Source organism: Acomys minous (genome assembly GCF_964271855.1).
Source record: "Acomys minous genome assembly, chromosome: 5".
Lineage (NCBI taxonomy): Eukaryota > Metazoa > Chordata > Mammalia > Rodentia > Muridae > Acomys > Acomys minous.
In genome coordinates, this window is record NC_140494.1 from 121,579,258 (window position 1) to 121,650,145 (window position 70,888).

At 48.8% G+C, this 70,888-nt stretch overlaps 1 protein-coding gene and 1 long non-coding RNA gene across 7 annotated transcripts; one reads left to right on the forward strand and one right to left on the reverse strand.

The window, feature by feature from the left end:
- Positions 1 to 16,085: 16,085 nt before the first annotated feature.
- ANP32A (acidic nuclear phosphoprotein 32 family member A) lies at positions 16,086 to 56,646 on the forward strand (the record flags this gene model as incomplete). Of its 6 annotated transcripts, none has more annotated exons than XM_084781177.1 (8): positions 17,604 to 17,692; positions 44,388 to 44,451; positions 48,066 to 48,215; positions 48,440 to 48,562; positions 51,442 to 51,634; positions 52,511 to 52,608; positions 55,086 to 55,149; positions 55,400 to 56,646. In XM_084781177.1, 8 exons carry the CDS (start codon positions 17,619 to 17,621, stop codon positions 55,459 to 55,461), a joined length of 828 nt encoding a protein of 275 aa, XP_084637303.1. In that variant the 3' UTR covers positions 55,462 to 56,646. The 6 variants fall into 6 exon arrangements, with proteins under 6 accessions (XP_084637306.1, XP_084637308.1, XP_084637304.1 ...); XM_084781179.1 differs by lacking the exon at positions 17,604 to 17,692 and adding an exon at positions 19,543 to 19,577; XM_084781180.1 differs by lacking the exons at positions 17,604 to 17,692; positions 44,388 to 44,451 and adding an exon at positions 16,086 to 16,400.
- On the reverse strand, positions 16,348 to 17,609 carry LOC311597100. Its single transcript, XR_014779087.1, has 3 exons — positions 17,469 to 17,609; positions 16,940 to 17,074; positions 16,348 to 16,824 (listed from the first exon to the last, which is right to left on the reverse strand). It is a non-coding gene; the product is annotated as an uncharacterized lncRNA (long non-coding RNA).
- Positions 56,647 to 70,888: the final 14,242 nt, after the last annotated feature.

Consider the following 70,888-nt stretch of genomic DNA (forward strand, 5'->3'; position numbering starts at 1 on the left):
GGGGCAGGGGTTGTTAAGGTAGTTTTGGTTTTGATACAGGGTTTCTCTGTGTAGTCCTGGATGTCCAGGAACCCACTCTATAGACCAGGCTGGATTTAAACTCAGATCTGCCTTCCTCTGCCTGCAGAGTGCTGGGACTAAAGGCATGCACCGCCACCACCTGCCTGACCTTTTTTTTGTTATTACTATAAAAATGTCATGAAACTGCTTCTATATCACAATCTGGGGTAACCTAAATCTGTATTCTGGGCTATGGTCACACACATTTGGCTCCAAGATAAACTGTTTCTTTCTTTCTTTTTTTTTTTTTAAAAAGATTTATTTATTGTATATGAGTGCTTTATCTGCAGAAGAGGGCATCAGATAACATTGTAGATGGTTGTGAGCCACCATGTGGTTGCTGGGAATTGAACTCATGACCTCTGGAAAGAGCAGGCGGTGCCCTTAATCACTGAGCCATCTCTCCAGCCCTGATAAATTGTTTCTTATTCCCTTTGAGGTGTAAGCTGTGCTTTTGTGTTGGTAGAAGCTTTGGTATATCTGTCTTCTTTCTGGCACAGGTTGTAAACGTGTGGGCTGAATTTAGAACTTTGTTCTCCAGGTCTTCATGTCTGCTGGGCCTTGAACTTGTTGAGAACAGAAAACTGTAAGGGCCAGTTTATGCTTAGACAACATGGGGCATGGATATCCGAGAAGAATCAGCTAAAACATGCCTGACATTGCACATGGGGGAGGGGGGAGGTCTAACTATGAGTCAACACCATCTATAATGAGATCTGGTGCCCTTTTCTGGTGGGCAGCCACACATGCCAGCAAAACACTGTATACATAATAAATAAATCTTTAGAGAGAGACAGAGAGAGAAAGGAAGTAAGAGGACAACTTCTTTCTGGAGTTGATTTTCTCCTTCCATCATGTGGGTCCTTAGGATTGAACTCAGGCCCCCAGGCTTGCCAGCAACGTCTTTACCCCTGAGCCATCATTCAGGCCTGGTGTATCTGGTATGTACCATATTGTTTTGATTACTGTATCTATATAGTCCTGTTCTTTTTTCCCAAGATGGTTTTTGGCTATTCAGGGTCTTTTGTGCTTCCGTATGAATCCTAGATTTGTTTGTTTGTTTGGTGTTTTTGTTTGTTGGTTGGTTTGTTTTCTGTTTTTTTGAGTTCTGTAAAGAACATCCATATTTGACATTTGTATTTGTGGGATGGTTTTCTTGAAAGAGACATTGGCTATGTATCTTGTTGCCTGGCCTGGAATTCACTATTTAGATCAGGTTTTCCTTGATGCCACATGCATCCTTCTGCCTCTGCTTCCTGAGTGCTGGGATTGATGTGTGAGACTAGAAACCCAGCCTGCCACTGGTATTTTCATCTATTTTGCATAGAGTCTACAGATCACCTTGGGCAATGGACATTTCAAGCATCATAATTCTTCTGGTCCATGAATGTGGGCTCTTATGCTTGCTTTTGAAAAATTATTGTCTGCGTATATGTTTATATGTGAGCACGCATGCCACAGTGTGTGCGCAGAGGCCAGAGAGCAACATTGTGGACGTGGGCCTCTCTTTTCACCTTTATGTAGCTTCCTGGAATGAAGCTCAGGTCAGTCTCCAGGCTTGCCCTGCCCTTTACTCACTGAGCCATCTCATCAGCCCTATTTCTTTCATGTTCTCTGATTCCTCTCATTCATGCTTTTGTGAGTAGGTGGCACATCTGGTGCCTTTATTGGCAGAGGCATTGAGAAGACTCCATGCAGAGGGTGTTAGGCTTCCCTGGCTTCTTGGGTACAAACTCTGGTAGTTCCTTCAAAACGTTTTTACCTATGTCCTGAAAATCTTCCAGGGTGTCTGGAGAGCATCAGCTTGTTTGCATTCTTCCACCAACAGGCTACTAAAGCTGATGTCTCTGGGACGGGGAGACATGTGCTTGCAGTATTTTTAATGGATCTTTGTAAGCACTGATATATCTGATCACAGCCTTCACATCCTGCGGTCTGAGTGTTCCCTCCACAAGGGCCCGTGCTTTTATTTATAGGGGCTGGAGCAGTGGCTCAGTAGTTAGAGTGACTGATGCTCTTGCTGAGGACCAGGGTTTGGTTCCAAGTATCCACATCTGGCAACTCACAAACACCTGTAACCCTCACTGGAGGGATTACATCACCCTCTTTAGGCTTCCATGGGCATTGGCACAGACACACCTAGGCACACAACAAAAGTTAAAACTGTTGTTCTAAACAGAGATTTGTTAGCTGAGAGGTGGTAGCACATGCCTTTGATCTCAACACTTGGGAGGCAGAGGCAGAGGCAGAGGCAGGGGCAGGTGGCTCTCTGTAAGTTTGAGGCCAGCCTGCTCTACAGAGCCAGTTCCAGAACAGCCAAGGCTGCACAAAGAAGCCCAATCTCAAAAAAACAGAACAAAGCAGACCAAGCAGTAGCTCTTATTTTAGGGTTTTTATTCTTTAAGTAAAATTACTTGGGCTGGAGAAATGGTTCAGTGGTTAAGAGCACTTCCTGCTCTTCCAGAGGTCCTGAGTTCAATTCTTAGAAACCACATGTTGCCTCACAACCATCTATAATGTGATCTGATGCCCTCTTCTTGCCTGTAGGGGTACAATTAGGCAGAGCACTATATACATAAGAATAAATATTTTTGTTATTGTTGTTGGTTTTTTCAGACAAGGTTACTCTGTGTAGCCTTGGCTGTCCTGGACTCACTTTGTAGGCCAGGCTGGCCTCGAACTCACAGAGATCCACCTGCCTCTGCCTCCCGAGTGCTGGGATTATAGGCGTGTGCCACCACGCCTGGCTGTGAATATAATTCTTTTTTTTTTTTTTTTTTTTTTTTTTTGGTTTTTTGAGACAGGGTTTCTCTGTGTAGCCTTGGCTGTCCTGGACTCTCTTTGTAGACCAGGCTGGCCTCGAACTCACAGCGATCCGCCTGCCTCTGCCTCCCGAGTGCTGGGATTATAGGCATGTGCCACCACGCCCGGCTGTGAATGTAATTCTTACCTGAAAGTTTTCATAATTGTTCTCATCGTATAGCTTATTAACATGAGAGAAGAGCCTTTTATTGGACTAAAAGGGGGAGTTGTTGTAAGGTGTTTTGTGCACCAATGTATTTAAAATGCTGATTTTCATACCGAGGGGTGTGGTTGCAGTCCCGATGTTGGTGTTGTCATTGTTATGAAGCATCTCCTGATTCAGTATTTTGTAAAACATTGTTCTCATCTTCTGATTGGTCAAATAAAGAGCTGAACAGCTTATACCTGGGCAGGAGAGGAAAAGGCAAGACTTCTGTGCCCAGAGAGAGCAACAGTCTCAGTTGGGGACTAAGAGAGATGCCATTGAGACATGGAATAAGTCGGATCTATGAAGCAGATTAAGATAAATGCATTAACTGATTGGGAACAACAGCCTTGTGTAAGGCCTAAAGGTGTTTTAAACAAATTTAATCTTCACGTCATTATTTAGAGTTAGGGTGGGCATAGAAAGTCCATACTTTTATAATAATCAGAATAAAACTGAAAATTGACATTGCTTTTTAAAAAAATCTTTTTTTATATTTATTTATTAATTATTGTGTATACAGTGCTCTGCCTGCATACACACCTGTAGGGCCAGAAGAAGGCATCAGATCACATTATAGATGGTTGCTGGGAATTGAACTCAGGACCTCTGGAGGAGCAGTCAGTGCCCTTAACCTCTGAGCCATCTCTCCAGCCCTACATTGCTTTTCATACTGATGGGCATGTGGGGAAAGAAGAAAAAAAATGCCAGTTCAAAGATGGATGGGTGTGGAAGTTCAGAGAACTTCCAATGAGCTGGTATGATCGCCCACTTCTGTAATCTTATTATTCAGGAGCAGAGATAGGCAGAGTTCAAGAGTAGCCTGCTCTACAGAGAGTTCTAGTATAGCTCGAGGTACACAGTGAGTCCTGTCTCAGAAAATCAAAACAAAACAGTAGCAAAGGATTTCTTTAGTAAAAGGTGAATAGGTGTGACATGACGGTTCACACCTGTGGTCTCAACACAATGACGGTTCACACCTGTAGTCTCACCACAAAAGAGCCTGAGGCAGGAGTATTCACAATTCAAGATCACCCTGGGCTAAATATCGAGGAAGAAAAAGAAGAAGAAGAAGAAGAAGAAGAAGAAGAAGAAGAAGAAGAAGAAGAAGAAGAAGAAGAAGAAGAAGAAAAGAAAGAAAAGAAGGCCAGGCATGGTGGCACACATCTTTAATCTCAGCACTTGGGAGCCAGAGGCAGGCAGATCTTTGTGAGTTCGAGTCCAGCCTGGTCTACAAAGAGAGTCTGGGACAGGCAAAGCTACACAGAGAAACTTTGTCTTGAAAAAGAAAAAGAAAAAAAAAAAAAAAAGGAAAGATAAAAAATAACTAAGAGGGTCTGGAGAGATGGCTCTTCAGTTAAGAGCACTTGCTGAGGACTGGAGATCAGTTTCTGGAGACTACTCATTGGGTGCCCCCCCCCCAATCTAAAAACAAAACAAACAAGTACTGAGAAGGAGTGTTCACAACTGTAATCTCAGCACTGAGATGCTGAAGCAGGAGAGTGAGGTCAAGGCCAGCCTGAGGGCTACAGACTAAACCCTATCTAAAAAAATATAAAGGAGCCATAAATAAGCAAATACCCAATGTGAGTCGGGCTGGGCGTGGTGGCACACACCTTTAATCCCAACAGAGGCAGATCTCTATGAGTTCAAGGCCAGCCTGATCTACAGTGAGTTCCAGGACTGCAAGGGCTACTACCACAGAGAAATCTGTCTAACAAACAAACAAATTGCCTCAAAGGGGTTTATGCATGCTTTTAATCCCAGCAACTGGAAATAGAGTCTTTAGACAAAGTCTTTAATCAAAGCCCTAGCCCCGGGCCGTGGTGGTGCACACCTGTAATCCTGGCACTTGGGAGGCAGAGGCAGGCAGATCTCTAAGTTTGAGAGCAGCCTGGTTTACAGAGCAAGTTCCATGACAGTGAGGACTACACAGAGAAGCCCTATCTTGAGAAACAAAACAAAGAAACAACACACACACACACACACACACACACACACACACACACACACACACACACTGTAGGTAAGGGCACTTGCCCTGAAAACATAAAGACCTATGTTTAGTCGCCTAGCACTCATATAAAAGACCAGGCACGGGTGCCTTTAACCATCGGAGAAGATGTCTACACTGAGGAAATGGAAGCCGTGCACCTGACCCTGGCCCACACACTTGGAACATAGCAAATAGAGCTAAGAAGCCCTACAATCTCCATTTCCCCTACAAACTCTTAAGACAATTCTGATCCCGAGTAAGAGCCTGAAATAAAGAAAATTCTCAAGGTGCCTAAAATAAAACTCTTATAGTAGGAAGGTCCCCATATAACAGTCCTAGGAACAGGATTTTATTTTTGTTCCTCTTGTGTTAGAAAGAAGTTACTTAGCAATCCCATTTCGCCAGCACCCTGATGGCGTAGTGAGTAAAGATCTTTCCCCTCTCCAAAGGTTAACCAGGCCCCTGCCTAGCTTCCAAGTACAGGGATATGGCCATATATGATCAAAGTTATTCCTGTGTGTGTGTGTGTGTGTGTGTGTGTGTGTGTGTGTGTGTAAGACAATGTCTCCCTATATAGTAATTCAGGCTGATCTAGAAATTGAAATCCCCCTGCCTCAGCTTCCCCCTTCCCCCCCAATGCCTGTGCCCTTTGCTAGGTCTGGAATTAAAGATGTGTGCCCTCATGCCTGGCTATTAGGTACCTACTCTGCTCTGCTCAAAGTGCTGGATATTTTGACATTTTATGTGGGTGCTGAGGATTTGAACTCTGGCTCTGGATTGTCCAGCAAGCTGAATCATCTGCAACCTCTGTGCCTACCATTTCTCTCTCTCTCTCTCTCTCTCTCTCTCTCTCTCTCTCTCTCTCTCTCTCTCTCTCTCTTTGTGTGTGTGTGTGTATGTGTTTAGTTTTTAGTTTTTAAGACAGGGTTTCTCTGTGTAGCCCTGGCTGTCCTGGAACTCACTTTGTAGACAAGTCTGGCCTTGAACTAACAGTGGTCTGTCTGCCTCTGCCTCCCTAGTGCTGGGATTAAAGGCGTGCGCCACCACACCTGGCTTCTTGAGCTCTCATAATTCTTCATTCAGAAGTTTTTCACTGAGATACTTTGTATGCTTTGTGGTACTTAAACCTCAAATCCAAATATACATTGTAAGTAAAACATTATTCAAATTCATAGTTGAGCCCTGCGGGTGGTGACTCAGGCCTTTAATCCCAGCACAGGAGGATGGGGAGAGGCAGGAGGATCACTGTGAGTTCAAGGCCAGCCTGGTCTACAAAGTGAGTCCAGGACAGCCAAGACTACACAGAGAAACCCTGTCTCGAAAAACAAAACAAAACAAACAAAAAATAAAAAAAATCAAATTCATAGTTGACCTACAAAATTAGAAGTGGTTACAACACTAGGATTGAAAATTTCAAAACCTGTTAGTGTGTTAGTGAGAACAGGCTACACTAACAAACCTAGTACATCAAGGTACAACCAGTACCCATAGTTTAGTCTTGGAACTGGTCCTGAAAACACAGGCCTGTAAGCACAGCTGTTAGGAGAGTGAGGCAGGAGGATCACAAGTTCCAGGGCTTGCCTGAGCTCGGAATTAATTCCAAAATACCCTGGGCTACTTAGAATGCCTAAAAATGAGAAGTACACAAAAGGGTACTTGTTTGGGTAGCTCAATAGGAAACCCCTTGCCTATCATGTGTGAATTCAACCCCAAATACATAAAGAAAAAAAAAAGACACAACTTTCTTTTTTTAAAGATTTATTTATTTATCCTATATACGCAGTGTTTTGCCTGTATGTACACTAGAAGAGGGCACCAGATCTCATTATAGATGGTTGTGAGCATCCATGGTGGTTGCTGGGAATTGAACTCAGGACCTTTGGAAGAACAGCCAATGCTCTTAACCTCTGAGCCATCTCTCCAGCCCTATAACTTTCTGTCTTTACCACGGTTTCTCCCCCAATCCTCAGTTTTGTTTTAGTATACTTATCTAATTAAGTAAGTAATTAATTAATCAGAGTGTGGGCACACACAGCTCAAATGTGGAGGTCATAGGACAACCTTAATCTCTCTTTTTCCACCATGTGGCTCCCAGGGTCACCAAGCATGTTGGCTAGCACTCCCCAGTTTATCTCTCTCTTTTTAAAAAGTTTTATTTATTTATTGTATATGAGTACTTTATCTGCAGAAGAGGGCATCAGATCACATTATAGATGGTTGTGAGGCACCATGTGGTTGCTGGGAATTGAACTCAGAACCTCTGGAAGAGCAGACAGTGCTCTTAACCACCTGCTCCCTCCAGTTTACTTCTTTTGTTTTGTTTTTCGAGACAGGGTTTCTCTGTGTAGCTTTGGCTGTCCTGGACTCACTTTGTAGCCCAGGCTGGCCTCGAACTCACAGTGATCTGCCTGCCTCTGCCTCCTGAGTGCTGGGATTAAAGGCGTGCGCCACCATGCCCCGCTCCCCAGTTTATCTCTTAATAAGACAGATGAGTAGGTTGCTGGAATGGCTCTTGGGGACACAGTCTGAGGGAGGTTAGACCCTCATAAGTACATGGTTGCTCAGGCCATTATGTCACATACATCTTGGCGTGCACTGGAGATCTTGGACCCTGCAGTGGCAACCCCACTTCTGTTCATACTGTGTTCATAATAACATGACCCCGCCTAGCTACAAGGGTAGCTTAAAAACATGGCCAGGCTTCCTATATTCAGGAAGAAAAGAAATTGGGGCCTGGAGAGAGGTTAAAAGCACTGGCTGCTCTTCCAGAGGTCCTGAGTTCAATTCCCAGCACCCACGTGGTAGCTCACAACCATCTATAACGTGATCTGATGCCCTCTTCTGGCCTGCAGGTATACATGCAGGTAGAGCACTGTATACATAATAATAAATAAACAAATCTTTTTTTAAAAGTTGGCTCATTCAAAAACAAACAAACAAACAAACAAACAAACCAAAAAACACCTGCTTTAAAAAAAAAAAGAAAGAAAGAAAATGGATTTTGATGAGTAATTAACATTCTGTCTGGATTTGTATTAAATCATCTTCGAAAAACTAAATCCTAATAAACTGAGTTCTTGGTTGTAAAGAACCTTTTGTATCATCAGTAAGTAGGGTCATCAGTGTCACTTCTCAGGAAAGAAGTTATTGGCACTGACAAGGAACACCGTTCATGCAATAATTATGCCACTGTGCTGTCTTGAAAGAAATGTGCCCTGGGCGTGATAGCACACATCTGTAATCCCAGCACTTGGGAGGCAGAGGCAGGTGGATCCCTGTGAGTTCGAGGCCAGCCTGGTCTACAAAGTGAGTCCAGGACAGCCAAGGCTACACAGAGAAGCCCTGTCTCAAAAAGAGAAGAAAAAAAAAAAGAAAAAAGAAAAAGAAAAGAAATGTCCCCATAGACTCAGGCACTTGAACACTTGGTCTCCAGCTGGTGGCACTGTTGGAAACCTTAGGACATGGAAGCCTGAGAAAGTTTGTCACTGGGGCAGGCTTTGAACGTGTATAGCCTTGCATACCTCCGTTTCTAGCTGTCTGCTTCCTGTGTGCAGCTGAGATGTGATCTCCTAGCCCCCTGCTCTAGCTCACCTGCAGTCTTGCTTCCCCTGCCATTATGGACTCTGCCTCTAAACAGTAAGCCAAAATAAACTAATACAACCACACTTTAACAAATATAAAAACATTGAATTCCTAAAACACCTTTTCAAACTTAGACAAAATTAGGCTTACTTTGTGTGTGTGCTTCTTCTAGCTGAAAAGCAGTTTAGTATAACTGACCTGAAACGGTATATAGTGCAGCCTTGATGTTGATTTATTTTTCAATTGTCAGGGTGAGGATCTAATACATGGCAGGCAAGTACTCTACCACTGATCTATATTTCTAGGTTTCTTGCACTCGCCCTGCCTTAGCCTCCCAAGGAGTCGAGATCATAGGACTAGAACCCCAGCTCAGGTTAGGACCCATTCATTTCTTTCTTTCTTTTGTTTTGTTTTGTTTTTTCAAGACAGGGCTTCTCTGTAGACCAAGCTGGCCTCAAACTCAGAGAGATTTGCCTGCCTCTGCCTCTGTAGTGCTAGGATTAAAGGTATGCAGCATACACCTTTAATCCCAGCATTTAGGAGGCAGAGGCAGGCAGATCACTGTGAGTTCGAGACCAGCCTGGTCTACAAGGCGAGTCCAGGACAGCCAAGGCTACACAGAGAGACCCTGTCTCGAAAAACAAAACAAAACAAAACAAAAATAATAAAAATAATAAAGGTGTGTGCCACCACACCTGGTTTACAGTACCCATACATTTCTACAAACACAAACTTGTAGAAATAACCTTCTGTTTCCAGGAATATCAGATGTGTCTGTGGATTGTGCATTCATGTTACTATCAAAAGTTTCTGTTTTTCCCAATATGGCCTTTAAAGTGTCTACATCCTGCCCCCAGACTAGGACCACTTGCCTCTTTCTGGAGATTTTCACTGCAACTCTCACACCCTTCATCTTAGATCTGCACCTGAGTCTGAACCCTGCTTAAAGCAGCATATTGAGACATATTTTCTGTGCCACCCAATAGCCAGAGCTCTCTGCAGTCATTAGTGAAATGCAGTAGGTGGATTCAGAGTAAATTCTATTTTAAGATCAACTATTGGGCCAGCGATGGTGGTGGGCACACCTTTAATCCCAGGACTCGGGAGGCAGAGGCATATGGATCTCTGTGAGTTTGAGACCAGCCTTGTCTACAAATCAAGTGCCAAAACAGCCAGAGCTACACACAGAGAAATCTTGTCTCAAAAAAACAAAACAATACAAAACAACAACAACAAAAAACAAAACAAAACCAACCAACCAAACTATCTGGACTGGAGATGGTGTCTTGCAAAGTCTTAAGCTTGTTCTTGCTGTTTCTACCTTCATAAAAAATGCACTGCCAACAGCTGTGATGTATTGTTTATTCTGGTAGGAAAGAGGGACTCAAAAGAATGTCAGGATTTCAGATGTTAACTCTGCTTCAGGTCCATGCTAAATATGTGATGAGGTCCCTGCCCAGTAAGTGCAGCAAACGGAAACACATACACGAGAGTTAGGTGGACCCTAACCTTTCTCAAAGGCCGAGGAGGTAGATAGAGGCAGTCTCATCTGAACCTCAAGGCCACTGTCAGCTACACAGTGAGTGAGCAAAGCCAACCTGCTTTTTCTGTGACCCTCTGGAGACAGGGCATTCCTTTTTTGTTTGGTTTTCTTTAGCCATTACAAAAGTGCCTTGACAGCACATCCACGTGCTGGTCCCTCATCTTGTCCCACACATTTCCCAATCATGCATGCTCTTCTTCTGCTTTTAACTACAGCAGTGCTGTGCAACATTGATCAACACACAAAGATTCCATCCGGCTGAGTGAAATGTATTTGTGACATTTGCTAAATGTGCCTTTAAATAAAATACATGTGCAAGTGACACAATTCTCACACACGAGAGGCATAAAGGATGCATTCGGGTCAATTAACCAGTTTAGCAGAGACAGGGTCATCTCATCTGGTCTTATGGAAATTATTTCAACCCAAACAGAAACTGTGGGTAGCACTTGCCACCAGGTTTGATGATCAGAGGTTCCATCCCCAAATGCCACTTGGTAGAAGGAAAGAACTCATTTCTGTGGACTCTCCTCTGACAGCCAAACACAGGGAGGCAGAGGTAGGTGGACTGCTGTGATTTGAGGTCAGCCTGGTCTACAAAGAGAGCCCAGGAAAGCCAAGGCTACACAGAGAAACACTGTCTCGGGAGGCAGAGGCAGGAGGAACTTTGAGTTTGAGGCCAGCCTGGTTTACAAAAGTAAGGCCAGGCCAGCCAAGACTACAAGAGAAACTCTTTCTCCAAAAAAGAAAAAAGAAAAAAAAAAGGGGGGGGGCTGGAGAGATAGCTCAGAGGTTAAGAGCACTGTGTGCTCTTCCAAAGGTCCTGAGTTCAATTCCCAACAACCACATGGTGGTGCATAACCATCTATAATGAGAATCTGGTGCCCTCTTTGCCATGCAGGCAGAATACTATATATATAATAAATAAATCTTTTAAAAAAAAAACACTAAATAAATAAATAAATAAATAAAACCAAAACCAGGGCTGGAGAGATGGCTCAGTGGTTGAGCCTGCTGACTGCTCTTCTAGAGGACCCAGGTTCAATTCCCAGCACCCACATGGCACCCCCAATTGTCTCTAACTCCTGGTCTGGCAGTCAAAACACCAATGTACATAACATAAAAATAAATAATTTTTTAAAAACTCAAAAACCTTTACATTCAAATTACAAAGCATCTAGAGTGCATAGAGAAGGCTTACAGCACTTGACGTTCTCTTCTGGGATGGCTCACCATTTCAAATAAAAATATAGTACAAATTTCCTAATTTACCCAAGTGCATTCAGCTGACTTACAACACCAGGAAAGCAATGGAGTGTAAATTCAAATGATAACTGCCATTAGATATTGGAGAATCTGAGGGGGCAGATAAGCTGTGGATGCTAATGAAGAGCACTTGCAAATAAGAATGTGCTGGCCTGGGGAGATGGCTCAGAGGTTAAGAACACTGTCTGCTCTTCCAAAGGTTCCAGGTTCAATTCCCAGCATCCACATAATGGCTCACAACCATCCATAAGGAGATCTGGTGCCCTCTTCTGGCCTGTAGTAGTTACACGCAGGTAGAACACTGTATAATAAATAATAAATCCTTTTTTAAAAAAATAATTTAAACAGTAAAGAATGTACATGCCTTTAATCCCAACACTCAGGAGGCAGAAGAAGGCGAATCTCTGAATTTGAGGACAGTTCAGTCTACAGAATAAGATTAGGACAGCCAAGGCTACACAGAGAAACCCTGACTCAAAAAAAAAAAAAAAAAAAAGAGACAAGGTCTGGAATTCACTATGTAGTAAACCAGGCTGGCTTCAAACTCAGGACTCTGCCTCCTAAGTGTTGGGATTAGAGGTGTGCACCACCACACCCAGCTCTTAATGCACTTTCTATATTTTTCTATATTCTTTTGTTTTTTCAAGACAGGGTTTCTCTGTGTAGCCCTGGCTGTCCTTGAACTTATTTTGTAGACCAAGCTGGCCTCAAATTCCGCCTGCTTCTGCCTCCCTGAGGGCTGGGATTATAGGTGTGCACCACCATGCCTGGCTCTAATATTCACTTTAAAAATTCAGTGCTTCATTAAGCAATAGAAAATTATAGAGCTGGGCGTGGTGGTGCACGCCTTTAATCCCAGCACTCGGGAGGCAGAGGCAGGCGGATCGCTGTGAGTTCGAGGCCAGCCTGGACTACAAAGTGAGTCCAGGACAACCAAGGCTACACAGAGAAACCCTGTTTCGAGAAAAAAAAAAAAGAAAGAAAGAAAGTTATGACTAACCTTTTAGATTTTTGGACTTCAACATTCCTTTGCTATTCAAGTCAAAATGCAGACATCCTCGCATTGTTACCATGGGTTTCAAAAGAATGTTCTACATTTCTAAAAGCTATTTATATGTAAGGACTGCAGAGCGCACAAGCAAGCTGGAGCTTTTCCATGTCATTGTCTCGGGGACCCGCGCAGCCCAGCTAGTGTAAGCGGAAGGGCGCTCCGGCCAGCCTCCAGGCTCCACGCTTCAAGCTGAAGAACGAGAAGTCGGACTGTGCATACATTAACTTGACTCATAGAAACCAAAGGGTCACCATCTTCGGAGACTGAACAAGGGCCAATGAGCTAAAACAGCTGCAGTGGTGTGGGTACTGCTAAAACAGGGCTTCTCAGAGTGTCAGAAGGGGGCTGGAGAGATGGGTCAGCAGTTAAGAGCATCTATGTATGTGGCCCAGCACCTAGGAACTCCAGTTCCACAGGGGTTCAACATTCTCCTCCAGCCTCCTTGGGTAACATGCACGTGTGCGCGCGCGCACACACACACACACACACACACACACACACACACACACACACACACACACCACACACACACAAACACACACACACACACAAACACACACACACACACACACAAACACACACACACCACACACACACACAAACACACACACACACACAAACACACACACACACACACACAAACATACACACAAGTAAAAACAAAACCTTCTAAGGACACAGGCTGCTCATTAGTTTGGGATGCTTCTTGGGAATGCCTTGAAGGTGTTCTTCTTACTTGGAGCCCACCTCTTTCTGCCCGGGGCCTCAAAATTTGCTTTGCATCTCAATAATTCTCAAACCCAGCTGCGTTCTGCCTTTCCCTCATCACCTAAAGCCTGCGTGCGGCTCAGTCTGCAATGAGGAACTGCACTTGTTCCCTGCAAGATCACTTGAGGTGAGGCTTCTCTTTTGTTGTTGTTTTTCGAGACTGGGTTTCTCTGTGTAGCCTTGGCTGCCCTGGATTTGCCTTGTAGACCAAACTGGCCTCGAACTCACAGTGATCCACCTGCCTCTGCCTCCCTGACTGCTGGAGTTAAAGGTATGCGCCACCCCCACCAGGCTGAGGTGGGGCTTTCTTTTACTACCTTTCTGAAATGTAGATAGACTTGGAGCAGTACCTGCCACTATAATGCACAATAAAAATGTAATTTAATAACCATGCAAATAATAATTTACACATTCATATGTATGTATATATATCGAAGTCTTATAGGGCAAATATCTGTGCTGACTTCCTGTTTCCCAAGGAAACCACCAAAGACCTATTAAAACTTTCTCAGATAAACTACAGGAGGAACTTTCTTCCTTTAACATGTTCTAGGAAGTGGGCAATACTCAAAGTGCTTTTATATTTCAGCGTTTATACTATTCAGTTGTGTAACACTAAATGCAAAAGCTGCTACTGAAAATCTGTAGAAGTAAGATGCTTCAAAATAAGTTATATTTAATACATTCAGTGGTGGGGTCACTGTGTTTTTCTGTTCTATTTGGTCTCTAGTGTTCAGGTTTCTCTTCAGATCATATGAAACGCCTGCCTTTTCATAATTTTTGTTTCTGTATATTCTCTGTTAAGAGGAGGTATTGGGGGTGGTTGGGATCCCAAGTAACTCTCTTCCGTCCCTGTCACGTGAGCTGTTGGCTTTTACTTAGCAAAGGTAGTAGAACGGGCACCTCCTCGCTTCCATGGACTTTGAAAGCCATTTCTGCGGAAAGAACTCACAACACCACTGTTAGCTAGGACCTCGAGTATGGGTCAGCGCTTAAGCAAAAGAAAGCATTTATTATCCCAAAGAACATGAACTTCAAGAATTCTTGCTATACAGATTCTGCATACCACACCCTCGTAATACATTTGTGATAAAAAGCTATTGCTTTAAAAATGTTAACTTTCAAATCCAGGAATACTAACTGGCTCAGTGGCAAAGAGGTCATCTGGAGTTTTTTTGTGTTTTTTTGTTTATTTGTTTTGGTTTTTCAAGATAGGGTTTCTCTGTGTGTATCCCTGGCTGTCCTGGACTCACTTTGTAGACCAGGCTGGCCTTGAACTCACAGCGATCCACCTGCCTCCGCCTCCTGAGTCCTGGGATTAAAAGCATGTGCCACCACGCCTGTGTTTTTAAAAGGAACCAATACAATTGAAACTTTCCAGTTACACAGCCTTCGTAAAAATTAACGAAAATCTAAGGGTAAGATATGTTAAATGAACAACTTAAAGAAATTGCATCATATTTTCCTGGATGATATGTGTTGATTTTGTACTTCCAGCTACTTAGAATAAACATTCATTAGCTTTCAATTTTATTTATTGCTTGGTCTAATTTACTGAATAAAATGCTCAGTTCCAATGTATCCAAAAAGATAAAACTACTTTGAGGGTGTTTACAGAAGAGTGTAGGCTTGATGGAAAATACACTAGGATTCATGCCGGGTGTGGTGGTGCACACCTGTAATCCCAGCACTCAGCACTGGGGAGACAGAGGCAGGCGGATCTTCGTGATTTCGAGGCCAGCCTCGTCTACAAATCGAGTCCAGAACAGCTAAAGCTACACAGAGAAACCCTGTTTCGGAAAAACAAACAAAAACCACCCACTATGATCCAGTTGTGTGGATGAAGTTAAACATGTTTCCCGGTTACCAGTCATCCCCAGAATTTGTTCACAGCCACAGGCATCCACACAGTACTCGAGGTCCTAGGGCTGCCCACAAGAAGCTGGCAGCTCAGTGTAAGCTATGGCTTTTAAGGTTTCTTAAAAACATAACGTGGTCGAACAAAAACAAAATCCAAAGCAGTTGAAAAACCTGGAGTAACTGCCCCAGTTAGCGACTCCTTGGCAACTCAGATCCAACCAAACGACTCTGGTGGACGATTAGGAAGAAACGTGCAACGTTCTCAATAAAATTCATAAAGCCGGTAAATTATGTTTGGCTCTGAGAATCGGCAGTTACTAGCAACTTCCTTTTCCACTTTTTAATATTCTATACAGTTCTGCACCTGCGGCGTTTCCACTCATTAGTTGCTCTACACAAGATCCCGGGTGGCTCTCGGGTTATCCTTCTTTTAAGGCAGTAGTAGTACATCAGAATGCCAAGCCTCTTTCTTGGTAGAGGTCGCGCCCTCGCTCCTTGGAAGACGGGAGGAGCATCATGCACTTAAATTTGATTATTTAATTGCGAGGATGATAGTAGATCCGGTCTGATGGGATGTGCCAGGTGGGCACCCCGGGGTGTGTGTATGGTGGGATCCGTCCTTCGTGCACCACCAGAATGAGCGCCCTCCCTGGGCCTGCCCTGCGTCCGCGCGCCCCAGACCTCGTCCGCCCGCCAAGCACCTAGAGGATGCCCCCGCAAGGACCCCGCCCCTCCAGTGTCCACGCACCTGCGGCCCCGCCCCCGGCCACGAACCTCCAGGTCCACGCACCTGCCCAGCCTTCCCTCCCGCCCCCCAAGCGCAACCATCAAGGTGCAGCCGCTCTCCTCCTCGGCCACCCGGGTATCTAAAGGGGTCCGTCTCCCGCATCCAGCCAAATGGCTGAGCCTCCCTGGCCCGCTGCGCAGGCCACCCATTGGACCCTGCCCCCCGCCGCCGCCACCACCATTGGCTGATTTTCGGAGCCTCGCCACTCGATTGGCTTGTGTTGCCGCCGCTCCACTCAAGGAGCCGCAGGTCCCGCCTCCACAGCGATCAGGGTAGTGTGCGCCGTGGGTGCTGGGGGCTCGAGAACCGAGCGGAGCTGGTTGAGCCTCCAAAGTCCTAAAACGCGCGGCCGTGGGTTCGGGGTTTATTGATTGAATTCCGCTGGCGCAGGATCCTCTGCAGGGAGAGAGAGAGAGCGCGCGAGAGATGGATATGGACAAACGGATTTATTTAGAGCTGAGGAACAGGACGCCCTCTGATGTGAGCATTTGCCAAAAATATCTCTGTCTGTGCATTCTCCTACTTTGTGTTATGTGTCCCTGTGTGTTTGGGGGGAAGGCACTTTTTTATGGAGAGGAGCTCCGGGGAGGTGTGGGGTTTGGGGTCTGACTGCAAATGAATTGCAAGGTTGGAAGGGGGGGTGGTGTTGCAATGCCATCGGAACATGTTCCGGCCGCCGCCGCTCCTGCCCTTGGTGTGGACTGACTACCTGTGCGTGTGCTCCCGCGTGTGCGGGTATGGGTGCGAGGGTGTGCGTGCGAGTGTGCACCCAGCGGGGGACCGGCGGGGCGCACGCGTTCGGGTCGGAGGGAACACGGCGATCTCACCCTGGTCCGAGCTCTCAGCTTCCACGACTCGGCGTCTGAATGGAAAAGATGATCGAGGGGAGGAGATGGGTTGCCTCCTGGATTAAACAACAAAAAAGGGGTGTTATATTTTAGAAGCGTACCCCCTTCCCTCCCCCTCCCGCGCCTGCCCCCTCCCTTTGCAGTCTCTTTCGGTCGGTCGGTCGGTCGCACACAATAAGTTTTGGGCTTCGCGAGTCCAGCTTAGTTTCAGATCAATGTGGCCCGAGGCCCCCCGGGAGAGCGCGTGGGGATCCGGCTGCTGCGGAGTTGGGAGATGGCTCGAGTTTAAAGCGCGTCTTCGTTTCTCTGCGGGGATGAGGCGAGAGGTGGGGAGCCATATTTGTAACTTTGTCGTGTTCGTGAACGCGCCCTTTCTCTCCCTCCCTCCCTTTCTCTGCTTGCCTTCCTTCTTTCTCTCACTCTTTCCACCCCACCTTTGGGCCAGATGCTGTCTTTTCTCCCTTCTTCCTCGCGGAAAAGAGGAGGGGGGGTTACTTACAAGGAGGGGGAGGGATTGTGGAGTGTGCAAATGCTCAGATAATCCTCGCGTCTCCCCAAGTAGGAGCGATCGCTAGTGTAAGTTGCCCGGAGGCTGCGTCCCGGTGAGCCCCTGGCCCCCGGCTCCCTTCCTCAGATGAGAGCCTTGGCACCCTGACGCCCCATCAGTATTAGCCACCCCACCTCCCAGTCCCTGTTTCACCTGGGGTGGGTTCCCAGGCAGCCATTCGGCGCCTGATTAATAAATGGGCACAGGAAACTTTATCAGGACCCAAGCTGCCCAGAGGTAGTGGCGCTGCGTGGACCGGTCGGGTCTACATTCCTGCGGGCACGGCTGGCACGCAGCTCTGGGATGGGCAGTTCGTCTGGACGTCGCCGTTATGGATTGGGCAGCGGCGGGAGTATGGCAGGAGGAAACTTAAATCGGTGGGAACACGGAGGCTGGGCGCAAGCCCATAGCAAGGGGAAGTGAGGGTGGGTGGGTGACTGGAACGCTACTGTTTATTTTTGTCTCCCTCTCGCTTTCACACAATCGTGTTGTCTGTTGAGTTGGCCCATCCGGGAGACCCTAGGTTCTGGGGTGTAAACCCTGGCCGACTTCCCCTATAGGCCGGGTCTTGGAGAGCAGGCTCTCGCGGGCCGGAAGATCCCGGAGTCGAGGCTGTGTGTCCGGGGTTCGGACGAGTTTGGGGCTGGCGCAGCACGTTGTGCTGACCTGACGCCCCTCCAGCCACTTGGCCTCTCGAATCCTGACAAAGGCGGGCCTCGTTTCCTCTTTTCCCCTGGTTCCTCCCTCCAAACCTGAGTAAGACTTTTGAAAACAAGCTCCTTTTTGCCGTCCGCCCATCCTCACGCAGCTGTGCACTAGAGACGTGCTGCACAGCCTTATGGCGCGCAGGGCGGGGAGGAGGGGGCTCCGCCAGCAGCAGGACTTGCTGCGGGGCTCCCTGGCTCGGGCCGGTGGCGTCCAGACCCAGCTCGGGTGCGGGATCCCCGGGGTGGAGGGGGGCTGGGTGTGGTACTGGGGGAGGGGGCCAAACGCGACTTCCCTCGTACTTTCCGGAAGACCCCTGTACGTAATCGGGGGGCTTCAGGGTCGCGGCGAGTAGGTGCGCAGCAGCACAGTGCCAGACCAAGCGACCCACAGTACTAGCCAACCCGGAGCAAAAGGGAAAGCGGGTCGAACCGGCTCTTTAAACTTCCCCGAGTGTGTGCGCTGGGGGAAGGGCGGGCGCTCTGGGCTGGGCGCGATTTCTCACGCTTCGCCCCCTCACCGCGAGTCCGCGGCCCACTCGCCGTCCTCGGGGCTTCTGGCGGGGTGGGGCGCGCGGGTGGCGGGGGAGGGGGCACTTGCTGCTCTTGGGGGAGGGGAGGGCAGAAAGCTCTCGAAAGAGGGACAAAAGGGGTGGGGGGAGGAGGAACTGGCTTTTTGTTGTTGTTTTGCTGGTTTTTTTTTTCTTCAAATAAACGTTTTTTGGAAAAACAGATCGTTCCGGGGAACCTCCCTCCCCAGAGTCCCCCTCCACCACGCACCCACCTCCTGCAACCTCTCTCCCTAGTCGCATCTTGAGGACTGGTGGCCGCGACGACGCCGAACTAGGACGAGCAGCCATGTTTCCCGGGGCGCCGGCGGCCCGCCCCTCCCCCACGGCGGCCGCGGACTCGGCTCGGCGGGGACCAAGGCGCCCAGCACTGGGGACACAAGCTCGCACAGGCGCAGCAGAAGCCCGGAGGCACGGGCCTGGGGATCCGGTCTGGAGAGGGCGCGGCGGGCCGGGGGCCCTCGAGCTGCTGGGATCTGCCGGCCCTTATCTGCTCTCGCCATTTGCACTGCTAGGCTAGTGGGAGACCCCCAGCGTTCTCTGGCATACTCAGGGTGCTGGGGCGGCTGTCTCCGCCTCTGTGCCGGTGGTTCGCCAGCGGGCGCGGAGCTGCCATTTTGTCACCATGGCTGTTGTCGCGCTTGGGGGGGGGGGCGCGCAAGAGGCTTGCGCTATCGCCCCGACGGTTGCCCTCTAGCGAGGTGGCTGCTCGGGGAGTTGGCACCAGAGACACCCCCATCCCACTTTCGCATTCGGCCTTCTGGGGACTCCCACCCTGTGCCCAGGACCCAAGGATCCCGAAGCTGTCGCAGCCCTGAGAAGGTGATGGTCCTAGTAACGACCCCTCCCCCCCCCCGCCCTCCATCCCCCCCACCGCGCGCCGTTTGGTGTTCACTCTGCACTCCGCACGTAGTGAAAGGTGGCCTTGAAAGCGAAGAGATCGCTCTGGTGTTGGCGCCTTCGGCGGAAATGAGAGGATGGTGTTTGAGGTGTGGGGGTGAAACTGGAGGGCGGGAGGGGTTCAGGCTTGCCAGTCTGGTGTCCCTCACTGAAGCCGGGGGTGTCGGCCTCCTACCGAGAAGGGACGAGTTGTCAGGATGCGCTGGGGAAACGCCCTCCGGGGCTGGGCTGTCTAGAACCGTTGGTAGAGTTTAAGGTGGGTGTCCGCAGTACCCTGCAGACTGGGGGAGCTCTCTCGCTTTTTATCCCCCCCCCCAGACTTTTTTTTTTCTCTTCGTTTTTGTTTTGGTGGGGAAGGTAGCTAACTACTGTATCACACGACGTAGTAAACGCTATCCTAAACCGAAAGAGAAATAGGACTTTCTTTAAAAGTCTTGGGCAATTCGTTCGCAATGCTGGCCCCCGTTGTGGGACTCAAAGCCTGTGGTAGGTAACTCGCGGGCTGTAGGCTGATGCCTGTAGGCAGAGACTTATTTCCAATGAAGCGTCCGGCAAAGGCTGCCATCAAAACCAGCGTCTACTTTGACCTCTGGAATGCACTGCGTTTTCTTTTCCTTCTTCCAGGCTGACTTACTGCCTAATTGGGTTCAAGTGAGTGGCGTGGTATTTGCTCCAATTTATGCAAGCCAAGCAGGGATTCGGGCTTAGAGAAGTGAGACCTTGGTGTGGGGTGATTAGCTGAGTCTCGTGACAGGCAGCAGCTGCTGCTTGTTTTGAATCTGAAGAAGGTTCCATGGTGAGGCTAGGTTCTGAAGCCACACAGACCTTGGTTTGAGTTCATCAGCTACAAGGAGGTAGGAACCCGCCAACCTGTGATGTGGTGTAGGTGACCTTAGTTTTCCAAAGCTTTGTACATGTGCCCTGCAAGATGGGGACAGTTCTGCTCTATCAATAAGTAACAAAACTGGTTTGAGTTGGCCCTTTTGTGGGTGCTTGGTACAGACTCAGATGCTGGGGAGTGGGTGAGGGCTAACTTAGGGCGTCTTGGAGGTTTAAGATAACAACTCCCAATAATAATAGCAGATGCTTACATAGCCTCTTACTGTGTCTGGCATGTTGCTAAGTGGATTACAGACCTCAGTTAATTTATCCTCACAAGGGCACTATGTTAAGTACTGTTGTTATTCTTACATTAAATGTAACAGAATTGAGACAGGGCTCCAGGTCACCACCGGCCAGTGCAGAACCGGCATCCTAACTCAGCCTCCACGCTGAAGTGCTATTATTTGTATTTTTGTAAAGCACCATGGGGAAGGACTTTTTCCTCCTCCAAGCCTTGGAGTGATGCCACCTTATTTGTAAGAGGGTGGGGTTTGGGTCTGTTGGTGTTGACATTGATACAAAGCATAGCTTCTTATTGAAATGTCAGATGGAGCGGACATGCAGGGTGGGGTAGGTATTTTAAGAGGCACCTCACCCTGGCTCCGAATATAAATATACGTTAATTTAGGGTGAAGTGAGTCTGGCTTCTTAGATGTTGGGGCACATTTTGAGGTAATGATAAGACAAGCAGGAGCCATTCTTAGCCAGTGGCTTTTTGGGGTCTTATATATAATACATTTCCTGTTTTTATTAGTCTTTTCTACAGACAGAAAAACATTCTGGACAGAGTAGGCAGGCCCTTAGTGTTGGGAGGTAGTGTGCTAATAACGCTGCCTAGAGCCTGTCACCTAACTCTACCTGCAGTTCCTTAAGGATAGGTAAAGCAGGTGAGACAACCTCCCCATTGTAAGGATGGCACTCAGGGCTCAGAGTCACTCTCCCAGCAGACTATGTGCGCAGAATGCAGGTTGTGTAGTTCTGTAGTTGACAAAGGCCCAAACATGACCTATATTATCAGATCATCTGGGGAGCCAGTGAAATGCAGATTCCTGGGCTCCACCCCCTGGATATGGGTTTTCCGCCAGGTCACCAAACTGCTGCTAAGTGGCTTGTCTTTTTTGCTGCTTGAGTTGAAAACAATTTGTCTGTATAAACACTGAGAAATTTGTCAATCGAGACACTTAACTTTGAATCCTCCTTCCTACAAATTGTCACTTTAACAAACTTGTGTTACCAAAACTTAAAAAAAAAAAGTACTTATTTTGAACTTGATCAATAAAAGAATTACATGGATATGTGTATCCTTTTGTTATAACAGCTCCTGTGTTGTGTTCTCAATTTCGCTTCTTGGTGAAGTTTACTACCTGAAAAGTTGTCTCATCTTTGTATAGCAGGCTGGGGAGGTCCCTGAGGTGCTGTGCTTTGCAAGTCCTACATTTGGTGATGTACTGTGAATTTTCCAGGACCTTCTGTGTATACTTAGTTTGATCCTCACAAAAATGGGCAGTTCGCTAGCCTCCTTAGGAAGTTTTCATTTCTGCCTCCCTCTGGAGCAGCCCTCTCTGTCTCAGAGGTAGAGAGGAAGGAACTTTAAGTCGATTCAGTTCCAGACTTTAAGGCCTAAGGAAGGCAAAGCTCCTGTGTACCTAGAGACTAGCCTTAGGGTCAGCACAGGTCACCGAAGACCCCAGGTCACCCTGGCACCTCAGTCTCGGGCCTGCTGCTCTCCCTTGGGGCATGTATCCTGGGACGATAACCCACAGTAAAGCAGAAATGGCTTTGGCCTCAAACCCCATGCCTACTTGTAGCTTCTTAATGTCTGAACTGCTGAGTGAGCGGAATGTCGAGTTACTGACAGTGGTTTTCAGGCCCTGTCCCCTCCCTTGGCTGGGGCCACATTAGCTTAGCAGCCTCTCAAGGTTGGGACTTGTGCTGTTGGCCATCCTTCTTACTTGCAGCACAGAGGGAAAAGTACCCGACTTTAGTACTAAGTCACCACCCTGAAGAGCTGGGGGACTGTTTGCATCCGCTGTCTGCTAGGCTCGCCCCCCTCCTCCGCCTGAGCCCAGAGCTTTGCTGCTGAGGTGCTGTGGTTGGGGTCTGATCGAATAAACTTGGTCCGGCATTCTGGCCTGAATTCTGACTTGGAAGAAGAGCAAGTTCCTTGCCTTTGGTGTCTGGAAGGGCCTTTCCCTTGGAGACATCCCCTTTTGGGCTATGTCTCCTGGGACCTACTCGCCATCAGTGCCCAGCACCTGCTTCCTACTGACAGGTAAAGGAAACGTCAACCTGATCTGAGGATTTTTTTGTTTTTGTTTTTAAAGATTTTACTTATTTCATGTATGAGTGCTCTAACTTGCACTCCAGAAGAGAGCATAGATGGTTTGTGAGCCACCATGTTATTGCTGGGAATTGAACTCAGGACCTCTGAAGAGCAGTGTTCCTATCTGATGAGCCATCTCTCCAGCCCCTGACCTGAGTTTCATATTACATTGGAATTATAGAACAACGTGTTTGAGTTAAACAACGTCTGCTAGCCGGCGGTGGTGCACACCTTTAATCCCAGCATTTGGGGAAGGCAGAAGCAAGCAGGTAGGTCTCTGTGAGTTCGAGGCCAGCCTGGTCTACAAAGAGAGTCTAAGACAGCCAGGACTATTACACATAGAAACCCTGTCTTGAAAAACAAAAAAAAGAAAATTGCGTGTAAGGTGGGGAGAAGGGTTTCTGATTGGAACAGAGGTAGGTAGTTATTCAGAACATCACAGTTAATAAAATTCGTTGAAGACGGATGAACAAAAGCACCCACGGTCTTCACCCACTTTCCCAGACACTGAAACAGCCTCCTTGTATCTATGGTGTACCTATAGGACCAGTCATCCACATGATGCTAGTGTCTTTGTTCTGTGCATCAAGCCTTGTCCTTTGCTGTACTGCGCAGCACCTGGTGGCGGAGGGGTGGCGGGGGGTGGTGGTGGTGGGGGCCTTGGAACTGATTTTGTTTTGTTCTGTGTTGAGCAAAGCCCCGTGACCATTCATTCTACTGTTTACCGAACTGTGGCTCCCGGCAGCAGGTCTAAAAAAGATGACCCCACTCTACTAATTACTTACTCTGGCGTGGATTGCAATCCCTGCCTTTCTCTCAAAGTTATTTGCATTTTGAGAGTCCGGCTTTAGTGAGGAAATTATTGAGACCCATTAGAGACGTGGGTGCTCTCCTCAGCCTTGTCATTAACTTGAGCTGGACAAGGTGCTCAGCTTGTCTGTCTCTCCTCACCATCTAAAATGGAATGTGTGGGGGAAGGTTAAGGTTGGGGATGTGACTCAATTCCTAGAGTCCTCCGCTGGAAGAAACAGAGGCCCGAGTTCTGTTTTTCCGTGCAGCATAAACCGGATGTAATGCTAGCACTAAGTGCAATCCCGGCACTTCAGGGATGGAGACAGGAGAATCAAGCTGAAGGGCATCCTCAACCACTTATCAATTTCAAGGTTAGCCTATGTTACATGTGACCCTGTCCAAATCAATGACCTGAGGGTGCTGTGTTAATTAGTCCAGTGATGTTCAGACTTTTTGAACCTACATGGTTCACACTGCTGCCCAGCACATACATACATACATACATACATACATACATACATACTAATTTTCAAAGTATCTTTGATTAATTTAAAAGAAAATATGCTAGCCTAGACTCATAAATTGATTTCACTCTAGTACTGTTTGGGAAATATTAAAGGTTGGATATTAAGGTTCCTTCAACTGTTTCAATGGTGGTTTGGGAAGGGAGCTCGCCTTTCCAGCCTTGTATAAGCTCTGCACTACCACAGCAGTACTTTTCCCAGTTTCATGGCAGCTCAGAGCTGGGCACCTGGTCTCCAGCTGCTCTGGTTACGCTGATGTATCCCAGACAACCTCATGGTAAAAGTAGCCATTAGCTTAAGTGTCTGTCTTAGATGGGTCTGCCAGAGTTGGCTATGCCAGTGCTCTTTGCTGCCATGTCCCCTGCACTGAAGGGCACCCACATTTTTTTTTCACTGAGTCAGAAAGTTATAGAGAGGGGGTGCCTGGTGTATGCCTGTCTCCCGTTTCCAGTACTTGGGCAAATCCCTTCACCTCACTGTGTGTACTAGAGTCTTGAACCGTGAGGCTGTCATACCAACAGCCTCAGGCACCGGAGCGCCACTGACACTATGCTAGAGTGTGGAAGTTGGCAGTCACTTTTTGTTCCTTTTGGAGTTTTCTTTCTTTTTTTCTCCAAGACAGGGTTTCTCTGTATAGCTTTGGCTGTCCTGGACTCACTTTGTAGGCCAGGCTGGCCTCGAACTCACAGTGATCCACCTGCCTTTGCCTCCCGAGTGCTGGGATTAAAGGCATGTGCCACCATGGTAAGACACTTGCCACACCGCCTTGACCTGAGTGCAAATCCTCAAAACCCACATAAAAGCTGGAGGTGTGGAGTGTGACACACGGCATCTGTAATCCAGGGCCCCAGACAGACAACAGACTCTGTCTCAAACAAAGTGTACACACACACACACACACACACACGAGTGAGAGAGAGAGAGAGAGAGAGAGAGAGAGAGACTGAGAGACTGAGAGACTGAGAGAGAGACTGAGAGACTGAGACTTCACATTGAAGTAAGTCCTACTTGTTTCTGTAGGAAAAGAGGTTAGAATCTGGAAATGCCAATTTGCCAAGAGGCAGCAGTTCAGTGGCCACTGCAGACCCCAGGACCCACTCACTGTAGGTGCAGGAGCAGCTGCAGCATTGCAGACCAGCTCAGCCCTCAGCCCTGCACTGCCTCCCCACCATAGATTCTATAGAGGTTGATGTGCGTCCACAGCCCTCTCCAGGCGGCTCCTTTTCTCACTGCACATCCACTGCTTAAGGCATCCATTTGAATTGCTTCCTGGTTCTTCACCCTCCCCTCGCCTGAGACAGCTTCCACAAGAAACGCCGCCCAACGCCCGCTGGTCTCCTGGTTTCCTAAATTCTCTTTCTCTTCCCTGCAGTCCCGCCTTCCTTGTGCACACGGTGTGCGCATGCGCACCCGCTTCAGCGTCTATGCATTTGTGCCATGCTCCTAGAAGGAGAATTTGGGTCTTTCACCATGTGGGTCCTGGGAATTAAACAGGCAGGGTTGGCAGCAGGCACCTTTATTTACCCGCTGAGCCATCTCTCCCGACTCCTCTGGTTCTCTCTCTATGGATTCTTTCCGAGTTGAGGGTGCTTCTCCCTGGTCTTAGGGCACAGGGCCTGGTCAGGGGCAGCAATCCAGAGGCCAAGACAGGAGGATCACAAAGTCAGCGTGGGCTATACAATCGAGTTCTGGTCTCAAACAAAAAACCAGACCTCTTGATTGAGCTGGGTCGCTTGCTGCTGTCTCCTGTCTTTTGGATTACAGTAACTCCATTGACCATTCCTGCCTCCTCTCCAAGTAGCTTTCCTGCATATACCACTGGGGATCCCTCAGCCTTCGGCTCAGTTGAATGTGGGACCTGCGCCCCCTTATCCTAAGCTTTTGTTTGTTTGTTTTTCGAGATAGGGTTTCCTCTGTGTAGCCTTTGCTGTCCTGGACTCACTTTGTAGACCAGGCTGGCCTCGAACTCACAGCGATCTGCCTGCCTCTGCTTCCCGAGTGCTGGGATTAAAGGTGTGCACCACCACGTCCTGCATCTTCTCATTTATTGATAGGTACTAATACCACATGCTGCCCAGGCTGTGCCGATTACCTCTCAGCCACCCACCACCTGGGTGTCGCAGCAGCACCCCCAGCACCCCACACTCAAGTCCAAAGGGAACCCATGGTCTCTGTACCCTGTTGGCCCCTGTCTCCACCCCCCAACCTACCACACGTCCTGTTTACAACGGTTTTCTTATTCCATCCCAGATAACCTCCTCATGCCACAGTTTTGGTCTCTTTGAAGCCAGGCTTCCAACTTCAGCCAAAAAAAAGATGATTTGAATCAAAGTACAGATGACTTCCCCCCCCCCACTGCCCCCCCCTCCCCCCGGTCCAGTGTGTAAAATTCACCATTGGGATAAAGTGTAAAAATCCTTAGGAAGATCAACAAAGTCCCACGTGGCTCAGCCCTCGCTGGCCTTTTAACTGTTCTTTCTCCTCACTTGAGAAGAGGCACCTTCTCCCCACCCCCCTTCATTTGAATCCAAACCACTCCCGCCAGTTTGCAGTTTATTCTCTCCTCCCCTTCCTTCCGGGGAGGGTCTAGGCCGGATTCTTTTGTTGTAAAACTTTCACAGGATTTTCCCTTGTAATTGCTCATTCCTGCCCTTGTTAGTTAGCAAACAACCCCCACCCTCGCCCCCGCCCGGAAACTTAAGGTACCTGGGTTTCCTTCATCCTGGGGTGTCCCCAGTGCTCAGCGCTGCACCCACGCTTGGCAAGCATTCTCCTAGTATTGACAGAATGAAGGACTCTTGGGGCGCTCTCCCTCCCTCCTTCCCTCCCTCCCTCCCTCTCTCCCTCCCTCCCTCTCTCTCTTTCTCTCTCTCTTGGTTTTCTGAGACAAGGTTTCTCTGTAGCCTTGATTGTCCTGAACTCACTTTGTCACTTTGTAGACCAGGCTGGCCTCGAACTCACATCAATCCTGAGTGCTAGGGTTAAAGGCGTGTGCCACCAAGCCCATCCTTTTTTCTAATTATGGACTGTTTACATATATGTATGCATTAAGTATCTCAAAGGGCATAGTGAAGGAAACATTTAAAAAATATCCAAAGTTAGCCAGGCATGGTGTTAGCCAGCACTTGGGGGTGGGGGGGGCAGAGGCAGGTGGATTGCTATGAGTTGGAAGCTAGCCTGGTCTCTTTGGATATGGATATATCTATATCTATATATCTATGTAAAATCCAAAGTAGTCGTATTTCTTCCTTGTGCCTAGTGGAATATTCTAGACAGTTCAGTTAAGAAGTCAATGTTGGGGATGGAGAGATGGCTCAGTGGCTAAGAGAACTGTCTGCTCTTCCAAAAGACCTGGGTTCAATTCCCAGCGCACACAAGGCAGCTCACAACTGTCTGTAACTAGTTAGTTACAGACGGGGGACCTGACATCCTCACACTAACTTACCCAAAATAAGAGTAAATAAATGATTTTAAAAGTTAGCGTTAAAAAAAATATTTTCTTCCTTCTTTGCTTCTTTCTTTCTTTCTTTCTTTCTTTCTTTCTTTCTTTCTTTCTTTCTTTCTTTCTTTCTTAAGCTAGGTTTCACTATGTAGTCCCGAGTGGCTTGGAACTCCCTATGTAGACTAGGCCAGCTTTGAACTCAGAGATCTGCCTGCTTTGCTCTCTAAGTGCTGGGCTTAAAGGCTTGTACCACCACACCTGGCTTGCTTGCTTTTTAATTTATTATAAAAGTCCGTGGTGTAAAAGAAGTGCCCTTACCATGCCAAACACTGTCCCTGTGCTGATCCTCCCATCCCTGGCATGGGGGATAGGGTGGGGGACAGTCACAGGCCCCATTAGTATGGCAGCTTACTTGGTTATGTGTACAGATCCAGAAAAATCCACCCTGCTTCTCTTGAGGGTCCCAAAGGGACATGTCCTGGGTTCTCCCTGCAGAGAGGTTGGGAAGCCAGGGGTGGGCTTAGTGAGAGGATCCCATTCCCGCATACTTGGAGCCAATGCGTACCTGGGTGATTTTTTTTCCCCCCTCTTGCTGAGAAGGCCACTAGGGAAGGATCTACAATAGCCTGGAAGATCAGCAATGTGAGGGAAGGAAGAGGCTCAGGTGTGTGTGTGTGTGTGTGTGTGTGTGTGTGTGTGTGTGTGTGTACACGTGTACATGCGCCAGTATTGCTGTGTAAGGCTGCAGCAGAGTCCTGAAAGGACTGCAGGTAAGTCACAGGGCCCAGGCCTGGATTTCTTCAGCTGCCTCCCTCCAAAAGACCTGAGAACTGTGGGGGGGAGCAAGCGGGCTGGCAAAGGTGGGGGGCAAGGACGTATTACAGTAGATTTAGAGGGGAAGCGATTCAGTCACCACCTTCCCTTGACCTCCCAGGAGACCAACATTACCATGACTGTGACGAAAAATAAGAGAGGGACCCCGCTGGCCTTGGAATAAGGCTGGGTTATTCTCCTAAGCCATTTGCACAGCAAACTTAGTTAATTGCGTTCTGTTCTTGAGTCCTGCGTGGCTTGAGTCTGGAGGTGTGGGAGAACTAGGGTGATGCCTGGGTCTTGCGGTGGAGCTTGGTGGAGCTTGTGTGATAGACGGAGGAAAGAATGTGGTTAGTGCCTCAGAGCGCAGCCCCGGCTAGGCATCAGAACCACCAGGGGAGCATCTGAGAGGGACTTCTCAGGCTCTTCCCCCAACTGCTGGATCTGCCTTTGGGTGTATTTTTAAAGCTGGGGGGGGGGGGGACACGACTTGAAGGCACAGTTGGGCGTAGCCACATTGAAGCAGGGTGCAGATCTTCTCAGTAGATAGAAAGAAACATGCTAAATGGAAGTAAAAGAGGGCAATATAACTAAAGAGTGGTCCAGCTTTAATGTGCTGGGCCGCGAGCACCCATTTCCTGGCCTACGTCTCTCCCCCTCCCCCTGCACGCATTCATGCCAAGTTTAAACATGCTGTCGGTCTGCCCATCACATTTGTGTCTAAATACCTGTGTCCCATGAGGCTGCTGCTACTAGAGCATGACCAAGAGTGGACCTGGGGCCTGGGGGAGATGGCTTAATTGGTGAAGTGCCTGCCATGTGAGCACGAGGACCTCAGGTCTCCCGTATAACGCAATGGTAGCGCTTGTCTATAATACCAGGACTAGGGGTTTGGCAGAAACAAGAGGATTCCTGGGTCAGCTTAGCCCAATCAGTGAGCTCCATGTTCACTGAGAGCCCCTGCTTCAGAAAACTAGGTAGAGAGGCCATTGAGGACGATACCAGATGTGGAACCACACTGTGTGTGCACGCATGCACGTACGCACACGCGCGCGGCCTTGGGTAGGAAAGCAGGGCCCCTGGGTAGCAGTGTCTTCAGGATATTAGCTGATCCCCTCTGGACCTCAGTCACCATCTCTGTAAAGTGGCAGCTAACAACCGCGTCTTTTTCTAGCCTCTATCTCCAGGATGGCGGGAGAATAGTTTGCACCAAGTGTGTTAGACTGAGCTGGAAAGCTAGATTCTCCCCCAAGAAGTGAAGGGACTGTTTGAATGGGGAGCCAGCCGAAGCTGAGGGAGGCTGTGCAAGTTGTCTGCTGAGTGGGAGGGGGAGCTCTCCTCCTCAGCAAGGACCACCCACCCTCAGCTTCAGAAGCGGATGGGAGACCTGAGAAGAGGACAGAGGCCTTGGCTTCTGTAGAAGCGGGACTGTAGGGACACAGGCAGCTTCAGGGATGCTCTGCCTGGGACTCCCTGGGTGGGACTCTGCCTGGCTGGCCTTTTCTACAGCAGCTGTCCCGGGGTTGGCGGGGGGGGGGGGGGGGGGGCGGCGGGGGTCATCCTTTCTCTCCTCCTTTATCTTCTAAACAACTCCCCAGAGGCCCCTTGCTCAGGAAGTCCTCCTGGACCCAGCGAGGGTGGTGGGGAACCCTCTGCATCTGCCCAGGTGGCGTCCGGGATGTGAGGCCATGATCTCTCTCCTCAGTGGATTTCCACAGTACCTCACGGGGGTATGCACTGGTGGCTCTCCCAGTTCGTCTGGTCAGTGTTTCTTTGTACACTTGCCAAGCAAGGAGCATAGTGAGGGTCTGCGGCAGCTGGGACAGGAAGGTTCCCTGGTGGCAGGTGCTTCTCAGCCTCCTGCCCAGCTGCTTGTGGGAAGGCACCCCATCCACGTGCAGGATTGGGAGCTGGCCTTCCTCTACTGTGTGTCTCCCCGCGCCTTGAGGATGGACATTGCCAGGGGTACTGGGGCTGTCAGTGAGTGTGCTAGCCTCCCCTGCTGGCTCTCAGAGGCTAGGGAAGCTTCTGCAGAGGCTGGCCTGGAGCCATCACAAGCAGCTCTGCTTCTCTGAGCATCAGCTAGCTTGTGGCTCTGTGGCAGACATGCTCGCATACGTCTTGGGTGAAGGCTGGTATATCTGTTCTTCCGGGGGATTGGGGTGAGTCTGGGGCAGTTTCTGGAGCAACACCCTGAGCTGCTGTTTGGGGTGTGGTGGCAGGGACCCAACTGGAACGCAGGCCACAAGGGTTCTGTTTTCAGGACACATGTTTGTTCTCTGGGAGCATTAGTGGACAATCTACTCCAGCGGCCTGTGTGGTCATTGTCAGGAGTGGCACAGGAGGAGTTCACGTGTGCCCCTGAGCTTGCCCAGTGGCTGTAGACCCTGGGCAGGTCAATCTTGGTCTGGGTGTGGGGGGGGGGCGTGCCCACTATACCAGAACACAGACCTTTATTTACTGACTGTGTTAACTCCATGATATCCCAGTGCTGAGCAGCCCCTGGCTGGCTGGTATCTGATGTTAACCAGTTTGTATGCAGCTTACCTGGCATTTCCCAGCTGGCAAAGGTAGCTGAGGCTGGAATCCCATCTCCCTACTGACCTTCAGCCTTGGCTGCTTCCATTTTTTTATTTTTTTCTTCACACAGACATTGAATGTCTGCTGTCTACGGTTATGTTTCAGGCTTTCTCGGTATGACAGTGAAGCAGTCACATCCCCTGTCCTGCCCACACAGTCAGCCTCCATTGATGGAGAGTCGGTTAATAAACCACAGCAAAGCCACCACTAAGTGCCTTGAAAACAAAGCTGTGGTCCAAGAAGGCTTCTTGGAGGAGGAGTGGGCAGCGTAGTAACCTCTGCTGGATTTGGAGTTTAAAATCCAGTTAGTTGATCACAAGTGTCCTTACTGAGGTCCCAGGAGAATAAGATTGACAGGCCTGTAACACCAGAGCTGGGGCAAGCAGGTATGGCAAAATTATGGCCTGGATGGACTATTGAGAGTTCCAGGCTAGCTTGGGCAACTTAGTAATACTCTTTGTGTTAATTAAAAGGTTTTTTTTTTTAAAAAGAGAGATGTAGCTCAGTGGGAGAGTGCTTACCTAGCATGCACAGAGCCCTGGGTTCAGGTCACCACACTGCTGGGGACCAGGTTTGGTGTGTCATTCCATCCCTTGGGAGGTTGAAGCAGGACCAGAAAGGGGGAGGAGACAAGGGGCGGGACGGACAAACATGGATGGGGTGATCTAAATGAACCGATACAAATGTGGGAAACTACCTTACCTTACGGCTAAGCCAGTACTCTGCTGGCCCCAGCTGTAGGCAGGGCCTTGCCATCCCAGAATGTCTTGTTATGTCTTGTTATTCTCTTAAGGCTCATGCCTTGAATGAGCTGAACTTTGAAATGGATTTGGGTGTGTTGGAAGGTTGGCACTATGACACCTCTCTCTCTCTCTCTCTCTCTCTCTCTCTCTCTCTCTCTCTCTCTCTCTCCTTATTTATTATGTATACAGTGCTCTGTCTGCATGTACACCTGCATGCCAGGAGAGAGCATTAGATCACTTTATAGATGATTGTGAGCCACCATGTGGTTGCCGGGAATTGAACTCAGAACCTCTGGAAGAGCAAGAGCAGTCCTTGCTCTTAACCTCTGAGCCATCTCTCCAGCCCCCACCCCCCCCAACTCCCACCCCCCCCTCTCTTTTTTTAGACGGGGACATTTTTTGTTTGTTTGTTTTCTGTGTAGCCCTGGTTGTCCTGGAACTCACTCTGTAGACAGTCAGCCTCGAACTCCCAGAACTCCAGTGCTGGGATTAAAGGCGTGTACCCTGGTCTTTCTGAGGTGACGGTGGGTCTGGAAGACACCCGTGAATGCTCTCATCCTGCCTAGACCTTTTCTGCCATTTGCACCAGTTGGTGGAGGTCCAGGTGCCTTGGAGTGAGCTGGCCAGACCTCTCCACTGCTGTTAAACTGTGTCGTGTTGTTGCAGGATTCCTAATGCCCCTTGCACTGGTATTTGTGGGGAGAGAACTTGACCAGTTTTTCCCAAGGCCCAGGGTGAATCACCTTGGGCCACTGGATTTTTACCCAGAAAGAGAGTTTGAAAGGCACTTCTGGCTCCAACAAGGCTCCCTGGTGTTAGTGGTGTTTCATGATACTATGCTGCTGTCCTCTGAACTTCTAAAAGAAAGGCGCTAGGCTTGGGACTTGGTACCATAGAGTGAGGAAAAGTAAGTCTTTAAAAAAAACAAACAAACTGTGTTTTGTTTGCTTGTTACTGCTTGTGCCCATGTGCCCTGTACGGGATACCTTGTTAAACTACAGAAGTGTTATAAAGTAGTTAAGATTATTCCCAGTAGCAGGTGAGGGGGAGAGGCTGGCTATAAGGGTTGAGCACCATCCTGGGTCTTGGCTACTGAGCAACTGTCCTGGGTACACAGCCAGGTCAAGGTCAACTTCAGAGCTGTGCTCACAACCTTAGAACCTTAGCTTTGACCTGCACCGTCCAACCACCCAGGCCATTTGGAAGTCCTCTAGTCTCTCTGCCTGTGCGCCCCTCCCACCGACCCCCCACCCCCTCCCCCCACCTTTGCCTCCCTGTGAGCCTGGGTTCTCTCAGAGCTCTCTCTCAGTCCTCCTCCCAGCCTCCTGAGTGCTGAGATTGCAGGCATGCCTCAGGCCGTGCCAGGGCCTTTGGGGAAGGTCCTTTCCCTTGGAGGTTCTGACATACTTTATACTGCAAGGTTTATGCCCGCAGATGAGAGAAACGTACTCAGATTTTGACCTAGGTTTGGGAAGTAGGAAAAGATGCATTGTTTTCCAATGAAAGTAGGCTAATGAAAATGGAGCCTCTGCAGACAGGAGCAGGGCTTGGCTGCCCCTTCAACAAGAGTGGAGCAGCACCCCTGTGAACGGGTGTGGCAACAGTGTAAGCGTGTCCCTACCCTGTTGCGCTAAGCCCTTTCCTCTCCTGGGATAAGAGGAGGCTTACTTGACCCTTCCTGGGTGCCTGGTGTAAGTTTTGGGTAGTGCTTGTTGCTAGGTACTTAGTAAACACTACCTTTTGGATCTATGAGCACATCCTAAGGTATAAGGTTGGCCCACTTGTTTTTGAGATAGGAAGGCTGGCTCAGAGAGGTCAGCTTGGCAGACTGGGCCTCCTCCCTTTTGTGTTGTAATGGACTCTTTTTGCGTGCCCCTCCCAGACTAGACAGTCTTGGGTCAGGAAGCAAGGACACCATTTCCACTGTAGCCCCATCTCCTGTTGTGTGAGTTCTAGGCATTTGTGGGGTGGATTGAGGTTACATAACCTATCCAGAAAGGTGATGAGGACCTTAGATTTGTAGGACTCTCTGGACTGTGACCCTATAATCAGGATAGGATCTGACGTAAGCACTTGCCACTGAGCCAGGTGGACACAAAGTGACATGTGCTGGCTTATTTATGTTCCATGGTTATTTGCTACAGCGAGAGGCTGGAAGCCACCTAAAATATCGATGAAGAAGAGCCTAGGGGAGAAGAACAGTGGCCCTCCACATGTCGGGACCCCATTTGGCTACAAAGAAGCCTTGGTGTGGTGGTCTAGGGCATTAGCTCAGCAGCAGAGCCGTTGCCTGGCATGCATGAGGCCCCAGGTTCAATCCCCAGGGCTGCCAGGGAGGCTGTAGGGTTTTTTTGTTACTGAGACAGGGGCATACTGTGTAGCTCAGGCTGGTCTCATGATTCTCTGCTTTGGGCTCCCAAATGCTCAGGTGACAGGAATGCACCATCATGCCTGGACAAGGCAGATTATAAACTCTATGGGAAAAGGCAAGGTAAAGACAAAAAGACAAAACAACAACAACAACAAATCCCACAATAGCATAGGTTAGTTTCGGTGTAAAGGCAAGAAAAATCAGATTCCAAAATTCTAAACACACCGTGGATGGAGATAGACAGGTGGTGTAGTTATGGGGACCAGCCAAGAGGATGGTAGTGGGAGGGTTTGCTGGATTCTCTTATGGTCTGATTCTGAAAGCAGGAGGCTGACTCTGGTACTAGTTAAGCATCATCATCATAACACTTGGAAAACAAGCAACGGCAAAAGGCTGATTTGGGGACCATTCACTCTAGGGTAGATCACAGCTGCTTAATCTGAACACAAGCAGTCTGACTTCTCTGGAAGGTTGAGTAGGGCTGGGGTGGCCCCACAGCAAGGAGCCTCCTCCAGCATGTCAGCCCTGGTCTCCATCCCTGGAGTTTATCCCCCCCACTGCACCGCCATGGTGTAACTCAGTTGGTTCTTTTCCCAGCTGAGAAGTGAAGGATTCAGTAGACTGTTCTAGAGCATCCTGGATGCCGTATAGTCGGAGAGTCAAATCCCAGGATGTTGTCCTGGGTTATATTTTTAATGCCTTTCTGATCAGCAAAGATTTACTGAGCGCTAGTCACAAGGCAAGAGTAGGGGACTTGGGCGTACAGCACCTCATTTCTGTTCTCTGGATGCAGCATCGTGCTTGGTAAGGAACGTGCTGATGGCAATGCCAAGCACAGCACAGCCTCCCAGCGCCTTCCTACCCAGCATCTGGCCTGCCTGGATCCCATGGGTCCCTCTGGGGGGACAACTCTCCTTCCCATTCTAGTAGTAAACACACTGAGTTGGTGAAGTCTTGATCAAAGCCACCAATTCTGGGCTTGGATTGTAGCTCAGTTTGTAGAGTTTGCCTCGGGTTCACCTCCAGCTGAGTTCCTGGTCCTTGGATGCTGGAGGCAAGAGGGATCAGATGTTGAACGTCTTCAGTTGCAATAGAGGGGTTATGACCACCTGGGCTACGTGAGACCTTATCTCAAAAACAACAAACAAACAAAATATGTCTCGGTTTTTGTTTGTTTGTTTTTAGATTTACTCACTTATTTATGCCTGCACTCCAGAAGAGGGTACCAGATCTCATTACTACAGATGGCTGTGAGCCAAATGTGGTTGCTGGGAATTGAACTCAGGACCTTTAGGAAGAGCAGCCAGTGCTCTTAACCTCCTAGCCGTCTCTCCAGCCCATGTCTCAGTTCTTAAATGGAAAAGCCTAGAGCCAAACCAGACTGGTCACATCTCGTGTGTCCCTATGCTGATAATTAAAGCATCATCATCCTATAGCTTGTCTCTCGTTGCGTAGCGCAGGCCGACTTCTACCAGAAAACACGGCTATTTGCAGCCTCTGTAAAGTCCTTTTGCTCATGTGCCATGGAGCAGCTGTGAAGGTCAGAGGACAGCTTGTCTGAGCCCGTTCCTTCCTTGACCATGTTGGGGCCAGGGATTGAACTCAGTTCATCAGGTCCACAGAAGCTCCTTTTACCCACTGAGCTGTCCAGCTGTCCAGCCCTCCCTCCACAAATTCCTACAGCCTCCCAGCTGCAGAGTGTGGCCAAGCATGCTTCCACTTAGAGTCTTGGCCATGGCTGTTCCGTCCATTGTAAGCCCTGCCTGATCAGAAACTCTGTGGTGCTCAAGGCAGCACAGAAGAACCAGCCTTGGATAACCTTCTTTGGCCACACTTTCAATACTGTCCTTTGTCACTATTGCTTTTTCTTTTTTCTTTTCTTTTCTTTTCTTTTTTTTTCCTTTGAGCATCAGTTGTATATACAACCACTGGCTTCGTATCTGGCTCTCCCACTAGAAGGCAAGCAGGTAGGAGGGCAGGCATCACATTGTTTTTATGCCTTACTGCCTAGCATGGTAACTTTCCTCCAGAGGGGGATGGGGGGTGTGGAGGAACAAAGCAGCATTTTTAGAAGTGGAAAGGTCCAACACATATGCTTAGCAGGGCTTCATTAGACATTACTCATCCATTTAATGGGTGTTTAGCACAGTCTGTGCACAAAGCTCTTTGCAGATGGTTGCTTAGCATCCTTTGGTTATCATGGGCCTCCCACATTCTTGCCTAGACGTCCCTAGTTCCTACGATTGTCCATCACCCCAGTTCTCAGATCTGGTTGCCTTCCCACCCTGGTTGCCTTCTTCCACCCAGTCGGCGCTTGAGGTTCTGGAATGTTAAGATTTGGTCTTGTAGGTGCACCTGGGGTTTGGGACACTGCCACCAAGAAGCCTTGTTTTGTTTTGTTTTTTTGTTTGTTTGTTTTTGTGTTTGTTTTAACTTTATGGACAGTTGTGTACTCAAACATGTGTGTCATAGAATGTAGGTAGGAGGTCAGAGGACAATTTGCAGGACTTGATTCTCTCCACATGTATGTTTCAAAAATCAGACTCAGGTCATCAAGGCTTGGTGACAAGCATTTCAGCCACTGAGGGCCCCCCATCCCCATTCCACCAATCCTTGGTACTTGAACATAAGGCCTGTTAGTCCATGCTAGGCAAGCACTCTACCAGTGAGCCACACTCCCACCCATGCCAACTCCTGCTTACTTCTCTCAGCACAGCTTGGATAGCTTATGTGTAAGTGCTGCTGTGACTGGGACATCCTTCAGGAACCAGTCTCCCTCACCTCACCTCCTGTTTCCAGCCAACTAGCCCCTCCCTGACTCTCAGAGTCTTAAAGAACATTTTGGGTTCTTTATTTTGTTTATGATTAAAGCAGTGACCCGGGGGCGTCATGCACCTTTAATCCCAGCACTCGGCAGACAGAGTCAGCCTGGGCTATAGAGCAAGTCCCCGGACAGCGGGAACTACACCGAGAACCCTCCCCTTGCGAAGAAATAAAATAAGACATAACAAAACTAAAGCAGCTGTGGCCCTGTGAACAGCAGTTAACTCAATCTGTATCCTATTTTTAAGATAATTAAGTGTATCTCAGATTCCACTAGCAAGACCAGGGCAAGAGAATGGAACTCCGGAAGCTAAGCCCAATCAGCCGATGCAGGTTTGGCTTAGCTTCCCCTTCCTCCCCGCCCCCACCTCCTCCTCCTTTTCCCTCTCCCCCTTCTTCCCCCTCCGCTAATTTTTGCTCTCCCCTTCCTCCTTCTCCAGCAGTGTCACTTGGGTAACCTGAGTGCATCTTGTTAGGCTAAGGGAGAAAGAGCTGATTAACTCACTTCTTACGCGTAACCCGTGGCTAAAGTGGTGGGGTTCTTCCACATGGTTGTTTCCAATCTCTGCCCAAATCATCCATTTACCATTAGAGCCTGGGAGCCCTGGCGGCTTTAGCACCAGGGCCTGCTCAGCTCCTGTGATTGAGGAGACTGCTGTTGGGTCTGGTAGAGACAGCAGGAAGAAGCCATGGGCAAGGTTTCTTTCTCTGAGGCTTCTTGTCTTGTGCATTTCTTTTTTTTTTTTTTTTTTTTTTTTTGTCTTGTGCATTTCTATGCCTTCTGGGTAAGGCTCAGTAGAGAGGAGGCCCAGCTTGGGTCTGGGTCTCCCTGGACCGGGCTGTCTTTGTAACCACACGTTGGTTTCCAATTCATTAGGCAGCTGACGATAGACTTGGCCTCTCAATTCTCCTGCATCTGCTCTCTGGGAGCTGGGACTACAGGCATTTCATCTAGCGTGGTTTACTCGGTGCTGGGAAGCCAACCCAGGGTTTTCATGCATGCTAACCAAGCATTCTACCAGCTGAGCTGTATCTCCATCCCTGAAGCATGTGTTTGTTTGGTTTGGTTTTACAAAGCCAACTGGAAATGGGGTAGATCTCCACACCAGGGCTCCAATGTCCTGGCCTGTGAGTCTGAATGGCTTTGTGCCTTTTAAGATGGGTCGTGGCAGGGGCTGGTCTGGGCGGAATCCTTGAATGGCCAGTGCATGGGCCCTTGAGTAGAGAAACTGGGGGAGTGATCTCCCATGGAGTGTGCTTTCCTTAGCAGCCAGCCCTGAGTCCACTAGAGGTCACAGCATCACTGGGTTTAAACCTCCCATTTGATGACAGCAACTAGTCACGCGTCTCCCTCAGCTGGTGTAGTTGGATCTGCCCAACAGTAGTTCTAGTGGGATGTATTGCCTCAGAAGTCAGGGAAGGGAGTTAGTCATCTAGAAGCTTCTAGAACGATTGCCTCACTCAACCCCTCTGTGCAGCGCACATGGGGAGGCGGATGCTGAGTCTTTAGACCTCTGGAGCAGCTCTCAGGGGCTCTTGGACAGGGACAGGTTCCCAGGGAAAGGTTAGAGAGGAGGTAGAATTCCTGTGACACCCAATGTCATATGGTGTCACCATTTTTGGCCATAGAGGAGTGGGGCTGACAGTGAGATGAGGCACAGACAGCTGCCTCAGAAAGAGGTGTGGGGTTGGAGGCCTGGGAACCCTGCTCTGGGTTTGCACTTGCGCTCCACTGCCGTCAAAGGCTTTGGCGGGGAATAATGAGCCACACGTGTAACATTGTAGGATCAGCTCACTTCGCCCCAAGCCAACCTCTCTGAATCTGGCTTTTCTATTGCACAGGGACAGTGCTGTGGCTCTTTTAATAAGAGCACTTCAACCTCCATAGGTTTCCGTCAGGAATCAGGGTGTTGGCGAGCAGAGTGTCCCACCTTGTGGGTGGAGGCGGTCCTTGCTCCTCCCCCGCTAACCACAAGGGCCTTGGGTGCTACTGGGGGCTCTCTGAGATGAATGACTGGCTCGCCACATTTGGAAAGCCAACACCCTGGGCCCCTGGGTGCGCAGAGAGGGATGGGAGACCAGTTTCTCCGTTTTAGTCACTGCCTTGAGTAATGAACAGCCTTGCACCTTTATATGCTGAAGTCTGAGCTCTGCACCTCTGAGGTCTCTGTGCTTCCTTTAGGGAGGCCTGTCTGAGGGGACGCAGAGGGGCTACAAGGCCTTCGAGGTTCTTGGACATAGACTCTTGGGACCAGAAAGACCTCATCTTTTTGTGTTTGTTTTTTGTGTTTTTTGTGGTTTTTTTTTTTTTTTTTTTTTTTTTTTTTTGAGACAGGGTTTCTCTGTGTAGCCTTGGCTATCCTGGACTCGCTTTGTAGACCAGGCCGGCCTCGAACTCACAAGCGATCCACCTGCCTCTGCTTCCCCAGAGACCTCATCTTTTTATTGCAGCCCCACTGCCCAGTGTGTAGTCAGAAGCCCCGAGTGGGGCAGCAACTTCTACCAGGGCACACAGCAAATTCAGAGACAACAGGACAGTAGCCAAGTCCCGAGACTGCCTGGTAGCGTCTGTTGCATATTCTGTGAGTGCTTCTTGAGTAGCCTCTCTTTTTCTGGATGCCTGGAATAGTGCTGTCTCTTCCTGGATTCCAGACAGGAAGGTAACAACTGCTAAAAGAGAATGGAGCATCACCTCCGGCCTCCAGTGCACCTCCCCACCCCATCTCTCTTTCATCACAGTACCCTGAGCCACAGCCAGTTAGACCCCACAGCAGCTCTCTAGGCTGTTTCCCGCCTCTCTGGTAACTTTCTGTTACCTGAAAGTCCGGCAGGCCTAGGGCAGAGCCTGGCAACCAGGGAAGGAAGGCTTGGTGCAGGAGGAAGGTTGAGATGCATAGGCAGGAGAGGAACACCTCGGGCTGGAGAATTGGCTCAGCAGTTCAGAGTGCTTTCCGCTCCTGTAGAAGACCCGGGTTCGATTCCCAGAATCCACATGTGGCTCATGGGCGTTTGTAAAATGAGTTTTAGAATATCCAACGACCTCTTCTGGCCCCTGCAGGCGCGCGCGCGCCACACACACACACACACACACACACACACACACACACACACACACACACACACACACACACACACACAGTGCACAGGCAAGCAGGCAACTCATAACACATTTTTTAATCTTAAAAAAAACAAATTAAAAACCCAAAGATAAAGGGGACCGCAAAGGCGCAGCAATGGGCTGGGGCAGACATCCTTTTGAGTAAGTCCGGCCTGCATCGAGGGTCTCTAGGTTTCACCAAGTGAGAGTAGCGTCTCTTAGCACCCGCTGCTCCTGCGGGGAAGGTGAAGATGTGCCAAGTCACCCGACTGCCAGGGGAGGAGGAGGGAGGAGCGGACGACAGGAGCAAGTCATGGGGCTAGTAGGCTGGAGCTTTCGCGGCCCGCCCTGCCGCCTGGACCTATGAGTCCAGGCCTGATTTCCCTCCGCCCGCCCTCCTGATGGCGTCACTGCTGCCCGCGCCGCGTGCTCCCCCGCCGCCTGCCTGCCTGCCGAGCTGCTTTATACGCAGCAGCAAAAAACGAAGGCTCAGATGTTTTCAGTTCTTGGGCGTGGGGGTGGTTGTTTTTAAAGCGAGGAAGGACCTTGCTCTGAGCTAAGACTGTAGAAGACCCTAAGAGGCGTGGAGACACCAAGCCCTGGTCGCCAGGAACTTGGTGGACTAGTTGTGTATTACCTTACTTTGGGGGTGGGGAGCTGATTTTGACCTGGGACAGAAGGTGTGGTGTAGCAGAAAAGGGGGGAAAAATCACCCAGCTCAGAATTTCTTGCTCTCTCTGCCCAGCCACAAACCCACACACCCCGCACTCCCCCACAACTGGGTCCTCTGCTGAACAATTAATCTCTCAGCCCATGGAACCCCTCACTATGGGCCACTTTGGAGGTTTTTTTTGTTTTTGTTTTTTTTTGAGACAGGGTTTCTCTGTGTAGCCTTGGCTGTCCTGGACTCGCTTTGTAGACCAGGCTGGCCTCGAACTCACCGAGGTACGCCTGCTTCTGCCTCCCGAGTGCTAGGATTAAAGGTGTGCGCCACAACTTACCAGCTAGGCCACACTTTTAAAATTTAAGTAATAAAAAGGCTGGGGAGATGCCTCAGCAGTTAAGAGAACTTGCTGGTCTTGCAGAGGCCCTGGGTTCTGTTCTCAGGACTCATATCCATCTTTTCACAGCCCCTTGTAACTCCTCCAAGAGATTGTCCTCTGCAAGCTCCCTACCCACTGTGGCCTTCACTCACAAGAGGCACATAAATACAAAATTTAATACGTAGATGGAATCCTGAGTGTGGTGTTTGTTTTCATTGTGTGCTTATATACACAGAAAGTATGCGCGCTCTGAGTAACTTGGGTCTTTAAAAAAATAAAACTTGTATTAATGTGTATGTGTGATTAAAATGTATGCAGGTGCCTGGGAGACTAGAGGGAGCGGGGCAGCTGGAGGTAAAGGCCGTTGTGAGCCTCTGACCCTGGGTGCTGGGTACCGAACTCTGGCCCTCTACAAGAGCAGCAAGTGTCCTTAACTGCTGCACCATCTCTCTAGCTCCCAAAATGTATTCCTCGCTGTGGATTATGATCAGAAACCCCTAAGATCCTTGTAGCCTTCAAAATATCCAACTTTATCCCCAGAGCTGTGTCCCTTCCTTCGTGATTGAGTTTTGTCAGTTTCACCACACCGGTTGGTAAGAAGATTTTTTTCTTTTAACCATTAAAACAAACCCAAGCACACATCTATTATCTCTGTCTCAAACTTCGATGACTCACACAATTTGGCCTTCTAGCTAGAAATGGGATCTGCAACAGAGGATGGCCCATTTAAAAGCTGACCTAGTTAAAACCCAGGAGCACCAAAATCACAGGGTCAATTTGATCTGTCTTCTCTTCTGTTCCTGTTCGAAGCCTGCAACCTAAGTTGGTCAGGGACTGACAAGGTTGAAGCCAAAGCTACGTATATTTATCCAATTCTTGTTCAGTAAAGGAACCGAAACATCGTGGCTGGAGGTTGGTGTAGAAAACCAGGCAAGAGGGCCGGGCGTGGTGGCGCACGCCTTTAATCTCAGCACTCTGGAGGCAGAGGCAGGCAGATTGCTGTGAGTTCGAGGCCAGCCTGGTCTACAAAGCGTCCAGGACAGCCAAGGCTACACAGAGAGACCCTGTCTTAATAAAAGCAAAAAAAACCAAAACAAAACAAACAAACAAACAAACAAACCAGGCAAGATAATACATAGAGACTGAACCTGCGGGGTTTGGTTGAGCACCCTGCATGTCTCTGGAACAGGTTGGGGCTCTGGGTGTTGGACTCAGAGCCCATGGGAGTCATCTTAGAGGACCGGGGGTAGGAAGGAACCTTTGTGCCTGTGCTGGCATCTTCGGTGTGGATACAATAGTAGAACCAGCTGTGGATAAAGGGGATGAGCAAGTAGGTAGCCTTTCCCAAGCTGGTGAATTTCTGGGCCAAACCATCTTACTGTTTAATCTGGCCCTAGGTGGGTGAGGTAGGCTAGACCAGTGGGTTAATTTTACTACTGTTATAAATCATAATGTAAATATCTGTGTTTTCCTATGGTCTTGGGTGGACCTCCCTATAAAAGGGTCATTCAGTCCCAAAGGAGTCACAACCTACAGGGTGGTCTAGAGGAACTTGGACTAGAGCCAGGTCTGTCTGACTACAGAGTCGGCATTCTGCCCACCCTCTCTGAGTTACCATAGAAGTTCTGAGAAAGTAAGGAGCGATTTTTCAAAGTGTCCTTCCCCTTAGGTGTTTATTTACTTATTAATTTTTAGAAGGCTGTTGTAGACCCAAGCTGTCCATTTTATTTCTTTTTAGTTTTTAAAAAGATTTATTTATTTATCATGTACACAGAACTTTGTCTGCATGTAGACCAGAAGAGGGCACCATATCTTATTATAGATGGTTGTGAGCCACCTGCGGTTGCTGGGAATTAAACTCAGGACCTTTGGAAGAATAAGCAGTGCTCTTAACCTCAGAGCCAGCTTCACAGCCTTGTAACCTGCACACATAATTTGCCTGTCACTGTCATAGAATTCTATGTTAGGTGTTGCTTCACATGGCCCAGGCTGGCCCCAAACTCCATGTGTAGTTGAGGGTGATATTTCTAAGGGAATTTTGAGCAAGCAAAATTTGCATTTTGCACCGGGCCATAGTTACATAGCCATTCCTGGCTCCCCTTGGCTTTTCTGGGTACCTTGTAGCTGCCCTCAGTGGCCTGACTTGCCTACTGGGACATTTGAAAAATACTGTGTCCCTAACTTATTCTGCTTCTTAGTACTGTGGGATGGGGCCATTTATCAGCCAGCTGTAATCTCCCAGCATGCCACCAGGCCTCTTTCTGGCAGACTCCTCCCCTACCCCCCCATCTTGGATCACCATGGCTTCTGTGTCCCTGAGCCAACAATGTGGCCTGAGTGTCAGTTTGGTAGGGTAGCAGGTGACTTGCTGTCAGGGCAAAGCTATTGCAGGAAAGGTAGAGGTTGTGCAGCGTTGATTCCACCCGCTCCAGTGAGCTCTTTACCCTCTGCGTGTCAGGAGGGCTGCTTTGCTTCTCTTGGCATTCACAGTACTTTTACTGTACCAGACCCAATAAGGGGGACATTTGCTAAGCAGTGCTGTGCTGTGCATTCCCGCTAGGCTGATTATGGGGAAGGACAGTCTCTGACCTCTAGGAGGATCAGATGCTTAAAACACGGATTAAATGATTCATGCAGTCGCCTCCTCCTCCTCCTCTTCCTCCTCCTCCTCGCCCCAAGCCCAGCCTGGGTGCTTCGGAAGCCAGCTACAAAGATGGTTTCCTGGGAGGGGGGCTTGAACTAGATTTGGGTGCAAGGGTGGGTGACGGGGGAGGCGGCTAGGTCACATTTAGAAACTTGAATTTTTTTTTTCCCAGACATTAACGAGCCTCCAGTGTTTTAGAGGCTAGAGTTTGCACTTTATAGGTCAATCAGATGTCACCACCCTTTTCCTAAGGAGGTAAATGCTCTTGAGGGGGGGGGTCTCACATCCAGGGGGAGGTCTGCTACCAGAAGCCCAGGCTATCACGTAACCACATCCTTTGCCTGAGGTTACAGCCTTTCTCTCAGGACAAACAAGTCTGAAGTAGCTTGGTGGCAGTGACCAGGGCTCAGTGCTGGAGATGTAGAAGAAAGGTCACATCTGAGAAGTTTGTGAAGACCAGACTTGGTGGTTTTGAAACAAGTCCTTGGGTTGAGTGAGTGTGTTGATGTTTATCCTGAAATTCGGCTCCCACTGGTGAGAAATGCTGATGAACTCAAATTTGGGGTGGGGGTGGGATGGGTTTTTTGTTTTATGCTTTTATTTGTTTTTGAAAGAACAGGGAACCTGGCCAGGTTTTGACTTTTTGTGACTGTGAGAGTGCCTCCTTGCTGCCAGCAGTGCCAGCCTTCTCTTGGGTGTGGCCTCTGAAGCAATGAAGGCCTCCTGCCTGGGGCTGGAAGTTCCTGTAAGCAGAGTAAGTCTGGTCTCTGGGGCTACAGAGAGTAACCAACTGCATTTTTTGTTTTGTTTTGTTTTTTAAAGGCTGGTGGAAAGCCAGGCATGGTGGCACAAGCCTTTAAGCCTAGCACTCAAGAGGCAGAGGCAGGTGGGTCTCTGAGATCAAGACCAGCCTGGTTTACACAGAGACCCAGGCTACACAGTGAAACCTTGTCTCAAACAAACAAACAAACAAGTGGGGGAGGGCATCTAAACCCAAAGTACAAATTTTCGGTTTAATTTTAACTTGTAGCTCGCTCACACTCGGGACTTGGCAAGGGAAGTGGGACTTTATTTATTTATTTTTTTTCAAGCACAGCACACGCTGGATACAAAAGGGATGTTCTCCTCACATGGAAGGAAGGGTAGAGAAGAGGCCGCCAAGTACGCAGGAAGTGGGTTGGAAATGATAGCAGTTGCAGGGTGGGTCCCCTCTTTTGCAGGCCAGAGGGACAGGCAGATAGATGACTCACACAGGGGACTATGGCTAGGGTTTTGGCTTTGTCCCATTTGAGCTACTTCTCAACGCGCCTACCACCCTCACTCCTTGTGAGCATGCGCGGCTTGCGCTTTCTGCAGCTTACTGAAACCTTGGAGTCTGCACCCTGGCTCCTCTCTCGACCCTCCTAAACAGTGCAAGACACTCTTCTGCCTGTCAGGAGGTGCAGAAGCAAAGGAGACTGGAAAAGGCTACCTGAGAGTTTCCCAGAGGGAGCTGAAACAAACTCTACTCTTCGGGGACCCACACCCAGCGGAGCAGGGGTGAGAGGGAGTGTACAGGCATCAGAATCCGGCAGGTTCAGCTTTGCACCTTGATGTCTGTGGAGCTGGAAGTGACGCCCACCCAGCTGGTGAAACAGAAAATGGCTGAAAGGAAGCCATTACAGGCATGGGAGCCTGTGGAGTTGAGTGACATCTGGCCAGGCATGTGCCAGAGATGCTTTAGGGGACCCACTTTGATTAGGCAACTGCATCTTTTTTTTTTTTTTTTTTTTTTTTTTTTTGAGATGAGTTCTCATATAGTCCAGGCTGGCTTCAAACTTGGCTACATAGCCCGTGCTGACCTTGAGCACACCAGTTTGTAGTGCTGAGGATCAAATCCAGGCTTTCATGCATGCTAAGCAAGCAGATTACCAACCAAGCTCCAACCCAAGACAGGTGTTTTTGATATGGCTGCTTGGAGGGAGAGAGAGAGAGAGAGAGAGAGAGAGAGAGAGAGAGAGAGAGAGAGAGAGAGAGAGAGAGAGAGAGAGAGAGAGAGAGAGAGAGAGAACAGTAGCTGTGATGACTTGTATGTTGTCCCTGAGAGAAGGGCCCCCAGTTGGAATGTAGTGCTGGGAGGCTGGGACTGGCCCGGTCGTCTGTTTGTAGGAATGCTAGGCAGTCTCCCCCTGGCAGCCGGAGTTGGGGAAGCACATTGCCACCCCCTCGCAGGTCCTCTTTTGCTGCTTGGCATTAAGAGGAGTGGCTTTGACCACCCTTGGAAAACCACATTATGTCTGTAGTCTCTTGAGGATACAGTGGGACCTGCCTTTGGAAGTAGGGACTCCCAGGAAAACCAGTTAAGGAGGAAGACTGGGCCACAGGAGTCCAACACTTAGTACTCACCCGTCCCTCCGTTTGCTTGCTGCCGGCAGCCCGGCCTCCTCTCCCTACATTTTTCTTGCCCTAGATTGGAGGCTGCAAGGCCTTTATTCTTAGGGACTCTATCCAGCCAGGGGCTTGACCAGGACTTGTGGCCGTCCTTGGCTCTTAGAACCATCGAGATGGTGGAGCAAGGCCAGGGCAGAGGCTTACAGCTTGTGATTCTGGGAGGAAGGTGGTGGCCCTAGCTCACTTTCCTTCAGGTAGAGCTCTGAGTCCCTGCTACCCTGTCCTACATGGAGCACTCACTGTTTCGTCATCCACAGGGAAGAAGGAAGGCAGGACCCAGGTGCCCGGTAGTCCCTGCCCTGTCCATTTGCCTGGAGTGGACTCTGTTCTACCCTTTTCCTGCAGACTGAATCAGGGGGTGTCTGGGAGACCAGAGGATGCTCTAGGGAAGGTCGTCTTAAAGGAGAGAGGTGCAGCCATGGACAGGGACTGGCTCCTGCGCTTTTCATAGGGGGTGGGGGCAGTGGTGACCCTGTGAGCTGTGTGAGCCTCTGAAGTCCCCTGGATGGAGGGGAGGGTGCAGCGCATCCAGTCAGTATTCTTGATGCTTCTTCCCAGAGCTGTAGGGTGGAAGCTGGTTCTGAGGCAGAGTCCTGGGGTGCAGGGATGCACTGGGACAAGTGCCATCGGGATGGGACAGTCTTCTCTTTTATAGATTCTTTTCAGCCAGTCCTAGTGCCACAGCTCTCTAATCACAATCCCTTTAAAGTGGTATGTAAAGGGAGTTCAGGTCCAGCTCAGGCAACTTAGAGAAAACTTGTATAGAAATAAAAAGGGGATAGTAAAAATAAATAAATAAATAAATAAAAATAAAGGGAAAGGGTGCTTGCCTAGTATATGTGAGGGCCTAGGCTCAACCCTCAGTTCCACACCACAGTAAGAGTTCCTTCTGTCGCAGAGAGAGAGAGAGGACTGGGTTCCCAAAGCACCTGGCTTGCCCGGAGGGTGCCTTAGTCTGCCTGCTAACTCCTTGGGCTTTTTGTGACTGTGCCTGAAACCCACTGGCTTCCCCTTGGCCTGTCATCCATTTGCTGTGTTCACTGGAACCAGAAACTGCCCCCTATGATGTATTCGGCTTGGAACTTCCTTACCAGAGTGGGTTTTGTTGTAGTTGTTGTTGTTGTTGTTGTTGTTTTTCACTGTCTCTTTCCCCTTGGTCAGAAACCAAAGAACTTCCCCAACATTGCCCGACCCAAGTCTTTGGAGAGGGATTGGGTAGGACCATTGCTAGCCCTTTATTTCAACGTGGGCTGTTTTAGGAGTAAGGTTTCCTCATCTTCTACGAGGCAGGGACTGAGAAACACCCAGGAGTCACGTGGTCCAGTAACTGTGCCTTGCATCCTTTGTATACTTAAGATTTAAAGTATTCAGGGCTAGAGGAGGCTCTGTTCTTGGACAACACCAAACATTTGCTGTCTGGTGGGAACTTCTCCTGGACAGCAGTACTGTCTAGGCATGAGGACTTAGGGAGAGGTTCTCTGTTATGCTGCCTCTGTGTGGTGGAGCAAGCTGGATACCTGATCACAATGCTGCGTGCCAAGCTGCAGTGAGCAGGCCGAGGATGAAGGAAGGAGCGAGCATGAATGTGCCCTGAGCATATGCAGAGAGAGGAAGGGTGGGGCCCAGCACGGGAAGTGAGTAGCCTGCCTCCAATGGGTGGTCTAGCCCGGGCATTTGTAGGCAGGAATATTTGGTGCCTGTGGGTAGTGGGGACTGTGCTTTTGATTGTATACTAAGGTTGAAGAGCACACAGCAGGAGGTTGGTGTTAAACACACACACACACACACACACACACACACACACACACACACACACACACACCAGCCTCAGTAAAGCCTACTGGTTGTCCTTTCTGAAATAACTCCCTGGTTCTAGGGCATGCTTACCTAATATTTCTCTGGCCTGGTGTTGCTAATGGTGGAAAGTCAGGGCAGGCTGGTCATCCTTTGCTCTGGCAGCTCTGATCTAGACAAGCCAGAAGGTGCGACATTGGGGGTGGGTGCTTCTTTGACCCTTCCCCGCCTCCGCCCCCAACCCTTCTCCACTCAATGCCATCCTTTCCTCTCCAGGTGAAAGAACTGGTCCTGGACAACTGTCGGTCAATTGAAGGCAAAATCAAAGGCCTCACAGATGAATTTGAAGAACTGGAATTCTTAAGTACAATCAACGTAGGCCTCACCTCCATTTCGAACTTACCAAAGTTAAACAAACTCAAGAAGGTAAACAGCTGGGGCCTGGGAGGCTGGCGGGGGGGTGGGGGGGGGTGGGGGGGGGCGGTGCTTTGTGCCCAGGGAGCATAATTAAGGGCAAGGCCAGGTGCATGCTCTCCAACCAGCTGGCAGGTCCCTGGGGATGTTCCCTTCCTACTGTCTGGGGAGAGTCAGGAGGCTCCTAGCCCTCAGCCTTCCCGGTAAAAGCTCTTTTCCCTCCCTGCCTCATACAGCTTGAATTAAGCGATAACAGAATCTCAGGGGACCTGGAAGTATTGGCAGAAAAATGTCCGAACCTTAAGCATCTAAATTTAAGTGGCAACAAAATAAAAGACCTCAGCACAATAGAGCCACTGGTGAGTCCCTTGGGGTCCTCCTCCCTTCTTTTCCTTGGGGGGCAGTGGGGGTTGGTGTTGGGAGCCCAACTTTCTGCGACTGTATGTTGAACGCGTTTCCCCTGTTATCACTGTTTCGTACCCTCATTCTGTACTGTAAGCTAAAGCAGGAACTATTTCTGCCCAGTCCATGGAGAGTTCCTTTTGACCAAGGTCACCTGGCCAGAATGGGCACTCAGTGTGGGGCAGGGAATGGACCCTCGCCTGTGCCCTTCTGCCTGAGTTTGTCTGGCCTCACAGCCTGGCTGCCTTGCCACGCTTTGAGGAGAGAGGAGCACTTCCAGACCTAAGCTGGTTTGAGGTAGACTGGCCTGTGTTTCTTCTTCCAAGGGTTTTGCTAGTGGGTTAGGGGTTTGTGCTCACACAGGATTCTGGGAGCACCAGGGTGCAGGCTGTCAAGTGTACCTGGAGGAGGTCTCTGTTGGTGGCCAGGACCTCAGACATACACATAGAGGACACTTTAGAAAGGGAATTTTTGATCAGAATGGCTGTGTCTGTGACCAAGTGCAGCACAGCACCCTTTTGATTTTTAAGGAGACCACCTGAAGGTGTGATTTTTTTAAAAAAAGAATCCTGGGCTGGAGAAATGGCTCAGAGGTTAAGAGCACTGTCTGCTCTTCCGGAGGTCCTGAGTTCAATTCCCACAGCAACCACATGGTGCCTCACAACCATTTATACTGGAATCTGATGCCTTCTTCTGGAGGGCAAGCACACACGCAGGCAGAATATTGTATACATAATAAATAAATCTTGACGGAGATGAAGAAGAAGAAGAAGAAGAAGAAGAAGAAGAAGAAGAAGAAGAAGAAGAAGAAGAAGAAGAAGAAGAAGAAGAAGAAGAAGAATCCTTTGGAAATAGAAAAAAAGTAGCCCATTCACAAAGCTTGCCTCAAGGAAGGCCCTGGGACACTGCAAAGTGGCTGGTCCAAGTAGTGATGACCCTCCCTTTGTGTTTGGGTTTGTAGGGTTCTTATCCACAAAGCACCCCTCAATATCTAGACATTTTCAGATCACACTGTCAGGTGACAATAACAGCACACTGGCATTGCTTTTTCTTCTTTCTTTCTTTCTTTCTTTTTTTCCCCTAGACAGGGTTTCTTTGTGTTTCCTTGGCTGTCCTGGACTCACTGTGTAGACCAGGCTGGCCTCGAACTCACAGAGATCCACCTGCCTCTGCCTCCCGAATGCTGGAATTACAGGCATACACCATGGCATTGATTTTTCAAGCTCAGACTTTGCCTGTCTGTCTGTCTGTCAGCTAATAAAACACGGACCTCAGAAAGATCTTTTCAGGTCTTCCTATACGCAGGAGAAGGCAGAACTGTTTTCATCTGCCTGGAAATCCTGGTGTCATAATTTTGTTACCGAGAGAACCATCTTCTGAATCCCTTGTGTTGGGAGTGTGTGTAGGGCCGAGTCTATAAAATCTTCGTGAGGCAGCGTTGTGGCAGGATCACACTGGAGACTAGACAGGCACACATGTTTCCAGCTCCCTGCACGCAGAGCGCATGTGTTCACACAGCTTTCCAACCTGGTTTTTGATATGATGTCCTGTGCCCTCCCAGGGTTGGAACCTGTTTTGAGTTGGGGCGTGCTGGGCCCCCTCATACTACCTATAGCTTAGATGTCCTCCCTGCCTTAGGCCCCTCCTAAGAATCACCTGGGTCTACTTACAAAAGCAGAAGAGAATCAACACCGACCCAGAGGGCTCTCCTGAAGAGGAGAGGTCCCTATGGCAACAGGGACTCATTACAGGATGGTATGCCACATACCATATTCAGCACTACAGACGGAACTGGGTCCTCCATAGCTTGTCTCCTGTCCTCTTTTTTTTTCTTTTTTTAAGATTTATTTATTTAATTTATTATGTATATAGTGCTCTGCCTGCCAGTACAGCTGCAAACCAGAAGAGGACACCAGACCTCATTATAGATGGTTGTGAGCCACCATGTGGTTGCTGGGAATTGAACTCAGGACCTCTGGAGGAGGAGCAGTCAGTGCTCTTAACCTCTGAGCCATCTCTCCAGCCCCGTCTCCTGTCCTCTTTGACAGTATATTTAACAGACTTAAGAGTACAGGCCTCTGCTTTCCTTTCTCAGATGCCCAGCACCCTGGTGGTGGGTAAATTGGCTTAATCCCTGGGAGGGCTGTTCCCCTGCCTGGTGACGGATCAGTAGATGGGAGAGTCAGGTAGTTCATGTTGTCATTTTAATTTCCTTTTGGGTATCTTGTCACAGGGCTGCATCAAAGCCCTCAACTCATGTACCCAAAGCGCCTAAGGTTGGTTACCAGGCAGTCACAGTTAGGCTAAAAGCTAAATAAAGTATTAACTTCAAACCCTCAAGTCCAACCCATTTTTGTACACCGAGGTCTGGGCAAGTGCAGACCTAAAGTGAGCAGGTCTAGGCCTGGGGGTGGGGAGATGGCGCAGTGGGCAAAGAGCTTGCTGTGCAAACATGAAGGCATGAGTTCAAACCATCAGGGCCCAAGTAAAAGCTAGGAGTGACAACACACCCCAGTGCTAGGATGTTGTCCTCATGTGGATCCCAGGGGCTGGTGGATCAGCAGTCTAACAAATGATGAGTTCCAGGTTCAGTGAGAGATCCTGTTTTTAAAAAAAAACAAAAAACAAAAACCCAATAACCCAATAACTTCTACAAGTGAGCTCATTCGTGCGCTTCTGCGCATGTGCATAGGCATGTCACCTGTGCTCAGGAACTGCCCGGCTTCCTTCTCACTGTAATTCTTGGGCTGTCCATGCTGCCTTTCCCTAGGGCGGCCCACTTCCCGCCCACTTCGCACAGCTCCCCTCGCCACTGACTACCTTTCTCCACTTGCAGAAGAAATTAGAGAACCTCAAGAGCCTAGACCTGTTTAACTGTGAGGTGACCAACCTGAATGACTACAGAGAAAACGTCTTCAAGCTCCTGCCCCAGGTCATGTACCTCGATGGCTACGACAGGGACAACAAGGAGGCCTCTGACTCCGATGTCGAGGGCTACGTGGAGGATGACGATGAAGAAGATGAAGATGGTGAGTGGCAGTGGGGAACCCTGGGTATCGGGCGCTCACCCCGGACAAGCTGGCCGGCCATATGTATATATCGCTCTAGTGTGACCCCAGACTTGGGAGGAGAAGCCAATAAAGGGGACAGGGCCTGAGGACCTCTCCCTCCTTCCCCCCCCCCCCCCCCCCCAAATCTGGGAGACCAGGTCTTCTGCTGGAGAGATTGTGGTGCCCCCTGGTGGTTGCAGCATGCAGGGCCACAGGCTGGAAAGGGAGGAGAGGCTAAGGGCCCCTCCCCACAACCCCTTCCCATAGTCCTCTGCAGGTTCCTGCAGTTGGTACCCTGCAGCTTTCCTGCATGTCTTTACAGCCCAAAGCTAAGAGCCCAGATAGTACCCAGTCAATGAAGACTTACGATTCTGTTGTCCTTGTTGGTCTGGGGTCTTCTGTGAGATGTTCGTATATTATGTTGGCCTTGGTGGAGGTCTTTTTTCCAAGAGATTGTAAATGTTGCCTTGTTGGGGACAGAGTGTGGTGTTGCGGTATGTGGCAGGGGGTCTGTGGTACAGCCCCCGGTTAGCCCTTCAGGCCCCTGCCCAGTTGCCCCACTACACAGGCCACCTGTGGCCTTGAACAAGTCATTTCTCTCAGGAGGGATGAGTTGCCTTTCCACTTTCCTGGGCCCACCCGGATCCTGCTTGCTCAGGCCTCAGGGTCTCCGTAGCCTTATCTGCACATAGGATCATCCACACGTGTGGCCTGGAGGAGGGCTGATAACATGAGTCATTTTGGGTGTGTTTAGCTGTGTGAACACCACCTCCATGCAGACTCTGGGCTTTGGGGTCGGGGAGACATGGGCCGTCAGGCATTCCAATCCCTATTGCTACTCTTCCCCCCTCACAGAGGACGAGTACGATGAATATGCCCAGCTAGTGGAAGATGAGGAGGAAGAGGATGAGGAGGAAGAAGGGGAGGAAGAGGACGTGAGTGGAGAGGAGGAGGTAAGGAGCCAGGCCAGGTACCTGAGTCCTGCCAGGCACTCCAGTCACAACAACGCAGGAGCCTGGCGTGTTTATCACCTGCCCACCCCCAGGGGTCCCTTTCCAAGAATCTGAGGTACAAATTTTGGCTTGCAAAGACTGAAGTTCTGGGGAAGTCCTTTCGGAGTAGGGAAGGGAACGCTGGAAGCAGGGGCTCAACATGCTTGGGGTGGGGGAGGAGGGCCTATCTTTGTGGAGGTCGGGAGACAACTTTGGGGAGTCGGTTCTGTTCTCTCTCTCTCACCGTGTGACTTTCGGGAACTAGACTCAGGTTGACAGGCTTGGCAGCAACCATCTTGCCAGTCCCTACTTTGTTTTTGTTTTTGCTTTTCGAGACAGGGTCTGTCTGTAGCCTTGGCTGTCTTGGAGCTCACTCTGTAGCAAGACTGGTCTCAAAGTCACAGAGATCCTCCTGCCTCTGCTCCAAGGTGCTGGGATCAAAGGTGTGCACCACCAATCCCGGCTTCCCTACTTATTTTTTTTAGTAACCAGTTCCAGCCCTGCCCTGAGCTACCTGTATATTTTTGAACACATTTCTTGGCTTTTCTGGGTTTCTTGGCATCTGTGGGGAAGGGGTCATGTCACCTTTCTCACTGGGTTATTGAGTGTAAAGTAGCTGGGTGTGGTGGCGCATGCCTTTAATCTCAGCACTCGGGAGGCAGAGGCAGGTGGATCTCTGTGAGTTTGAGGCCAGCCTGGTCTACAAAGTGAGTCCAGGATAGCCAAAGCTACACAGGGAGACCCTGTCTCGGGGAGAAAAAAAAAGAGAGAGAGAGTAAAGTAACATACTGACAGAAGGTGTCTGGGGAGGGCTGTATGGCAGCCACGAGTCGCAAGTGTCCACACCTTCCTCCTTGTTCCACGGGTGCTGGATTTTGAGTTTAAATGCTCAGGGTCTCAATAGCAAAGTGATTTTTCATGAGTTGTTTAGAATGTTAAATCTCTTTTTGCCACTAATGACTGGTGTCCCAGGAAAGGTTTGCAGTGACAGCACGTGGATGGGTGTTTTCAGGCACACACACACAGAACACACACAGACTCCTTTTCTCTCCTAGTTTTCTGCACAAGTCCACCTACCTCACATACCACATGAGCAGGTTTGCCAGCCTGCCTACCCCAGGGCCAGGGAGGGTGGATGCCAGTAGACCATCTGCCCATTTCCAGTTACTAGTGAAGGAGCATGCACACACACACATACACACACACACACACACACACACACACACACACAGTCTTAGCAAGCAGACGAGGAGAGAGCTACTCATTGATATAAAAGCAAATTTACTTCAACAGTTCTTAGAAGCAGTGGGCTGCTGTGTGCCTTAGAGAACAGGGCTTCAGGTACAGAGAGGCTACCAGCATGGAACTCTGGGAAATACCCAGAGCAAGAGCCCTGGGACCAGAGAATGAAGTCACAGGCCTGGCTGAATCCCAAGCAAGTTGAAAGTGGGGTCATCAAAGGCCCCTGATTTTCCCCTAGGCTTGGCTAGGCTTGGCTGAGGGGAGGGGCAGAGCAAGAAGAGCCAGGCTTGCCCAGTTGGTTCTGTATTTGCAGAAACTGGGGTCTTCCCTTGAAGCTAAAACCATATTGAGGACAGATGCAGGAAAGGATGGCCTACTTTCAGTGACAGGCCTCTGCCTGGGGAGTCTGTTCTCCTGAGCGCAGCACACTGGAGAGCTGCCTGTTTTCTAGGGACTCCATATCCGGAGTTTCTAACATGGGGCAGTCCACAACTACCCCACCCTCAAGGTGGTTTGCCAGTATCTTACCTGATGTAGGAAATGCCTTAGGGCACATGTTGGAAGCCTTCTGACTCAATGGTTTCTTGATACAAAATAGTAAGAGGCCCTACTGTGTGTCTGCCCTGAGCTGCAGGCCTTATTGTGAGCTCTGAGATGGAATGGAAGGCCTTCCTAGGCAGGGGCATTTATCTGTCTCTCCTTTTCAACTCATTTTTGTATGTGGGTGTAGTGTATGTACCTGTGTGTGTGTGCACATTTGTGTGTGCACGCTCCATGTGTGGAGGCCAGAAGTCAATCAATGTCAGGTGTCTTTCTCAATTACTATCTACCTTATATTTTGAGCCAGGGTCTGTCTGTCTGTCTGTCTGTCTGTCTGTCTGTCTGTCTGTCTCTCTCTCTCTCTCTCTCTCTCTCTCTCTCTTTCTCTCTCAACCCAGAGCCCATTGAATTGGCTAAACTGGCTGCCAGTGAGCACAGGCACCCACCTGTCTGTGTCTCTAACCTGCTGGAGGTACCCAAGCATGCTGCTGGGCCCAGCTTTTACAGAGGTGCTGAAGTGGAGCCTGGCTCATTGAGCTCTCTTCCACTGAGCCGCTGCGCACCTGTCCCCCCTTCCCTTCCCACCCCCTGACCCCACTCTCAGACCCAGCAGGGCCACTTCTAATCCGCTGCTATCTATCTGTCTTTCCCTCTAGGAGGATGAAGAAGGTTACAATGATGGGGAGGTGGATGATGAGGAAGATGAAGAAGATGCTGGTGGTATGTCAGCCTTCTTGCTACTTCTTGGCGTGGCAGCCTGGCCCGTTTGACTCTAGCATTGCCTTGCTTGGGCTTTGAGGACCAGACAGTGGAAGGGGGTACCCATCCACACGGGTCCAGGCACTTCTTTGATGCCTGCTTCATTAGATGGCCAGGCTTCTGAGATGCGTGGCTCTGGGTTCTCAGTGGGGGCAGGGCTGGTGGAAAGATGGCCTGCCTGATAACCGTCCCTTTTCCTCGCTTTTTCCAGAAGAAGAAAGGAGTCAGAAGCGAAAACGAGAACCCGAAGATGAGGGCGAAGAGGATGACTAAGGGGAATTAACCTGTTTGGGGAAATTCCTATTGTGATCTGACTGTTTTTACCCCTATCCCCTCCCCCCTCCTATTCCTGCCCCCCGAAACTTATTTTTTTCTGATTGTAGCGTTGCTGTGGGAATGAGAGGGGAAAAGTGTACTGGGGGTTGCCGGGGGTGGGGGGGTGGGGGGGAGGGGGAGGAATAAAATACTATTTTTACTGCCACTCTTTATTTTTCCCCCCTCCTTTTTCCTTGTGTCTGGTTTTGTCCCTGTAAATGCAGTAGCTTAGTACACACCAAGCAAGTGTTTGTTTTTACTCTCGGAGAGGATGGCTTGGAGGTCTCTTACATTTTCTGGTATGTCCCACATCCCCAGAGGAGGAGGCCTCGGCTGGCCTCCGCCGGGTGACTCACACAGCTCAAGTGGCGCACTGGATCCCAGCCCCTGTCTTCAGTGATCTTGTCCTGGTTCGTGTGGTCTCTGCCACAGGCACCCAGCACCCTGGTTTGTAAATAGCAACCTAAAGGCGTATTTTGGCACTGGTTTGGGGGACACTCCCCATCTCTCATGCCTTTTCCCCCTTCACAGATGGCAGTGGGCTTTGGTTTTGCAAAGAGAACTTTTGTTATTCCGGGCCTGTGATCCTGAGAGCCAAGAACGGCGGGCTTAGGAATGGCTTGGTAGTAATAACTAAAAGAAGCGAACCTTCATATTTCAACCTCTTATAAAGAAACAAACAAACACATGTTCTATCTTGTTCTATAAAATAGTAGAGCAATTTGTTTTGCAAAAATGATAGGAGGACTCATCTCGGGGACTCGAGCTTAGAATCTTTTTACAAATCTAAGCTCTGGAGGCAAACTGCATGTCCACTGAGGTTTTGGGGGATTTTTTTTGGGGGGGGAGGGTTCTGTTTTGTTTTCCTTCTCGCATCCATTGGAGCACGGAAAAGGAATGCAAACTTGTATTTTCTTACCGAGTGGGACTCTGAAGTGACCGCAGGTTCCTCCTAGTGAAGGCTGTTTGCTTTCAGCGTGCCCCTTCCGGATCGCTTCAGAAGTGGCGTGCCGTCCCCTGCCCTGTCTCGTTTGTACAGAAGAAAGTCTGCAACTCATTTTTCTCCTGCCCTTGAGAAGAGCCAAACTTTGAGTTTTATGTCTGTTTGTCATTGATAAATTTCAATAAATCTTTTTTATACAATTTTTGGGGGAATGGCTTCTTTTGAGTTCTTACAAGCCATTGACCATCCTAGGATCAACTGTTGCCCAGCGGGGATGGGTGGGGGGTGGGGGGGGAGTCTTGTCAGTATTACCTGCTAAAACAGCTCTCCTCCAGGATGTAGCCTTGCATCAAGGTTGGGGACTTTTCGTTCTCAAAGCAAGCCCGGGTGGGATGCATTCTTAAAGGCTTTCTATCATTAAGGGAGGAAGGGGGGGGTGGCACAAGACTTACTTATAACAAAAAGAAAAGCACCCAAAAAGGCAAACCAACAATAAATAGTATTTGTTTTATTTTTTACTTTTTAAATCTTAGAATATCTTTCATGCCCCCCCCCATTATAAAAGAAAGTATGCTTGACAACTCAGGAACAGTTAAAACGTTATTTGTGTTACTTTTTTGCTCGTGGTCGTGGGCATCTCTGTTCTCGTAGTTTTCCCAAGCACTCAGGTGCCTGCCTCCCTGCTAGCCCTAAGGCTGTGTTCTGATTGGCTTAATTGTCACCAAATATGTAGATTGTTGGAATGTTTCCAATCTGCGCCCCCCCCCACAGCATTCTTCTGATAGGTACTCACACTTAAAATTTTTTTAAATCTATTTACTTTGTGTGTGGTGTGTGTGTGTGTGTGTGTGTGTGTGTGTAGTGTGTGAGTGTTGCATGTCAGGGCAACCTTTGGAAATCACTTCTTCCACCATGTGGGTCTGAGGGATTGAACTTGGGGCATCAGGCTCCACGGCAAAGGCTTTTTATTCAATGGGCTGTGTCTCCATTCCACCAGCCCCAAATACTTACATTTTTTTTCTTTAAAAGAAAACAAACAAACCGGAGATTCACTAAGTAGCCATGACTGGCCTGGAACTCCGTACATCAGAGAGATCTGCCTCCTATACCTTCTATGGTCACCTAATGAGATTCCCTAAACGTTTTTCCAGAATAGTGAGAGCAATCTGTAGGTGCGCTGGCTGTATATCCACCTCTTGTCTGCCATACGGCTTTGCACCCCATAATAAGCCCTCACTGTCTTGTAGTCATGGCTGGGTTCCAGTGCTCTTAAAAGCTTCTGAGAAGACCTGGGGCTCGCTTCACCCTGACAGCTCTATTAGGCTAGCGACCTGTAGCTCCAGAAGTGAGGTCACGTGCCCTCCTGTAGGCTAAGCTCTGTGGTTAAGAGGCAGAGGCAGGCAGGCGTGTCCAGCGTCTTCCAGAGGGTAAAAACATGCAAGCAACGCTTCAGGACAGGCACTGCTGACCCTGACTCTCTGAGGTGTCTTTAACTGGCCTAGTGTGGGTAGCAAGGAACTAGCTCTGGAGACAGCCTCCAGGGCATTTCCATCAACCTTTGAGGCGGGTTCTGGGAGATGGTTCACTGGGTAAAGTATAAACGTGAAGACCATGTGCCATCTTCAGCAGCCACCGTACAAAGCTGGATGTGGTAGCAAGTGCCTGTAACTTAGCATTGGGAAGCAGACAGGCAGATCCCTGGGGCTCACTGGTCACCCAGCCTAGCTTCCTTGGCAGGCCCCAGATCCCTACTGAGAGACTGTGAGCATCTAGGAACAACCACTGAGGCTGACCTCTGACCTCCACATGTTTGCGTATATGAGTCCATGGTCGCCCCCACCCCCCAGAACCTACTCCCCCATAAATGAGGAAGGCTGGAGATGAGTAGCTTGGGGCTAAAAGGTGAAACCCAGGCCTGTCACACTGATTCTAATGACATTAGTTTCACTGAATGGCATGGAGAAAGGGTGAACCTTTTCTGAGCGCTGAACCCGGTGGCCAGCCCAGTGCTTCAAATGCAGCCAGTCCAGCTGGTTCCCTTAGTCTCTGAGAGTGACGCATTCAAGGTCACACAGAAGAAACCCTGAGGAGCTAAGCTCCTCTGGTCCCAGAGCCAACCTTCTTGTCCTTATTCTAAGTTCCCCTAGCCTCCTGCATCCTCGACTTGTGGCCTGCTGGGTGAGGAGGCATCATGGTGCCTTGGCTCATACTCCCATGACTGGAGTCAGCAGTGTGCTAGCAAGTGCTGTCCAGATGAATCCCAAGAGTCATACAGTGGGGGCTGGAGAGATGGCTCAGAGGTTAAGAGTACTGTTTGCTCTTCCAAATGTCCCAAGTTCAATTCCCAGCAACCACATGGTGGCTCATGACCATCTGTAATGAGGTCTGGCGGGTAGAATACTGTATAAATAATAAATACGTTAAAAAAAAAAAAGTCACACAGTGCTAGCTATCCATAGTGGCACCCCCCTTGTAATACCAGAACTTGGGAGTTGGTTGGGAGCTGGAGGACCAGAAGTTCAAAGCCATCCTTGTCTATGTAACAAGGTTTGGGACAGCCTGGTTACATGAGAATAAGGCTCCTACTTCACCCTTTAACTTGATCAAGTTCAGGAAGGGCAAGTGATGGGGCCAAGGGACTGGAAGAGCAACCCCAGGGCCCAGGACACCTCCCTTTCTGGGCTTTGGTGCATCCCTCTGCTGAAATGTGTGACTGAGGGGTGGCTCTACAGTGAGGACAGAAGGGATGAAGTGCAACGTTTCCAGGAGGACCGGAGCCAAACCTAAAGGTTCCATACGGCGATAGGACCCAGCATGAGTTCTCCACGTTCCTAGAGCAATTGGTTTCTGATGCTGGGTACCAGTGGAAGGTTCTACCTCTCCTGATCCAGCCACCGACTGAAAAGAAAATGGAGGGGATGCTCTGGGGTGTGGCCTTCCGGCCTTATGCCCTCAGCCCCATCACTCTCCCCCCACCCCCCACTCTCCTAGATTGCACAAAGATGGGAGCTGAGCTTCAGAGGCAAAACGACTATCTGGCTCGTAAGTGCCTTAAAACCCCAGGTCTCTGACACCAGAGACAAAGCTCTTATCCTGTGTTAGAAGTGCTAGCAGAAGCAGGCCAGAGGTGAGCAATTCAGGCTCTCATTTGCTGACTTGCAAAGACTATTTATATCCTGGTTCCAAAACTCATTGTTCACATTTGGAAGGATTCCCACACTGGGTCCCTAATAAGCAGTCCCTGTGGCAGGCGGGGCATAAGCAAGACATGGAAAGGAGAGGGCCAGAGATGGGGACAGATCTGAAGCCGCCAGGAAGACGTTAGCAGGGTCAACACCAGAGAAAGCTATACCCGGTGGGACATTGTCGTGGGGACTCCAGGAGCAGATAAGGGGGGCATAACAGTTCCTCTTAGTCGGGGACTATTGGACTTGGATGGACCACAGGGTGTGAACACTATTCCAGAAGTCCAGCTGGATGGTGTCCCGCTGCCCACTCTTTTGTTTTGTTTTTTGAGACAGGGTCTCTCTGTGTTAGCCTTGGGTGGCCTGGACTCATTTTGTAGACCAGGCTAGCCTCGAACTCACAGTGATCCGCCTGCCTCTGCCTCCTGAGTGCTAGGAGTAAAGGCCTGTGCCACCATGCCCAGCCCACTGCCTACTCTTAAAGACAGCAGGCTGTTTTCACAGTCGGCCTGGTGTTCAGAGACATGTGTGGATTAATAGTAGAATACAGTTTTGTCGATGTTTGAAAGACTTTCAATATTTTAAATTATGCATATATGTGGGGCTTTGTGTACGTGAGTGCAGGTGTCCAAGAGGCCAGGCCAGGAAGTCCTGGAGCATACAGGCATATATGAGCCACCCAACACAAATGCTGGGAATCAAACTCAGGTCCTCTGCAGGCATAGTACTATGCATTCTTTTGGTTTTCTTATTTTGTTTTTGTTGTTGTTGTTGTTGTTTTGTTTTGTTTTTTGAGACAGAGCTTCTCTGTGTAGCCCTTAGCCCTGGCTGCCCTGGACTGGCTTTGCAGACCAGGCTGGCCTCGAACTCACAGAGATCCACCTGTCTCTGCCTCCTTGAGTGCTGTGCACCACCAACCCTGGATGTACTATGCACTCTTTTTGGTTTTTTGAGACAGGGTTTCTCTATGGACTCACTTTGTAGACCAGGCTGGCCTCAAACTCACAGACCTGTACTATGCACTCTTAACCACAGCCACCTCTCCTGTTCTACAGAGATAGTTTATTATTAAGAGTTCTTGGACTGGAAAGATGGCTCAGAGGTTAAGAGCACTGGCTGCTCTTCCAGAGGTCCTGAGTTCAATTCCCAGCAACCACATGGTGGCTCACAACCACCTATAATGTGATCCGATGCCCTCTTCTGGTCTACAGGTATACATGCAGGCAGAGCCCTGTATACATAATAAGTAAATCTTTAAGAGTTCTTTTGTTTTGTTTTGTTTATCGAGACAGGGTTTCTCTGTGTAGCCTTGGCTGTCCTGGAGTCATTTTATAGACCAGGCTGGCCTTGAACTCACAGTGATCCACCAGCCTCTGCTGGGATTAAAGTTATGCGCCACCACACCTGTCTCTTTAAGAGTTCTTGCCAGGCATGGTGGCACACACCTTTAATCCCAGTACTCAGGAGGCAGAGGCAGGCTTTAAAGTGGGATATTTAGGAGCTGGGGCTACAGCTGAGTGGGTAAAGTTCTTACCTAGCATGCACAAAGTTCAGTTTCCTTCCCAGCATCACAACAACGGGACATGGCAGTACATACCTGTAATCTTGGCACTTGGGGGATGGAGGGGGAGGGATCAGAAGTTCAAGATCATCTTCAGCTGCACACTGTGTTCAACGCTAGCCTGGGATACATGAGTTTCAAAACGAACAACAGCAGCCCCTTAAAGCAGAGCGTTTGGAAAGTTATGAGGCTGCAGTTTGAGTTCTAGGCTGGTTGGGGGGGGCGGGGAGGGGGGAGTCAGTATTGACAGGAGAGAAGTACAGAAAAGCCAGTAGAGGTGCTGAAGGCCAGAAGCAGAGATTCCAAAGTGGAGAAAGGAGCCTCATTGGAGGCGAAGGGTATTTTCCTAGCACCTCAGAGGTAGAAGCAGACACATCAGGAGTTCAAGGTCATCCTCAGCCAGTTCCTAGCCAAGCTGGGCTACATGAGCTCTTTGCTCAAGAAGTGTTCTAGCCCTTCCCCACCTGTTTATCTGTGCTTGCCCTACATCTGAGTGAGTCCCCCCTTTGCCACACACAGCTTTGCTCAAGCGCTCCCTTCTGCCATAACTTCCTACTTCAGCACACACCCAGAAACAATGCCCTCAGTTGACCACGGACCAGAACCTCTGAAGCCATGAGCCAAAGAAAGTAGTTTGTCCTTTTAAGTCATTCATTTCCCTCAGATATTTGTCATAGTGACAGAAAATGGTGTAGTCCCCAAGGTAGGAAGCTCTTTAAAGGAGGAGAAAGAGTATGGGGCCGGGGAGCTGTGAGACAGGGGGAAGCCGGCCTGAAGCAAGAGTGGGGGCAAGGCATGTCCAAATCCCGGGAAATCCGTCCTGAAATTGGCAGAAGTATTGTTGCCCTTTGCTCCTGAAGTCGGCCAGCCAGGTTAAACTTCCTCTCCCCTTATAAAGTCATGTTTACATCTAAACGCACACCACACATACATTTAATAAATGAACACATAAATGTAATAAAAAAAAAAAAAAGAAAATAGCCTTTGCTCTTCTGTCTGCACACATTTCAAATGGATGCTGCTGCACAGCAGGCAGTGAGAAGGCCACACCCTCCCATTCCAGTGTGGTGCTCCCAGATTGCTGGTTGTCTTGCATTCTGTTTCTCTTTTCTGATTTTCTGGAGCCTGCCAGCCCTTTGTTTGGGGGCCTCCCAATCTCCTATGCCCCCACGCCTCTCCATTCTCTGTTGTAGCTGGGTACAGGAACTGTCTTTCTCCTGTTACCTAGGGGTCATCCACTCTCTTGGACCAGTTTTATTTGTTTGTTTGCTTATTTATTTATTTATTTTTGGTTTTTCAAGACAGAGTTTCTCTGTGTAGCCTTGCCTGTCCTAGACTAGCTTTGTGGAACAGGCTGGCCTTAAACTCACAGCGATCCACCTGCCTCTACCTCCCAAGTGCTGGGATTAAAGGCGTGCACCACCACACTCGGCCTTCCTGGACCAGTTCTAACAGGATACTCTGTAAAGGAGCCTTTGAGGACACAGCCTCTTAACCATGTACATATGTAACCATGTAACATACATCAGGTCTTCCCTCTCCTGGCATTCCTTTGGCAGGAACTCCAGACCTCATCATTAGAAGTCGGATGCTAGGGAGGAAATCAGGAGGCACCCACAGCAGCCCAGCTGGGAACAGAGCACACACCAGGTATTTGAGAGACTTGCAACAAATGCCCTTTTGTCACTCAAACACATGGCTGCTCCAGGACCTTTGGCATTCTGTTGGCCCCACCGTCCTCTGAATGTCCCAGGCCAAAACAAGCTGTTTGAGCCAAATCCCATTTGCAACAGGGAACCTTGCCCCATGATGGGACAATTTCTGCTTTTGACAGGGAAGGGAAATGAGCACATGGCCACCTCCAAGGTATGCTTGAGACGGGCTTGTTGTAGATATGAGGGACAGTCCGAGGTATTTGGAAGAGTCCAGACTGAGATGGGCCTAGAAGGATGGGGTGGGGAGGGGAGGGCGGGCAAGTGGGACCAAGAGACGAGGAGATGAGCCAGGAGAGCTTGAGGCCAAAATGGCTGGTTTATATAGGAAAGAGCAGCTGGAGGAAGGGAAGCCAGCCCCCAGGCTGGAAGTGTTTAGGGTAGGGTGAGGAATGCTGGGAGAAGCCCCCGCAGGTAAGGAATGAGATTTATCCCAGGTTTCTTTGCGACCTGACAGATAGTACATTAATTTCTGTTGCTGTGACTAACGCCTGAGAGGAGTGACCTAAAAAGATGGCACAATGAGTCTGGCTCAGTTTCCGAGGCAGTCTGGCCAGCTGGCTCCCTTGTGCGTCAGCCTCTGAGGTAATGTGGCATGATGGAATGTCAGAGTGGGACAGAGCTGCTTACTTCCTGGTGGCCAGGAAGCAGAGAAGAGATACGGGGAAGGGAAGGAGGCTATCTCCAAGCAGGGGGTCTCTGCCACCTGCCAATAACGCTGTCAATTATGAGTCTATCAACAGGTGATTTCACTGATGGAGCCAATCACTTCTCCAGTGGCTGCATCAACCAGCTGGGCATCAAATTTTTCCACATGAGCTTTTGGGGGGGACATTCGTATCATAACAGACACCAACCGTTGTTTCAGTCATCTGGGGGTGGGGGGAGGATCCAACCTTAATTGACAGACCTCCCGAATAGTGCAGAAAGAGCCACCAGGGTCCCATTCCAGAGGGGCCTGAGGGCACGCTTGCCTGGTTGTTTTTAGGAGGCCAGAGTCATAAGCATTCCAGGCAGGGCTTCAACTTGCTATGTAGCCAAAGAGGACTTTGGGCTTCTGATCTTCCTGCCTCAGATGGGATTACAGTCGCGCTATGTTAATGCGGTGTGAGGGGTTTAACCCAGGGTTTCATGTGTGTGAGGCAAGCAGTCTACTAGCTGAGCTACATCTAACCCAATGGGTGGGTCTTAATGTTTTCTGGACCCATTAGGATGTCAAAACATTTTTATTTTGCTTTGTTTTTGCTTGTTTGTTTTCAAGACAGAGTTTCTCTCTCTTTTTTAAAGATTTATTTATTATTATACATACAGTGCTCTGTCTGCATGTACACCCGCAGGCCAGAAGAGAGCATCAGATCGCATTATAGATGGTTGTGAGGCACAATGTGGTTGCTGGGAATTGACTCTTGCAGTCAGTGCTCTCAACCTCTGAGCCATCTCTCCAGCCCCGAGTTTCTCTTTTTTTAAAAATGATTTGTTTATTTTTATTTAATGGGCATTGTGTGGCATGTATGTCTGTGTGAGGGTGCTGGACTTCCTGGAACTGGAGTTATAGTTGTGAGCCGCCATGTGGGTGCTACGAGTTGAACCCAGGTCCTCTGGAAAAGCAGCCAATGCTCCCAACCACTAAGCCATCTCTCCAGCCCCCCACCCCCACCCCAGACAGGGTTTCTCTATGTAGCTCTGGCTGTCCTGGAACTCACAATGTAAACTGGACTGACCTCAAACTCACAGAGGTCTGTCTGTCTCTGCCTCCTAAGGCCGAACTTATCAGCAAGCCCCCAGAATCCTGTATCTACACCATATTCAGTGTTGGGGTCACAGATGCGTTCCACTACACCTGGCTTTTATGTAGGGGGCTCTGGTCTTAGCCCCTCATGCTCATGCTAAACAATCTCCATTAGCGGACCCACAGGGTGTGTTTGTGTGTATGTGTATAGTGAGTGTGCATGTGGTGTGTGTAAGTTGTGTGTGGTGTGACGTGGTGTGGTGTGTATGTGTGGTGTAATGTGGTGTGGTGTGTATGTGTGGTGTGATATGGTGTGGTGTAATGTGGTGTGTGTGTGTGTGTATTGTAGTTCTGGGGGCAGAACCCAGAGCCCTAAGCACACATGCTCTACCACTGAGCTACATCTGTAAACTCGCATATGAAATGTAGTAACAAACAAAAGCAGCATCCAATGCTAGATGCCAGATACTGGTTTGCTACCAGGAGCATGGTGGGGGGGGGGGGCGGGAATGTATTGGAGAGAGGCAGGAGGTGGACCTGGAGTGATGGAGTTACTCTACATCTTAATTGGAGAGTGGATTATCCATGTGTATGCATTTATCAAAATTCATCAACCATGTAAGATTTATGCATTTCACTGTGTGTAAACTAAGAAACCATACAACTGTAAATAAACATTGAGCCACAGCTAATGACGTGTGTGCTGAACACTCGGAAATGAAGTGGCACTGATTTCTGGAATTTATTTAATAATGCATAAAAATTAGATAAATCAGTGTACATGTGATAAAGTAAATATGGAAGAAGGTTAATTATAGAACAGAGGTGGCAAATATATTACCAGGTTTTCTGTGTGTGTGAAAAAACACTGTAATGAAACAACAGTGTGAAGATTATACATAAAACCAAGATTATAAACTGACAACAATAGCCAGTTTGTAATCACCTAGAGCATTAACATGGTTCTTTTTTTTTAAGATTTATTTATTTATTCTGTATACAGTGCTCTGCCTTTATGTACATCTGCATGCCAGAAGGACATTAGATCACCATATAGATGGTTGTGAGCCACCATGTGGTTGCTGGGAACTGAACTCGAGACCTCTGGGAGAGCCGACAGTGCTCTTAACCTCTGAGCCATTTCTCCAGCCCCATGTTAATGTATTTTTACAGTCAACTAAAATACTTCAATGTGCCAGGTGTGGTGGCACATGTCTTTAATCCCAACACTCGGGGAGGCAGAGGCAGGCAGTTCGAGGCCAGCCTGGTCTGCAAAGTGAGCCTAGGACAGTCCAAGGCTACAAAGAGAAACCCTGTCTCAACAACCAAAAACCAAAAACCAAAAAAATAAAATAAAATAAAAATAATTGTCCCCTGACCGCACCCTCTCTCTCTCTCTCTCTCTCTCTCTCTCTCTCTCTCTCTCTCTCTCTCTCTCTCTCACACACACACACACACACACACCCTCTCTCTCTCTCTCTCTCACACACACACACACACACACACCCTCTCTCTCTCTCTCTCACACACACACACACACACACACACACACCCTCTCTCTCTCTCTCTCACACACACACATACACACACACACACACACCCCAGGGCTGGAAACAGAACCTAGGTCATTTACATGTTCTTAACCACCAAGCCATCTCTCCAGACCCCTACAAATTAAATAGTTTTATTTGGGTTATGATTACTGGTGCATTCGTGTGTGCAAAACTGGGAGTTGAACCCAGGATCTTGAATATGCTGAGCCATATGATAAAATTTCATATTTCTCCTGAAAATCATCTCCCTGTGCCTGTCCCTCACGTGGGAGGAGGTTGCTAGTGTTTTTGTGAGGCTTAGGGAGCTTTCTGTGAGGCAACTGTATTAATCCCACATATCACGTGTTGGTTACATTTGTTTCTCCATTTATTGCTTACTTTTAAATGCATTGCGATTCTGAAGTAACTGTAGATCATATGATTTTTTCATGTCAGGAACATATAACCATTGCACTGTGGGTGAATGTTTATGAATTCTGTAATTATCTCTTGGTTAGCAAAAATAGAACAAATTTATTTTAACTTAGTTTTTGTACTAAAAGGGCCTATTTTAGTCATCTGTAGTTTCACATAGACTTGGATATATGAGATTTTGTCTATAAAATGAAGTGAAATGAAATAAAATCCAATTAAAATGCAGATATTTTAAATATACTACAATTTTTGTGAACCTATTTCAATTTCTCTTCAATGTATAATTTTTTTTTTTTTTTTTGAGACAGGGCCTCTCTGTGTTATACTTGGCTGTCCTGGAGTTGCTTTGTAGACCAGGCTGACCTCGAACTCACAGCGATCCACCTGCCTCTGCCTCCCGAGTGCTGGAATTACAGACGTGCACCACCATGCCCGGCTTCAGTGCATAATTTATCAGGTACTTAAAATGATGTTAATGGGACTGGAGAGGTGTTTCAGTGGTTAAAAGTACTGACTGCTCTGCAGAGGACCCTGGTTCAATTCCCAGCACCCACAGGACAGCTTACAATCATTCTCAACTCTGGTACTGTCTTCTGGCTTTCAAGGGTACCAGGCAGGTAAGCAGTGTTCTTACAAACATGCAGGTAAAACACCCATATATAAAATAAAAAATGAATGGCCATATAATACCAGATAAACACACTACAGTGCACAGATCCAAAGAAGACAAGTAACAAGGAGGGTCCAGGGAGGATGCTTAAATCTCACTCAGAAAGGGAATAGAATAGACAGAGGTAATGGTTCAAGACAGGAAACAAGGTAGGAGAGGGAGCACAGAGAGATTGAGGGTGGAGATCAGACTGTGGGCGGTGCATCTCTGCGACAAGCTGGAAACCTAAGTCAGGGTAGGTTTCTGAAAGGGTTATGAGAAGGACTCTAGCAGAGACTCCTAGTAGCAGGGGCCACAGAGACCGAAGAGAACACCCTCTAATTAGACAAGTCTCCTAGTAGAGGGAGGGGAGCACCAACCCACCCATAAAAAATTTCCGACCCAAAATTTACCCTGCCTACAAGATGTGCAGGGATAAAGATAGAGCCGATAGAGCAGAGATTGAGGGAATGTGCAACCAATGCCTGGCCCAACCCAAGGAGAGAACTATCTCCTGACACTATTAAGCATCCCCTGCTACGCTTGCATACAGGAGTCTGGCAGCGTTGTCCTCCGAGAGGCTCCTCAGTGGGGGCAAAGGGAAAGGACCTGGAAGTGACAGGAGCTCCACAAGAAAACCAACAAAGCCAACTAACCAGGGTCCAGAGGGGCTTGCTGAGACTGAAGCACCAACCAAGGACCATGCATGCATGGATTGGACCTAGGGCCCCTACAAAGATGTAGCCAATGGGCAGCTCAGGCTTCCTGTGGGTCCTCTAGTAGGGGGAGTGGGGGCTGTCTCTGACATGGACTCTGTTGCCTGCTTTTTTGATCCCTTCCCCCTGGATGGATTGACTGCCTTGCTAGGTCACAGGGGAAGAGAACACGCTCAGTCTGGATGTAACTTGATGAGCTGGTGAGCTTGGGTGGATGGCAATGGGGGGCTCCCCTTTTCTGAGGAATAGGGGAACAGGGAGGATGGAGAGGGATGAAGGGTGAGACTGGGAGGTGAAGAGGGATGGGGCTATGACAAGGATGTCAAGTGAATAAATAAAGTCTTAAAAGTAATAAAAAAAATAAACAGGTGAGGAAAGATGCTGTTTTGAATCCTGATATTTAAGCAATCCAGACCCTATGAATTTTGAGGAGGAGGATGTCAGAGAGTCAGCTCCACTGGATCTGTGGGGAGATGAAAGGCTTAAAAGACAAATCCCCATTCCAACACAGCTGGCATCTGTGCTGTCACCCCTCGGAGGGGAAGCCGGATTTCCTCTCTGGTTAGCCGTCCTTCTGTTGGCTTGATCTGAGGGACCCACATCTGAGACGATGCCACGGGATTGGAGCTTGGAAATCCCGGCACGTGCGGTCAGGCTTAAGGGAAGTGCTTATCTGTTGCCCCTCAGTCCTTCAAAATAACAAAATGGAATCTGTCAGGGGCTTAAGAGATCAATATCAAAATATCAAAACAACAAATGGTCACTGGAGCTTCATTCACTTTGGGAGGGGCTTCTCTTACAACAGTGATGTGTTTGTGGGAAGCAAAGTTAAAATACTTGTTTGGTCTAGTTTTAAATAGGTAAAGTATTCACATGGACCCCCCCAAATCAAATGTCATAAGTCATTCACCCTACCCACTCTACCCTTGAAGCAACACACATTTGTCAGTTTTTTTAAAAAAAATTCTGTTCAAAATTCCACTTTATAAATACAGATTATTACTATCATCATCATCATCATCATCATCATCATCATCAGACAGGCTGGGCCTATACTTGCTATGCCCCTGAGGATGACTTTGAAGCCCTCACCTTCTTGCCTCCATTAGTGCCATGGTCACACACGTTCACTGTCACTCCCTGTTTATATGGAGCCGGCCACAGAACCCAGCCTCTACAAGCCCAGTGTGATGGCTTACATTGATTATTAACTTGATACAATTGGAATCACCTGGGAGACAGATCTCCAGGCATGTCTGCGAGTGGTCGTCTAGACTTGGTTAGTTGAGATGTGAGGACTCACCTGAGGGGTGGGCAGTGTCCCAACTTCTCAATGCTTGTTTCCTCATCCACACAGCGAGAGACTCACTGTGTGCTAACTGAGGACTAAGTGAGCCGATACAGGAAGTGTTTTCCTTAGCTTTGACTCTAGAGTCTAAAGGCATTGGCTCTAGAAATCCAAAGAGTGCCTAGGTCAATCTCACTTCCCTGACCTGTACAATGTAGATGGCCCCCCCTCACAGGGTGTTGTGAAGTGTCTGTCTGTCTGTGTGGTGGTGGAGGGGCTGCCAGACAATTTGCTAAAAGCACTTGCTGCCAAGCCCAATGACATGAATTTTATTACCCGCATGTTGAATTTTGTTTTTGGGTTTTTATTGTTTGTTGGTGTGTGTGTTTGTTTGTTTTTTCAAGAAAGGGTTTCTCTATGGTGTCCTGGCTGTCCTGGACTCACTTTGTAGACTAGGCTGGCCTCGAACTCACAGAGATCCTCCTGCCTCTGCCTCCCGAGCTGGGATTAAAGGCGTGTGCCACCATGCCAAGTGAGTGTTGACTTTTGTGAACAGCCTTTTCTTCACATATAGAAATGACTGTAGGAATTTCATGCTTTATTCTGTCAAGTTAACCTTGAAATCTAGGAATAATGTTTTCTTAGTAATAATACACACACACACACACACACACACACACACATATATATATATATATATATATTAAACTGGGATTTAAAATTTTTTTGCGAGAGAGGGTTTCTCTGTGTAGCCTTGGCTGTCCTGGACTCGCTTTGTAGACCAGGCTGGCCTTCAACTCACAGCAAGCCACCTGCCTCTGCCTCCTGAGTGCGGGATTAAAGGTGTGTGCCACCACACACCTGGCTGGGATTTAAATTTTTAAAAATTCAAATGTAATTATGTCATTTCCTCCTTCCCTTCCTTTCTCCAACTCCTCCTATGTCCCTACCCTTATCGATCTCAAATTATAGCCTCTTTTTCTTTAATTGTTTTACATATGTGTATATGTTATATATGTATATACATAATCATATGTATACATGATTTCAGGGCTGGCCACTTGGTATCAGATAACCAGTTAGGGGGCTCATCCCTGGGAAGGACTGTCCCTCTCACTCTCAGTGTTTCTTAGTTGCCTAGGGCTAGAGCCCCATGAGATTTCGCTCTTCCATGATAGCAGTTAATGTGTCTGTTGGTGTTGTGTTTGTTCAGGTCTTGTTTAAGCAGCCATGTTGGTGAGACTTCCCGAGTGTGGTTCCATGTCATCTCTAGGACACACAACCTCACGGCAGATTTCCTGATCCTCTGGCTCTTACAGTCTTCCTGCCTCTTCTTCCAAGATGCTCCTCAGCCTTAGGTGCTGGCACTATGGTATAGATGTATCAGCTGGTGTGGGCACCTCATGATCAGTTTTTTTGAGATAGGGCCTCATGTAGTTATTTGGGCATAACCGATGACCAAAACTCCTGTATTTTGTTTTTGATTGGCACCGGGTCTCACTATACATCTCTTGCTGGCTCAGAATGTATGTGTGATCTTCATGTGTCTGCCTCCTGAGGGCTGGGATCACAAGTGTGATCACCACACCTGGCAACGTATGATTTTGTTAGTACTTTTGTGCATGTGTGCTCATG